Source organism: Tamandua tetradactyla, chromosome 10 (assembly GCF_023851605.1).
Source record: "Tamandua tetradactyla isolate mTamTet1 chromosome 10, mTamTet1.pri, whole genome shotgun sequence".
Lineage (NCBI taxonomy): Eukaryota > Metazoa > Chordata > Mammalia > Pilosa > Myrmecophagidae > Tamandua > Tamandua tetradactyla.
This window is the reverse complement of record NC_135336.1, coordinates 58,720,883-58,792,971: the sequence shown is the minus strand read 5'-3', so window position 1 is coordinate 58,792,971 and position 72,089 is coordinate 58,720,883.

Sequence of the window (72,089 nt, the reverse complement as noted above, 5' to 3'; positions counted from 1 at the left end):
AAGGATTGAACGCAGATCTCCTAAATCCAATTTGAGTGTATATATATTAAGTCATATGCATGCTTGATAAGCTATTCACCTCATACATAGTTTCCTCAAGCAGAATTGTTCTAAGTAATGACTAATAGTAAGTCTTTGAACTCTCCTTGTTATTAAACTGAAATTGTTCTCATTTTGATGACATGACAAACCTCAAATTTAATTTCAGATTTATCTTTATTTGATTTGGTAATAAAATACTTAACTCTGACTTCCTTGAAAAGTTTAAGAAACAAAGACAAATGGAAAGTGCTAACTGAGTTGAAATTGTCATCTCATGTTCTTACTTTATGAAAAATGAAAAACCTCAGGAGGCATTATTTCACTGTAAGCAGTGCTTGGTATTTAGGGGCCATTTGGTCCGAGTATTCTGGCATCAGTTCAGCCACTACAGTAACCATCTATCCACCTGCCCCATTGCCCAAGTTCCCTTCTCAGACAGCCTGCTCCTGTAGCCCACCTGAGTGGCTGAGAAACTACAGGACAGGACCTGGGCTCAGGCCCAGCTAACCAGTTAGATTCTCCCTTCTCTGCATTTGAACTTGGAACACAAAATGTGGACCTTGGAAGTGATGGGGCAATAGGGCTAGGAGAGTGATATTTATATTCCCGTAGAGCAAAGACAGACAATCAGCACAGAGAAAATAAAGCAGATATGCTGAGAGAAAGAGAGTCAAAAGACCATGATGTTCACAGAGACTTGAAGAGTTGACTTGTGTCCTGTGATTTTTCAGCTCCTAATCCTCTCCCTCTCCAGTTCTGGCCAGAATTTCTTCTCTGGATGCCATGAGATTTTGTTTGATCTTCCCCATATATTTCTTTAACTTCTCTGAGCCATTGTCGTTTATGCTTAAGCTAGCTTCAGTTGGTTTTTGTTTTTTTGAAATTAAATGAGCTCTGAAACAAATACTAACTTGCTATATCACTTTGAAAAAGTTATTATCCTTTCTCATCCTTAATTTCATAACCTGTAAAACATACCTACCTTTATAAGCTCAATAAAAAATAGTGGGTTTTGCATAAATATGTTATAGTTATTTCAGTGTACAGTAGTAATGTATTTAGTAAAGTATTATAAATGGAAAACATACATGAATCATCATAATACATAAAGATAACTCAAATATAATTTTGAGAAATTAATCTTACTTTAAGAGCAAAATGTTGGCTTTTGAACTTTGCTACCCAAAGTGTGGGTCAGGGACCCGCAGCATCAAAATCGCCAAGGAGCTTGTTAGAAATATAGGATCTAGGCCTCACTCCAGACCTTCTGAATCCAAATGCATAATTTGAGAAGATACTCAGTGATTCACACGAATCTTAAAGTCTGAAAATAAGGTTTTAGAGATTATCCAAAGTATTTTTAATCATACATATATACACATAAATTATATTCTTATTAATATACTATATATAGTGCAATTGTAGTTACACTGTACAATCACTGAAAATCTTGCAAAAACTTAATCCATCTTAGTTTACTATTTTAATGATTAATTAATTTTAATGAATATTACTATTTAATGAATTATTGATTATTGGCCACTAGTCATTTATAAGCAAATAGGGTTCCAATGAAATAGCTGTAAAGTGTTTTAAAGTAGTTTGTTTTTCTTTTTAACTTAGAAAGGAAATTTTATTGACAGCTTCCTTATATCATTAATGGCTTATGAATACCTTTTGAAACCTGGCTATTTTTTAAATCATTATAAATATGGAACTAAAATTATAATGTTAAATAATAATCTAATTTTCATTATTGATTAATGCCAACAATATAAACATTTTATGGCTTAGGGCTTAACAGTGCTGAAATTGTATGTTTGGGTAGATTTATCCAAGTCTCTTTTGTGCAACTTAAAATCCTAACATGAGTCATTAAGATGAAAAGCAATACCTTGAGCAGATTGCTTAAATTCATCTGTAAAACATCATAATTACTCTATAGTCAAAGCCAAGCATCAAGAAACATTGCTAATTTTGGAGATTCTTGACCTAATAAAGTAAGCATGATTCATTCTAAATACAGAAAAGTTTTCTAGAGTGTGGAATAAAAACATTGGTAATATAGTTGGCAAATGTTTCCTAATTGGTAATAAACAATTTGCTTGTTTATTACCATAAAGAGATTTTGATCCACATGCTATTTTATTTCTGGTCCACTGATGGTCGCCTGGAGAGCAAACAGCTTACACATTTTTCATTGAAAAAAGCTTCAGTAGCATTTTTATCTGGATTTACTTATTAGGTATCCCTGAACTATCAAGCATAATGAAAATAAACAAGACCTCTGAACAGCCAAAATTTTTGTGATCAAGTCCATGCATTAATTCTAATAAATGCATGTGTGTCTCTTCATATCCTCCCTCATTCCCCGAAATAGATTTCAAGTACAATTAATATGCTTATTTCACAATACATGAATTTGAACAATTCATTAACTCCTTTTAAAGAAAAAAAATCCTCAAAGAATCCTAAGAACATATCCTTGGACTGCAGATTCCTGTTTGAGAAACATTAACAAATTGACTCATCTTTTTTGGTGCCACTCCAACATAGCAAATTAGAAGACTACCAGACTTAAGCACGATGTCAACAGTAGCAAGTGGCTGCTAAAATGCCTGACTACAAAGAGAAGTTTAAGCACAGAGGCCTCGGACCATTAGTGTGGAACAAATAACTTTAGCCACATCTACGGCCTTTGTGGGCACCACTGCTTTGCATTATGTGACAGTAACTGGTGCTCACTCATGAGTCATCACAGAAAGCTTTGCTCTGCATCCTTCCTCTAAGAAGACAAGGGCAGTTTTCATCCAAAAATGATAACAGGTTGCATCATTTCTTAGTTTCATTATTTTGTTGCATAAACAAAGGGGCATATCATTCTTCAAAATCTATCATCGTGAATACATATTATCTTACAGCCCTTGCATGACCACTTACTACCTAGTCTTCCCCAAATTTACTTTTCTCAGTTGCTTGCTCATCTACTAAATAAGAAAAGTAAAGAGCAAGGACTGTGGAGCCAGATGATGGTATGCAAATCTCATCTCTTACCAACTGGGTTACTTTGGTCAAAATAACTAACCTTTTTTGGACCTCAGTTTCCTTAGTTGTAGAATGAGGATAAAATAATACTCACCTCATGATGATTGAGTTGATGCATGTAAAGTGCTAAGAACAGTCCCTAGTACATAAGGAAAGCCACACAAATGTTGGTTATTATTAACTACCTCTAAAAGTTTTTAAGAGGATTCAGTAGAATAGTGCCTAACTCATGGACAAGGGTCAGTAAAAGGTATTAGGACTAATGCATTGAATTGTGCCCTACAGGATTAAAAGGAGGTAAATAATTTGCAAAATTCAATAATTTAAAGAGTGACAGAAAGGTGGCATGAAAAGGGCACAGACATGATATCAAATAGATTTGGGTTAGCTTTTAACTGTTGGATAATGTTGGTCAAGTTATTTATAAAGTGAACCTATCTCTTGAGATTTTTGTGAAAATTAAATGTGATATTATACACGAAAGTTTCATCAATGTTATTTCCATCTCTTTCCCTTCAGAAGAATTGGTTTCAATGTCAGGACTGATTGACCCACCACAAAAAATATGTCTTTGGATTCTACCAAATTAATAGCAAATTCCATGTTCAGGAAAAAAAAAACTGAGTTCAACTAAGTGATTTCTTCTCAGTTTCTGGTCACCTATCACCTTTAAATTTCCTGTTATTTGTGGTTGAAAGGGCTTTTATTTAGTTAGCATTCATTGTTTTAAAAAAATCCTTAGAATGAAATTAAGACGGGTGAATTTTTCGTATCTAACAACTGATAAAATTTGGTATAGGCAAGATATGTGTTAATAGCCCTACACCAAACAAGGGGCAGAGGGAAGAGAAACACAGGTAGGTGGTATTATGGCGAGTGATTTAACGTCGTAATGAATGAAGTCCTCCCAAAAGATGTATTTACCAGAAGAGTGCCTTAAAATGTCAGCTATGTTGCTAAATTAACAATACTTTTAAAAATAAAATGGGAAGGAGAAACACCATGGTGAATCATTTATTTTCTCCATTTCGGACAGTGACATTGCTAGGAACAACAGATGGCTCACTAGTCTCTAAATGCTGCTGTCTCCCAGTGCTCAGCTGAGACTCCTCTGACTATTTATCAGTCAGTCTATTTCATAGTCACAGCAGCAGCCTGGGCATCCCCTCAGACCCTAGCCGGGCTGTGGGGAAGGGGCATGCAGCCCTTCTACCATTTCATCTGAGTGCCTAACATGGGCCAGGCACTGTGCTAAACATTTAACCTCACATCACCGTACTATGCTGCCCAAGATAGACCATTCCTTGTAGCTTTATTTTTAATTAGCTGAAAGGAATTAAATCAGTGATTTAAATTTACAAGTAGGTCCACCTAACTTAAATTTTTGGACTCTGTACATGGAATTTTTTTTAATCTTGGCATCAAAAATCATGATTTTAAAATTTGATCTGTTTTCTACTTTCTGTTAGACATTTACTTTAGAATATCCGTTTGTAGAAACAGTTTGTTCATCTGGAAAGGATCTTGAAAGTAGTTTTGACTTTTCCATGAAATGAACAAGAGTTTTGTCTAAATTAATCTGACTGCACTGGTTCATAATATTGGTGGGTATTTAATATCCTCATTTTATGTAAGCAAACAATTTCATTTTGCTTTTAGTTTTCCAGTTTCTTACTGCAATAGTGAATATATTGAGCACTCTTTAAGGTGAATTTTAATCGGATTCATTGAGTGCAAGCTTCTGTTACATAGAGTACTACTTATGACTGTAGTGCTGTTGAAATTGGTGAAAGATACAAAGCTTTCATTAAATAAGGAAGATTTAGGTGGGCCACGGCGGCTCAGCATTGCAGAGTTCTCGGCTGCCATGCCGGAGACCCGGGTTCGATTCCTGGTATCTGCCCATGAAAAAAAGGAAGGAAAATTTAGCAAATTCTCTGAAATTTAATTAAGCTGAAGTTTCAGTTTGCAGATTATTCCATGGTGGTAATTAATTTTTTTCAAACTATTTCCAAAATTTCCAAAATTGGAAATAGTTTCACTGAATTTGTTTATTAAACTAATACAAAGATGTTGGTATAAAAATATGAATTCTATAAGAATGTATATGCAATGATGCAAAAGTCCCCTGTAATCCCATCTCCAAGGAGATAGCCATTGTTGATCAGATTTATTTTGCCCAATTTCAGGTCATTTTCTATTAGTTAAATCCATCAACTTCGTGTGTGAACTATATATAGATAATTTTTCATAACACCCTCATTTTAAATACCTTCTTAATTTAACAAACTACATGTCAGTCCAACCTTGTTAGACAAGAGGGCCTAATTAGTTTGTTTGAAAGTAAAAACTAAAAACTATTTTTAACTTATTTAGGGATATAGCAACCCCATGAAAATATTAGTTCCTTTGAACTTAATGTACATCTTTCCTATAAAGATTTTATTTTACCTTAACAGTACCCAATAGTTTCAAATTATCCGCATATGTATATTAGGAAATTGAATGAGCTTTGTTTTTGCAAATAAATTTACCATCTTTTCTTAGTTGGAGCATGTGATTAGTGTTGTTTTCTATTCTGGGAATAGTGTGTTGCAAAATAAATAACTATAAATAAGATAATAACAAGGAGAAATTACATGGGCTTGTTCTCCCAGGTACTTTTATTATTATGCCTTTTGCTTCTAATTTTGGAATGAAAGATTTTTGTCTCAAGAAGTGTCAAGCTATTATGAAGAATAATACATAAGTTTGGTGAACACTGAAGCCTTGTAAAAATTTTTAAAGCAATCTGATTTTAAAAATTAGATTGTACTAATATGGTAGCTGCTAGCTGCATATGGTTATGTAATGTAAATAAAAATAAAATAAAGTTCAGTGCCTCAGATGCACTAGACACATTCTGAGGGCGTAATAGCTACCTGAAGATAGTGACTACTGTATTAAACAGAGCAAATTACAAAAATTTCTAGCATCACAGACTGATGATAGAAAATGCTGCTTGCCAGATGCAAAGCCTAAACACTCGTGTTAGGCTCCTTACAGTAGCTACATCCAAAAGGCAGAAAGATGCCTGAGCTAGTCCCGTTTCTTCATTACTTCCCCTGCCCTCCAGTCATCCATCATCTGGGCCAAGGATTCAGTTATTCCAGGCAGTCTAACACTCTCTTATTGCTTCTTCACTTCTTAAGTACCCCAGCCTAGGTTATCACCTGCCCCCAAATCTGATCCCCAATAGATGTACAGCTCCCCTCAAATTTACAGACCCAATTCCAAAGACCCTCAGTTCCCTAACCTCAGCAAACTGAAACACATTTGCTCCCTACATAGATCCCCAGGTCTCCTTAATTCTGCATTTAAATTTTTTCCCTATATTTGCCCTGTCCCCTACTGCCACAGGCCTGGCTTCCTTCCAGGTTCCCACTCTCACTCACCTAAATCACCCCAGATATCCTCTAGCTGGTTTTCTTACACCCAGTTCCATCCTCTGTGCAAAATTTACCTTAAAATCGTCCAAGCAATCATGTCATTTTTCAATGTCTCCCTGTATCTTGTTTCAGTGGCTCCTTATGTCCTGTAGTATACGCTGAAACAACCTAGCATGTCATATAGAACCTTTTGGGATATCGTGGCATCAATTTTTCCAGCCTCAATTTCTATTACCTCCCTGTTTCCTGCTTTTCTTGCTTCTCATGCACACACACACATACAGACTCATATAGAGGCAATAAATTTATTTGATTTATTCTCAGTTGCAACTCTTTATGTCCTTTAACAGCCAGACACATCATTTCTTCTCTTCCATTCTATCATCCCACACCATCTCGAAACTCCTGTGTTTCCTATTGAAATTTTCCCTATCTATCCCTAACCAAGGTTATGATGAATAAAATTTTATGCAATCTGTTTAGGGTATTTATCTCAGTATATTATAATTGTCTTATCTGTGTTTCTCTACAACTATGTAAACGTGGCACAAATTAAGTGTTCAATAGTTGGTTGATGAAAGAATTGAGTGGATGGATAGATCATTGGTTGGATGATGGATGGCTGAATGGATAAATAGATGAATGGATGACTATGGATTGGTGAGGGTAAGAGTTGAACTCCTGAGGCAAAGTAACCCCAATTTTTCTAAAATAAGATGCAAAGCCTTGTTCTCTAAATGAAAAAGAATATATGAAAATATGCATGATGACCAAATGCTTAATATCAGAAAATACCAACATTGAATCTGATTCGTGTCTTGGAGAATTATTTTAAAAAAAAAAGAAACATGATTCTAATTATAGTCATTTACATGAACTACTTGTGCCTAAATATCATACAAGAAAAAATGATTATATGCATCCTTAACTATGCATCTGATTAATTTATATATTTTTATTAGAAATAAAAAATGACGTGCTTCTGTGCCCAGTACTTATAATTCTTATGTTATTATTATATTTTATTCTTTATTATATTATTTCATACCATGTCATACTGGAGATATTACCCAGGACTCACATTATCCTAAATGAGATACTTGGGCTTTAAAATTTAATAATTATCTACGTCAATCCAGAGACTTCAGTATATTAGGATCCAGCATTTACACACTCTCACTATTCCTCTGCAATGGCAGTATTATAACAATAGCTAGGGAAACAGGATATTTTAAATGGATATTTAAATTTTTAGGAAAAAATAAGTATAAACAACTCAGAAGAGTAAACAATACACTGCCACAGTGTATATTTGACAAATACATCTTTTGTACCAGGTAAGGTGTCAAGCACTAGAGACACAGAAATATGTCAGACATTGTCCTTACCTTCCAGGTACTCACAGTCCCATTAGACAAAATAATCTACTTTAAATTCTTTCAAGCATTCAAATGGGCTAGGAATTAAAAAATCAATGAAAGAGCCCAAAGGAATATGATGAGAGCTTTGAGAGAGATGAGTTCAGATCAATGTCAAGAAAATTTTACAATTGTGGAATGATAGAGCCTGGAATTCATCTTAACTCTTCTAGTCCTATCCTCTTATTTTACAGATACAGAAATTGAGACCCAGAAGACTAAACGCATTTCTAATAGGTGAGAAAGGATAAAAATACACTGGCATATGTTGTAAAGAAAAATCATAAATTCATGTCTCACATGGTTAACTATCAGTAAGATTAAGGCAGAATCTTGTGGAGCGAGTTGCTGCAATGGTGCATCATGAGGACACAGGCTCATGGCACAACAGCATGTACTCACTAAATAGGAAAAATGTATATTCTCTTGTTATTATTCTAAGAGAGCAACAGCTTGCATTGTACCATGCCTAGTTTCTTCCATTACTCACTGCCAGTCAAGAATGACTTTTCTAATAATATGCTCCATTAAGGCTCAGATGGGCTAGCATCACACACAGCGAATACTTGGAGCTAAATCTAATAAAAGATCAGCAAGACATCTACAAAATAATTACCAAACATTAACGCGGTAAATTAAAGAAGACTAAATAAATAGAGTGATAAACCATGTTGATGGCTAGAAATCCTCAAATATTATACAAAGATAGTTATTCTTCCAGAAATTAATTGATCAACATATCAAAAGTCAAATTTTTATAGAAATTGATTCAAAATGTAAACATAAGTGGAAGGTGACTGAAGAATAACAATATTTTGAAGAATAATGGACATCAAAACTTATAAAAGACTTATAAAACTGTGGAAATTGAGATAGTTTGATATGGTTGTGAGGAAAGAAAAGTAGAACGATAGAACAGTAGAACAGAACAGAGTCTGAAAAGATATCCACATATATACAGTCATCTGAATTATAATTAAGATGCAATGCAATACAGAAGGGGAAAAGGATCCTTTCAAGACTATTTCTGAATCATTTTGATTTCATTAAGAAAAAAGTAAACTTCAATCCCTACCCTATTGCATGCATAAAAGTCAATTCCAGATGAATAATGGCCCTAAATGTAAAAAAGATAATCAATAATGCATCTAGCAGATAGCATAGGAAAACATCTTCATGACCTTGAGAAAGGCCAAGATTTCTTATATGGTAGATAAAAAGCAAAAACATATAGGGAAATATTGATAAATACAGACTTCATTTCAATTAATTTCTCATGATAACGAGATACATTAAGAAAGTTAAAGGACAAGCCATAAAGTAGGAGAAGACACTTGTATGCAGCTATCTCTTGAAGGAGTGTATCCAGAATATATAAAAAATTATACAAATAAATAAGAGAGAGACAAACAAATTACAAAAACATATACATTGCTGATAGTAAAAAAAGAGGTCAAAACATTTTGGAAAACTATCTACTGCAGAAGTATGTACATTTATATATTCTCCAAAGGACAAATAGAACATGCCCATAAAATCATTAATGTGTACAGGGCCAAAAACTGAAAATCACCTAAATCTCCATTAACAACTGAATAGATAAATAAATTGTGGTTTTACTCATACAATGGAATAATTCACAGCACTAAAAAAGAATTATCATTACATGTAACAATGTGAATCACACAGTCATTATTATAAGCAAAAGTAGACAAGCCCAATAGAATACAGACATACCACATGAGTTCATTATAGAAAATTCACCAGTTAATCTATGGTGATGGAGGTTAAAATAGTAATTACTCTTTTTTGGGGGGAATGGAGGTGATGAGGTCTAGAAGGAGACGTAGAAGTTTCTGGGGTGCTCATCGCATTAGACATTCTGGTCTGTGAAGTGGTTTCTGTGATGTATTGACCTCATGAAGCTGCATGTATTATTTGTGCAATTTTTTAATATAATTTTATTCAACACAGTGCTTGTCAAAAGAAAAAGAAAAAATTGGTACTGCTGGTAGTTACACTGAGGTCAGCCTATCTAATACTCCCTATTCAAACCTTGACTTTTTTTGTCTTTTTAGTCCACTTGATTTCTTAAAAGGTCACACTTTCATTTCACTAATGGTTCCATAGGTTTAGGTAATTATTAGTGGCAACAACTTTGTGTGCTCTGCACAAAGAAACAAGTGATATAAAAATAAACTGTAAACAATGCAGACGCTTCCTATAACAATATTGACTGCCATTTTAACTTATTTTTTTTAACGAGTTACTTTTAAAGAATCTTCTAAGGAATGAATTTCTTTATTTTGTGTAAGAGAGCAATGTAAATTTCGTTCAAGAAGGACTCAAAGATATTACCTCTTCTATTTTACAGGCTTCTTATTTAGCAAAAAAATGGAAATTATCATCCTGTTCTTCCCTCTGACAAATCCACTCAAAGATAGCACATTGTAAAGCTTTAAAATAAAATTCTTAAAGATTGAACGATGGTACCAGGGATTAATGTGTAGGTGACAAACCATAATGAAATGATTTCTGTGGAAGTTATGATAATGGTTGCCGTAGAGAGAATGAGGCCTGTGATTGGGGTCAGATACGAAGAGGGGCTTCTGCAATGGCTGGCAAAGCACTATGTCTTGACCTGGATGATGGTTACGAGGATATTCATCTTATAATAATTCACATTTGTTTGTGTGGATTCCTGTATCTGTGTTTTCTTTTACAATAAGGTAAAAAGGAAAAATCTAAAATAAATTCCTTAAATTCTCACTTGAAATGGTGTCTCAATAATATAATTCAGGAGAAATTGCCAAAGAGCAGGACTGTTGGGTAGCATTTTAAATACAGTCTTCTCTAAGTAGCATTCATTGAAATTGATGACATATTGTAGAGTCTTTTGAAACTTGCTTGTCCTTTTTTATCTGATATCAAATTGTAGATGTGGTAAAAAGCAATCACTTTCAGGGAACAGAAATAATAGCAATTGAGCAAGTCACCACAGGAATTCGATGCCAAAGTTGTTTTCTCACTTTCAATTTTGAAATAAAAACCCTTTTGTTGACAGGCTGCTGATAGATAATACTGCCTAGTGAACTGAACTGCTATTGTTTCAATTAGTAGAAATGAAGATAATGATATAGTTCATTAAATGGTCTGAGCACAAGAAAATATTGCATGAAATTAAAGTATGTCTTCATAATAAAAATAATAAGTTATCTAAGAAACCGACTTGGAGGGTCTTGTTAAACTATCAGATGAATCAGGTTAAATTTCAGCAGGTGTCATAAAGCAGAAACAACTGTAGTAACCTTTTATTCTAGAAATGTTCATACCATAACTATCGTAAGAATGCACTATTCTAAGTTAAAAGTTGTGCAGGACAGTTATTGCCTGCAAAAACCTACAGTTTAAAGGAATAAGTTACCTAAACACCATTTAACTAGATCACAGGCAAAAGGGTAAAACGAAATCATAATATTAAAAATAAACATGCTTACATAGTATATTTACTATTCTATTCTATTGTTTCTGAATAGAGGAGTTCCTTAGCATAAAAGCAATGGGAAAAATGATGAAGAAATAGATTAACTCTTACATAAAAAATTGTATTCTAAAATAAAAAGCTTGATAAAAAGATTGATTTTTTAATTTATTAATATTACAAACAGAAGACCAGTAGCCTTAATATATGAAAAATTGACAAAAATCAATAATAAAATCTAAAGTCAACAACTAAATAGTCTGAGGATTTGAATGTATAACCCAAATAAATAAATAAATAGCTAGTTTACATTTGAAAAAATGCTATCCATATGAGAGAAAAGAAAAGCAAATTAAATAATGAACAATTTGAAATAAAACTAAACATTCTTTAACTTCTAATGCAGCTCATTGCAGATGAGGACAGTCAGAGTTGGATTCTCTTAGATTGCATACTGGAGTATAAACTAGTATACATTTCTGGAAGCAATATAAAAGTACGTGTTGAATTTATTCTTTTAAAATTGTGTTCATACCTTTTGAACTAGTATTTTCATTTCAAGGCATCTATCCTAAGAAAATAATCATAATTGAGACACTTTTTAACTATTTCTAGAAGTGCTATTCCCCAGGAATTTAGAATATAAAAGTATAATTCGTAACCTCTCTATTGAAAGGTTCCTATCAGAGATTTTTTCCAAGTTGTTTTTTGAAAAGAATCATTTAATTTCTATAAATCTTCACTTGCCGTGACTAAGTACCACAATCTGGGTGGCTTAAAACAACAGAAATTTATTCTCTCGCAATTCTGGAAACTAGGAGTTTGAAATCTGAAGGCTCTAGGAAAAAACTTTCCTTGCTTCTTGTAGTTTCTGCTACCTCCTGGAGTTCCTTCACTTGTCCCAGCTTAACTCCAATCTCTGTCTCGGTCTTCACACAGCCATCTTCTTAATATGTGTCTTGGTGTTCAAATTTCCCTCTCCTTTTAAAGACACTGTTGTTATATTGAATTACAGCCCACCCTAATTCAGTATGATATCATCTTAACTAATTACATCTGCAAAGACCCTATTTCTAAATAAGGGCACATTCTCAGATACAAGGGCAGTAGGACTTGAACATACCTAGCCAAGGGATATAATTCAACCCACAAAACCTGCAAAAGAGTCTATCCTATGTCGGCTATTATCATTTTCTACGTAAAACTCTTAACCCTTTAAAATTTAACTATTATCCCTACTCATCCTCCATGTTCATGTTGACATTATTCACTTAAAATTATATATTTTCTCTTTTTTTTTTTTCTGCTTTTTATTTTTTATTTTATTTTATTTTTTACATGGGCAGGCACCGGGAATTGAACCCGGGTCCTCGGGCATGACAGGCAAGCACTCTTACCTGCTGAGCCACCGTGGCCCGCCCCTCTCTTTTTTTGACAAATAAAATGACCCTTTGATTCCAAATCTCTTTGGCACTTATAATGACTTGAAATTTCTCCCTCCTGCTTCTCCTCTTCCCTCTCTGATTTACCTTTCTTTAGGTTCTAATTTACCATTTTTACAATGTCACGTAGTATCTTCTGTATCTCAATACATGGCCTTTTTTATCTAATTTTACATTTTATATGCATAACTGAGTTTTCATTATCACTAAAAAAGTAAGCTTACCTTGATAATTCATCATCTGTAAGATGTATATTTCTGGGAATGCAAGGGTATCATAAAATTCAGAATAAACCAATATAACACATCAGAGCATAATTCTGTTTGTTGTTAATAGCGTATATCAATATAGAAAATGATAGCTTCTAGTATATAAATGTGTTGATTGCATTTACATTACACTCTTGCACATGAGGAATAAATTTTCAAGTATCATAAAAGCCAAGGGTTTGTTAGAAATTTGCCACAAAGTCAAGGCATTAACTAATATTTTACTGTTTGATTTATGTGCAAGGCAAGTTCCAGAAGCATGTGGACATTTTAACTCAAAATGTATTACCTATTCATTATCTTTTCTAAAATGGATACACACATTTCATATTTAAAGGCATGTAAGTAAATCAGTCCCTTTCATAGCAATACTTCCATAGCCACATTCCTCTGACATTTAGCAATTGCTGAAGGGAAAGTAAATAAATGGATAAAGTTGGTATTACTGGATCTTTTACCTGCAGTTGAGCCTTGAAGATTATGTAGACAATTCTCTGTAAAGATAGTCCCTTCAGGTCATTCGTGCTGAAATTTAATTTCAGGGATCGCAGATTAACCAGACATTCTAGCCTAGCCAACACATCAAACTAGGATAGGTGTACATACAAAAGTATACTTGGAACAATATCTTTCCTGACTCCTACTTGTCAGCATAGCCTCAGCCTACAGACTACATTCTCCCATAGCACCCCATTTTTCTCTTTGTAGGACAAGTATAATATTCTAATTATTGGTTTACTTATATATTTCCTGTTCTATGGGCCTCTTTATATGAAACACTGTTTATTAATCTTTGTATCCTAGGCTACTGAAATACATACTACATAATAACTTTCTAGATATTAGAAAATCTAATTAGAAAATTATATATTACTAAATGAAAAATATTATTAAAATATCATTTATTTTTTCTTCCTTCCTCTCCAGCACAAATATTACTCTTACATTTCTCAGTTGACATTATACGGCATGAAAGATCTTTAAGCTGGAGTAAATTCATTAACCTCTCCCAGTAATATACATAGTCACTATTCTCACTTCATATTACTGCATTTTATGAAATGCAAAAAAAAAAAAAAAAAAACACAAAACTCACGTTCCTTAGGAATAGAGTTGCTACCCATAACTTGTCCAACAGTCAGGAAGGTATGGTAGTAGGCACAGTATTTTCCTGACCCTATTGTCTTCTTCAGTAAAGATCACTCAGCAAATCATTTTCTCAGGATCTACTGGGAAGCATAGATTAGGCAGTAGTTTCCAGAGTTAAGTCTGGGATTTCAGAGAGGTGACAGGTAGGGCAATAGTTATTGCTTCAGTAGATTCTGCTGCCACTGCTTTCACTAGAAGATGCAAGAAAGAAATTACAGAGAAGTGTCAAAAGGCCACCAACCCAGGGCCTTCCAGAAGTCTTATCGAAACTCAGAGATTCTGACCTGTCAGGCAGAAAACTGGCATCATTCGGAAAACACCACAACTCTAAGTGCAAATGGTCACCAGTGAGTCTTTAAAGGATGTAATTAAAGCAAGTGCCTGAAATAGAGCTGATCAATGAAAAGATGACTATCTCCTGGAGCACAACTAAGAGAAGGCTGTGAAATAAAGGGCAACACAAGATGCTTCCTGGGGATTATAGGAAAATATTTATTCCTTTTCTTTCTAAGTGTAAAATAATTTATTGAACACTCTAAAGTCCATTCAGTAGTTCGTATTTTAATGTTGCTAGTGAAAAGACGTACAGGGATGATATATGCAGACTGTGTTGCATGTCATTGAAAAAGAAAGCCTTCTGAGATATTTATAATTATAAAATCATATATGAGATCATTTGGAAGCCCCAAGTGGTATATATTACATTTAGAAACCTCAAATACCATCTTTTATAGGTCTACTTGATGGGATAAGGAAGGACAAAATGAATATGAATTTTCATAGTGCAAATTTATGCTCTTTCCTTACTAGTCAGTTGTGTCTTTGTACGCATACTAATCAGCATTTGCAGGGAATTTCAACTGAATTAATGCATTTATTCATTTATTTATGCAACAGATATTTATCAATGCTTACTTTTTGTAAAACGTAGTGCTAGATACTGGAGATACACCACTACATAAGACATGGAACAGTTCATAGCAAATAATAGGGCTTCATAAATTGTACACACATTAACATATCGGTTAAATAAGTTTTCAGGTGGTGATACTACAGTGCATTAATTTTAAAGCTTTTAAAAATGTGTACATCAGAGATGAAATGTACAAATAATATCATCAGTGCCTAATTAATGATTCATAAAATCATTTTTTGTACCTTAAATTGTGTAAAAAAACTCAGTATTTTAGATAAACTTCATTTACTTCTAATTTAAAAGTATATATGGTTTCTTTAGCTATATGGTGAAATTTGTGAGTTGAATATGTTTTATTTGGATGAGTCTAGCTTTTCTAAATAATAGTATAGGTAATTTTGGATCACTTGCTCACATAGTATTTCTATATATTTTTTTAATTTCATGACTAAATATGATTTCCTATATCCTTAAAATGAATATTTACACTTATTGAAATTGATTTAATCCATATACCAGAAATAAGTTCTGCTGTTTTCTATGGTGCCTATGTAATCTTGCTACCCACTAATAACATTGCTGAAATTAAATCTTCCATAGGTTTTATATCACGTCATTTTATTTATGTTTTGGTTTTGTTCCATTCATTCTTCCATTTACCCACTTGTCTTTTATCATTACCTTTCCTCCTACAAAATAGTAAACATGGAAACAAAGGAGGACAACTGTTCAAAAGAAGAAGAAAAAGAAAGCACTGACTTTTAAAAAGGAAAAGGTAAAAAACATTTGAGTGTGAGGGTACAGCATGTCGGTTCCAGTGTGATCGAGATGCCTAGGAATATATCAGTGAAAAATAACTGTACAACTCTGACAGCTCCTCAGAGCAGCACTGTTTGAGATAATGTGGTAAAATCACATCTATTTTTATTTGCAAGGATGCAATACATAAATTCAGTGAAATCAGACCTCACTCTTTACATCACTTGGTAACTGGAGGTAAGCAGAGACATGAGACATGATGGATTTAGACAGGACAAAAGAGAATTCCAGCCTAACAGGAATCAGCTATGTTCTGAAAGCAAAACTCAACAGTTAAGGTGTTTCACATTCAGATGATGTGTTGGTACTTGCAGCAGTAACCAATAGCCAGGCATAGAAAATGCAAGGCACCTGGCACTTCACTGGTAAAAACAGTAGTCCTTAGCAACTCAGGAATGGAGCTCTGCATCAAAACAGAGTTTCTTCCTGTTGCTATCTTTGAAATGTCAATGAAAATGTGGTTTAGGGGAAGGAGGTGGGGAGAGTCTCCCTGGTTGAAGTTTGTGTTAGTCGTTCCCAACCCTTAAGGTCATTCAGATTATGAGCGGTATCACACACATATTTATTTTACTAATGCTGCCAGAATGTCATATACCACAAATGGATTGGCTTTTATAAAGGGGATTTATTAAGTTACAAGTTAATAGTTCTAAGACCTTAAAAATGTCCAAATTAAGGCATACACAGAAAGATACCTTGACTCCAGTGAAAGGCTGAATGGCATCCAGGTTTCCTCTGTCGCATGGGAAGACACATGGCCCAGCACCTGCTGGTCCTTTCTTAGCCTCTCTGGGGCAACACTAGATTTCTTCTCTTAGCTTCCCTTGGCTCTTTCCAAGTTCTGGCTTGCTTAGCATCTCATAGATGTTGCACATGGCAACATCTGCTGGGCTCTGGTTCTGTCGGCTCCCTGACCTCCTGGCATATCCTGGGGCTTTGGCATTTCCAGAGATCTCCATCTAGGCTTCCTCTCTATTGGCTATCCAAGCATCTCTGTTGGCACTCCAAGTGTCTCCAAATGTCTGTGTCTCTGTCAGCTCTGAGCTCTTTCCCTGTCTGTGAGCTCTCTTACAGGCTCCAGTAAATGAATTAAGACTCACCTGGGATGGGTGTAGTCATATCTCCATCTAATCCAAAGGTCACACACACAATTGGTTTTCTCACATCTCCATGGAAACAATCTAGAGGTCACACCCACAATGAGTGTGTACATCTCCATGGAAACAACCCAATCAAGAGGTCCTACCTACAATATTGAATCAGGATTAAAAAACATGGGTGTCCCAATAAGGCTGGATCAGGATTAAGAGAACATGGCTTTTCTGGGGTACATAACCATTTCAAACCTACACAACACTCAAACCCAAATATCCTAATCACCCAGTGCACTTTCTGCAATATTTCTGGGTTTGAATGAACAAAATCCAATTATAGTTATCCTACTCTAAAAGGCTATCTGGATATTGGGATAACTCACAGAATCAAGGAAGAATGACCCCAGCAGAAACTAAGGCAATTGCGGAGTCCTCATGAATCTATGCCCTACAGCACTGCCATTAGCAGAACTCAGCTACCAGCCACTTCTGGTTTCTCCAGCTCCCAGTTGCAAGTATTCAAATGTTCTAGAGAAGCGTGTCTGATTGGTCTAGATTTGGTCACAAGACTGTCCCTAGGGTATTAGGTTAATCAGACAAGGAAGATATGTATCTGAAGCATGACTGCTAAGAGCTCATCCCTGTGAGGAAAGGTGGCCAGTTTCCAGTAGGTATGACTTACACATACCATGCAACTTCTGGCCTGAAATTGCAAATGAGCCATGGCCTTCAGGTAACATTATTAGGATTTTTATCAGCACATAAAAAGTTTTAGAGCCTATCCTGTCATAGGGATTACAAAGTCATTTGGCAAACCAATAATAGCCAAAGTCTTGAAAATAAAGTAGTAAAAAATATTTTTTTCAAAAATGAGACCATGTACTAAAGTTAGAATTTGGAGTAAAAAATTCTTGCTATATTCTCCCACTTTTATTATAACATTTAACCAATCTTTACTACCTGCTCATTATGAGTCAACTGTAAAACCTTACTAACTGTAAAACCTTAGGCACTTCACTCAACTCCCCTGAGCTTCAATTTCTTCCTCTATAAAACAGGAATTTTTAAAAATTCTCCTGTTTTGGGATATAAGAAATTATACGTGAAAGAACATCATAAACTCTAATGCATTATATTAATATTAATTAAAATCCTTTTACTTTACAATCTTACCCTTAAGTTGACTTTATAACCATCTGGTAAATGAATTAATTTTTATGTGTATTGTGTGATTATTTCTGAGGGCCACAGAAATCAGTGCCTATGTTTAATGACATCAGGAGGGCTACTAAAATTCAAAATATCAAAATTAGTAGCAATTAAGAGGGCTACCAAAATTCAAAATATCAAAATTAGTAGCAATTGCCAGAATTATATTATCAACTCCAAAGTGTTCCAGACATGAATTATTCCAAAGCAATAAGTAATTATTGTTATACAATTATTCCTTTGAGTGAAAAACAGAAGGTGCAAGAGAGAGAAAAAAGAATCCCTTTAAAAAAAAAAAAAAACCTTTCATAATAACCAAACCCAAAGTAGAAACTTTCATTGGCTCCTGGGTTGCTTAAAAATATAAAAAATACAAACTGCATTATTAGACAATTAGAGAAAATTTAATATGCTGTGTATAATAGATGATAATATAAAAGTATCATTAATCTTCTCTAGTTGTGATAATGATACCTTAGGTATCAGTGATTGTATAGGAAAATGTATTTATTCTTAGAAAATGAGCTGAAATAGTTCAATGAAAGGTCACAATGCCTCATTTAAATGGTTCAGAGGAGGATGGAAGGGGAGAGAAAGCAAATGCAGCCCAGTGTTAACAATCGCTGAATCTAAGTAGGTGTCCATTGTATTGTCCTTTCATCTTTTCTGTAGATTAATTTTTCCCAAAAAAACTTTAGGAAAAAGAATATTTTAAATCCCTCTTATTGTTGTGACAGTCAGAAAGGTTTTGGAGAAAAAGATTCAGAAGGGTAAGCTATAGTAAACTAGGGCTACCACAATTAAAAGAGAGAAGTATGAAGGAAACAATAGACACTAATAGAGAAAAGATCATGACATTAGGGCTAACTTTAGAATATGACATAGAGGAGCTACCGGCACTAATTCTTAGTGGTGGTAGGAAGGCTGGCTTAATATTTACAGACGGCCTATCATGCCCTGGTACACTTCTCAAAGCTTTTAATACGTTATCCTGTGGGAGAGAAGGCATTCATCCCCGTATAATGGAGGAAACTCAGCCACTTGCCCTCTGGTACACCCAGATAGTGACAGAGCTTGAACTGAAGTCAGATGAGTCTAATCCCATAAGCTAAATATACCACACAGAACCTCAAACTTCCAGTTTTATGTCTAACAATAGAATTTCATTGGCAACATTTATATTGAGTGTGCTGCAGGTCATTAAAATAGAATTATCTTAATTCACAGAGTATTTGGTAAAATAGTTTGATCACCGTTAAAAAAAAAATACAAAACAGTTGAATTACAAAGCAATATTAGAGGGCAGCACAACGGTGGCTCAGTGGCAGAATTCTCTCCTGCCATGCCGGAGACCCAGGTTCAATTCCCCATGCCCACCCATGAAAATATATATATTATATATTAGAAAATATTAGCAATATTAGAAAAAAGAGCAATATTAGAGACAAAGTTATACATGAGGAACATTTTTCATTCACCATATATTCAAAATACTCTTTGAATTGAGCCCTTGGGGAACAATTGATTCTAATGCTACCTTCAACCTCCTAGCATCGAACCACGGTAAACAAGTGTCTGTTACTTGCCAGTTACTGTCATTGCCAATAAATCTGGAAAAATTAGAAGTTTCATGCATAAACCATTTCAGGCATCTTATTTTACCCCCCCCCCCCCCCACCTTTCAAAGACCTTTTCCGCATCCTACGCACTTGGATTCATTCCACTTACAGCTATGTATTCAAACTCTTAAAAAAATCTTTTCTCTTAACATGAGAAATGTGTTTATACATGCATATGTGTGTGGTTTTAAATAAAAGCACAAGTGATATACATGATTTTTATGTGAAATCTTTTTGTTTTTTCCCCTAATCCCCTTTTTTCTATCCATATCACATCCTAGTCACAGAGTAACCCGTGCTGACCATATAATAGAAAAGACCATTCCTATATACCAATATGATCATACACAAACACCATACAAAATATGTGCCAGAAACCTGCATATGAAACCCAGTTTATTATAAATAATCTATAAACTGTTTGACCTTGGACAGGTCATTTAATTCCTCTGTTCTCAGTTTACTCATCAGTAAAATGTGAAAAGTAATAATACCACCTACTTCATAAGGCTTTGTGAGGATTATGTGCCACCACCTCTTGCCATCACTAAGCAACTCTGCTTTGGGTGACTGCTCCTGAAGAGCCAGTCTCACTCTCCTCTCCTCACACAAAAATCTCCAATTTTTCCAGTTTTCACCTAAATAATTCCAAGTTGAGCCTCCCTCAACAAGCTTAGCCTCACCAAGGATTTCCCACTAAATCAAATCACCATGAGACTACCTAAAAAAAAACCACCAACTGATTGAAAATTTTCATTGAAAATTCCTAACTGGTTAAAATAGTCTACTGAATGTATTCCAATTAAGATTTAGAAATGCACGATAATCCAAAAGCAATCCATTTTGTTGTTTCATTATGTTTCCCTTTTGTTGGAAAATACCCTAACTCATAAAATTGTGAAAGATCTCATTAGATATCTGTATGTTTGCAATTGATTGAGTTGGCTGCAAATGCAATGTTTGGGCAAAGCAATTTCTTTGAGAAGTTTAGATTTAATAAGCATTTTTAGAGATTGTCAATGTTTGCTGATGCCCTATCTATCACATACTTTCAATAAAGTAGTAAGCCTTTGACAAGTTTTACCATTTGGAGGATTTTTTAAACAGTAGAGTTGTGCATGCAGTAGGCTGAAATTAAATTTGCTGTCTAGTATTATGCTAATTTTATATAGAAAATTAAGCAAATAAAAATGAATAATTTCTAAATAATACTCTAAGTACCCACTGCATTATGAATAAAACATTAATATGTTTTCTTCTTCCCTCAGCAAATTGAGTCTCACTGATTGCTTGAATTACTGCTTTGGAATTTTTCATTTAAAAAAATTCATTATCTAGTCATTGACTCCATTACAGAATAAATATTTGTTTTTTAAAATCAATCAATAAAATAGAACACATTAATAATTTCTCTTTTTCATAACACTCCAGTGAGATCCCATCCACATACTGGATGAGATCCCATTCTGACCAAATGCTGTAGTAAAATTTCTGATAATTTTTTAGTTTTTTGGCTGCTCAAGCAAATACCATGCAATGGGTTAGATTAACCAATGGGAATTTAATGATGGTTTTGAGGCTACGAAAAGTCCAAATAAGAGCATCATCAAGGAGATGCTTTCTTCCCAAAGAACTGGTATCCTGGGACCTGCTGCCAGTGACCCTTGGTCCTGGGCTCCTCTGTCACATGGCAATGCACATGGTGGCATCTCCTGACCTCTCCCTTCTTTTCCAAGTTGTCTGTTGTACTTCGGCTCCTTTAAAGTCAGCTTTCCATGACTTTATCACTATCTTTTTAAATTTCATTCTGCTTCTAAAGGACTCCAGTAATAGGATTAAGACACATCCTGATTGAATTGGACCACACTTAAACTGAAGTAACCTCATCCAAAGGTCCTACTTACAATGGTTCATATCCATAGGAATGGATTCAGTTTAAGAGCATATTTTTCTGGGGTATGTATCTTCAAAACACCACAGATTGTACATTATAAAATAGAGAACAGGGAAAGAAGAACTAGAATGAATTTTGTAATGCAAAACTACATAATTTAATGTTTATCTCATACATGGAATAATGGGATCTAAACAACTGAAATAAGTATTGTTTAGGTGTTCAGAGCACCCAGTACTCTTAACACCAAGTCCTCACTGTGCCAGTTTTCCTACACACTTGGACATCTAAACACACAAAATCCACTTAGTTGACTGAGATACTTATTTTATCTCGCAAGCAAATCATAGTGTTTATGTGGGAATTTTATTCTTCTTCCCAGTGATTTGAAGCTTCCATCTTTTTTTTATTTTTAATGAAAACGTCACCTTTATTAGTGATAAAGCTATATTGGAGGATATAGTTTAGCTCTAGCCAAACAGCATGGCAACACTTCCTCAAATTAAATGACAGGCCCTAAGCAGCACAAACAGTCCTCCTTACTGAGAAGCGAGTGCACTTTGAGAAGCGAGTCCCCAGATATGGATAGAAGAGTGTGAATTAACACTTGAACCCAATATTAGACTCTTTAAAAAAAAGCTTTATAGCATACATATAAGTGATAAATTTCAATGTACAACAAGAAGTTATAAGACAAATTTCAAAGTATGGTATGGCTTACAGTGACACGACTTTAGGTTTTTACCTCTAGCTGCTCTGAGACACGGGAGACTAAAAAGAAATATCAATATGATTCAGTAGTCATATTCATTTGTTAAATCCTATCTTCTCTATCACAACTCCTCCTTCTCCTTTGAACTTCTCCCAATCTTTAGGGATATTTGGGCAATGATCATTCTAACTTCTTCATGTTGAAAAGGAATGTCAACATTATAGGGTAGGGGAATGCAACTGGTTGATGCTTTTGGAGAGACTGGTCACTCTGGGTTTCAGGGCTTATCTGGCCTAGGAATCATCTGGAGGTTTTAGGTTTCTGAAAAATAAACTGAGTGAGTGAAACTTTTACAGAGTCTCAGATAGAGCCCTGGGTATTCTCTACAAGAATGTTTTTGATTGGGGCTTGGCATACCATGGCAATTAGCAAGATCCAGCAGAAGTTTGCATAAGAGTAACCTCCAGAATAGCCTTTTGACTCTATTTGAAATCTCTTAGCCACTGGATAACTTGTTTTGTTACATTTCTTTTCCCTCTTTTGATTAGGTAGTCATTGTCAATCCCACATGCCAGGGCCATGCTCATTTTCTTTTTATAAAACTTTATTTTTTATTATTTTATTTTTTACTGTTGAAGAAAAAAAATTGTTCTACAAAATGTGAACCATTGATTTATTGATTCAAAAAGTTAAAAAAAATAGGGTTATGGATTCTTAATTTCTTGATAGTTGGGAAAACATTGGTACAGATCAATTCATATAAACTGCAAAATGTGTTTGTATAGTATTCGAATGAGAAAAGAAATGAAGCTTAAAATATTGAATATTAACACCAATGGAATTTTAAAAATTATACACTTAATCCTATATAATACATATTTTGTTCTGATGTTCTACTTAGAATTTTAAAATATCAAGGTATCATTGTGAAAGTTATCATTGTGAACATCAATTATTGCATTTTTCTCTGGCTATTGAAGGCAAAGACAGAGGTAGATCTAAAATTGAAATGTCCATGTGTTATTTCATGTTTTTCCTAGTCTGTTGATTTGTATTGCTCCTGTTTAAAATTTCAAGATCGAGTTTGAAAATTATTAAAGAAATATAATCAATAAAAGAATCTGTAATCTTGCCAGCCAAAGTTTATTATATGCAGTAAGAATTTAATGTAATTGATTGTCACTTATAAGAATAAAGTAAAGTAAATTTATTTTACAAAATAAATGTCATTTACACTAAAAAAATTCATTTTGACCATTCTTGATATATATAAGTGAAAGCATAAAAAGAATTCTCATATATACTGTTAAGTGTGGGGAAAAGAAACAATATGTTTTATCCCCAAATACTCTGAATTATTAATTGATTTAATGGTTTTGTTGAAAATTTTGCGTCTAAGAACATATCTGGTGTTTCTCTTTGGGTATTTCTTTCAATTTCAATTTCTTTCAATCAGGTTCAATTTTTAAAAGCTCTATTTACAAAAAAAAAAGAACATTTACTATAACTATTCTTGTCCTTAAGGTAATATTAATGCCATCACAGTATTTTCTTCTTGTCATTCATTCAGAGTAATTTGAATATTCATTACCAGCAGGACTATGTTAAATTGAGATCTTTGCTTTCAAAATATTTTTAAGTTAGATGTTAAGGTACACACACACAAAAAAAGTGGTTTAGGGAGCTACTTTAAGATAACACGATTGTATGTGGAATGCTACAGTAGTTCCCTCTTCTAACAACTAATGAAAAGTAAAATTCACCTTCTTAGGATCTTTTTGTAATTGTCAGTCTAAGAGGAAATTATTGACAGCTTTCTTTTTGTTTAAAGATTTTAGAAGGAATATTTCATATATAATATTATATAAAATCAACATCTAGAAAGAAATATTTTTATAGCTACAATCGCAAATGTCAAAGGCACACAAAATAAGAGAGAAGCTGCATATTATGATATTTAAAGGCCTAAATTTTGGAGTCCAAGAGGTCAACAATAGCCACTTCTAGTTACATGTGCTTGAGTAAATTATTTAAACTTTCTAAGCCTCAGATACTTCATCTATAAATAGAAAAATAATAACACCTACCTCTCAGGGATTTGGGTGAAGACTAAATGAGTTGCTGTATGTGAAAATTAAAGTGCTCAGCACAAAGAAACTGCTTTAAAAATATTAGGTATCCTTATAATTGTATTGACTTAATGAAACTCTAATGTCTTTCCCATAATCACCAAAGTAGAATGAGGTTGCTTTGTTACTTCAAGTTTGGCTTAAAACTACAAAATCAAAGTAGAAGCTTACCAGCTTCAAACCTCCCATGGGTTTCATTTAGTTTATTAAAGCACTGATAGATATGCTTTTGACAAAGAATAATAAAAAAAAAAAAGATTCTTATCCAGTATTAATAATCTTTTTAGAATCTTCTTTGAAAAAAAGCAAATTCAGAAAAACATAAAGTAGTAAGGTTTATTCTATGATGCTAGAGGAATAAGAAAAAGCAATACAGTTGACCTTCAATGTTCTTTTTTTAGAGGGTGGTGCACGGTCCAGGAAACCTTCAGTTTTTAAAGTTCTGAATTTTAAGGTAGAATTTTAAGCTATTTTCATTCCCTAATCTATTTTGGCTGCCTTAATCCCAATTTTCAAGCAATCTCATTTAAATAGTATAATATCTTCTGTGAACTGAACGGATTTAACAGACCAGAAGGCAGCTATCCTTTTAGAAAGAAAGCAGTCATAGGATAAAGAGGCTTCAGGACACTGTGTTGTGAATAAAAATTACTTTTTTTGGCCTTTTAAGTTACTTCATTATATCTATGTATAAATTGAAAGCCCCCAAGTAAGATGAGAACTTAAGGAAAGTAAAATTCAGTTCTCCTGGCAGCTGGCATCCTTTTATATATACTGCTCTTTTAATATCATTACTTTGCGCTTATTTTGTGGCAGCTTTAATTTCTTAATATTATGTTTATTCTCAATAGTAGTATAGATAGCCATGCTACAGTTCCTCACTTTAAAAGCAATTAACAATAAACTGCAATAATATCACTCTTAATGTCACTAAACACTAAAGCCTTACCCTGAGCATATTTGCTAAATTCCCTAAAAAATAAAGTTTAAAAACAGTGTATTTTCTCAGATTAGCTACGCAAAGTATTATGTCAAAGCAAATTGTGCATCCCTTTTAATTCAATTACTGTTTATTTTAGCTTTGCTGTAGTTTTGAAAAAGAATGTTTTTTTAAAAAAGAATTCTCAACCTAGTTTCCCAGCTTGCTAAAGTGAGTATTAACCTGTGTGTGCCTGTTTGAGTGTGCTCATCAGGCCAAAAGAATTTGGAACACACACACATACAGAGACACTCCCAATAGTTGAAGCTAATTATATTGCCTTTTTTTTAATGTGACAGTTTCTAATACTCTCCTACAAATAATTCCATTCTAAATACTTATTTAAATCTGTTCCTTAATCTGCTCCAGTGTTTAGGGAATGATACTCTGTATCAGAAAGATAGGCTGCAGGAAAGAAATACCAAATTCCCTGAAGTCTGATAAGTTTTGAAAGAAAGAAGTTACATTGGGAAAGCTAGCTAAACAATTTAACAGCAGATTATAAAGTTCAAATGAAAGCCACTATTGCCTCTCTTCTATGTCTCATGGAGCCAGGAAGGTAGATTGAATTTTTATTTTACTTTCACTTCCAGATCTTTTTTCTCCCACCATGATTCTAAAATCCATTCTTCTCTTGAAGTTTACACCATCTTCTTTTTATCACCCTTCTTGAAACCTCACTGTTTACATCTACCCACGTAAAGATCAAAGGTCACAATTTTTTTGGAATTTGGTTTAAGCAAGTCTTTTTGTCCTGCCATTTCCTGCCAGAATCCTGGGAAATTCAAAGTATAAACCACCCTGGCCTCACAGTCCCAGTTTGAACAACTTTCACAATATACTCTATTTTTATCACCTACAAATATTGCTATGCTTTGGACTTGTCCTATTCCTCCAATCTAGTCCATTGCAAAACCTTCTAACACCAAAATTCGGTGCTCTGAAATCATCATCGGCTCCTTCTTTCACCTACCCGTTCATACACAACCAACTCTTGACAACTCCTGTTAGTATGTCCCTGACTTCATTTTCTTCCTGATTCACCTTGAACCTCAGGGTCAGTAATTGTCAGTTATGCTTTCACAAGCCCCTGGCAGTCTCAAATCCTTCTGCCCAGGAGCCGACCTACAAAACCCAGAAGCCCTACCAATTGTTTTTACTCTTATACTGCTGAGTGCAAGTGAAGTCAGGTATATATTGATCACTGTGATTTCAGACTATAAATTCCTGCATACCTTTTTTATCTAAGATACCCAGCAGAGTTCCTGAGTGTGGTATCAATTTTAACAACAAAATATGTTCGTATTTATTAACATGCTTCCAAACAACAGGCAAAAGGAAGTTAAGAAACCATTCAATAAATACTTGTTAAAGAAATTCATAAATATAGGTTGGCTACCACTCCAGAATTTCTTTTTCTAAGTGACCTTAATTTATATCCTCTCAAACTAGGGTCTTGATCTCAGTGATTTATTTATAGGAGACAAGGTTGCATTCTAAACTGACTAAAATAGGTAAGATTTATGAGACTTATGTTTACATCTTATTAAGATATAACAATAAGTCTTTATTACTTTATTTCATTTCTCTATCAACAGCAATACTTAAGCCGTTTTCATTTTTCAATCTTTATCCTTAGCCCTCTAGCTTCTAAAGTATTTGAATCCTTCCCCTAAAGGCAACCAAGCCTACCAGGATTTCAGAATTTAACTAATACAGTGAAGATAATGATAGGGTGTGTTAGTCGGGGTTCTCTAGAGAAACAGAACCAACAGGAGAGATCTGTAAATAAGAGATTTATAAAGGTGCCTCACACAACCATGGGAAAGGGGGAGTTCAAATTTCTGCAGGGCAGGCTGTGAGGCTGGCAGCTCCAATGAAGTGTCTGGACAAACTTTACAGGAGAGGCTTGCTGGCTGAAGAAAGCAGTGAAAGAGACTCTCTTCTCCCTTAAAAGCCTTCAACTGATTGGATTATCTCATTGTGGGAGGCATGCCTTAATTGATCACAGATGCGATCAACTGACTGATGATTTAATCAACTAGCCACAAAATGACCAGCCAACGGGGCATGATCACTTGACCAAGTTGACATCAGAACCTAACCATCACATAGGGGAACAGTTAAGTTTTGGGAAACCACTCTGAACCTCAGTTTCCTCACCTGTGAAACTGGCATTAAAAAAAAAAATAGTATCCTCCTCATAAGAGTATAGTGAGGGTTAAAAGATAAGGCAAGCATTTACAAGGAGTGTTAAAATGTTGCTGGAAAGAATCAGTAAGATGCAATCAGTTCATAGCCAGATAAAAGAAATGATCCCTTCAAGTATAAATTTAAAATATTTCTACTAATTTCCTTTGCATATTTTTGCAACTTGCACAGGAAGTTTTTAGATGAAATTCTAATAATGAATAATGAATGGAATAGAACTAATTACCAGGAACTTATTATTTGTTTATTTCTTAATATTTCTAATAAAAAATAATGTGTTCTATAGGAGGGTTCAAAACAATGGTCCCCATCATATTTGTCACAAGAAAATACTGTATTATCTGTATATTTCTTATATATACCCCTCTTAACAAATGGAAGTTCCCTTCTAATTCCTTTTTTTCTGAGAATTTTTTTCATGAACTGGTGTTGAATTCAGTCAAATGTTTTTTCTGCTTCTATTGAAATGATATATTTTTTCTCTTTTATCCTACAATATGTTGGATTACACTGATTAATTTTTTAACATTAAACTTAATTTGAATTTTTTAGATAAACTCCACTTGGTCATGATCCATTACTTTTTAAAAATATTACTGGATTTAATTTGCATATATTTTGTAAAGGATTTTAACATCTAAGTTGATGAAAAATATTGTTTTGTTCTGTTTGTTCAGAATTTCTTTCTCTGGCTTTGGTATCAGTTAATGCCAACTTCAAGAAATTAATTTGGAAATGATCTGCTTTTCCAGATCATCTGCTTTCTGGGCACATTTGTATTAAACTTTTATTATTTTTCTTTAAATATTTGATAGAATTCACCGATTAAATTGTGTGGGATTGGACTTCTCCTTGTTAGAAGATATTTAATGATTAATTCTATTTCTTTCACTAAAATAGAACTCCAAGTATTTTTTTTTCCTTGAGAGAGCTTTGTTAACTTCTTTCAAGAAATTTCCCCACTCCAAGTTATTTTTTTTCCTTGAGAGAGTTTTGTTAACTTGGGTCTTTCAAGAAATTTATCTATTTCCCTAAGTTGTCTAAAATGTTGACATTATTGTTCATAATGTTCTCTTAGTATCCTTTTAATATCTAGTTTTTAGTACCAAAACTTTGATAGATAGCATTTTCACTATTATGCAGTTCAAAATATTTTGATTCACTTACAATTTCTTCTTTGACTCATGGATCTGTAGGATATTAAAATCCCCTTTCATTTTAATTTTGATGATTTGTTTTTGCTGTTTTATTTTTCTTAAGCAATCTAACTAGAATTTCATCACTTTTGTTAATCTTTTCAAAGAACCAGCCTTTGGCTTTGTTGATTTTTATTTCGTCTCTTTCTATTTTATTGACTTTTGCTCTGATCTTTATCATTTCCTTCCTTCCACTTATTTTGGGTTGAGTTTGTCCTTCTTTTTCTAGTTTATCAAGGTAGAAAATTATGGCACTGATTTCTAACCTAAGCAATAAGGTCTAAATTTTTCTTTATAACTCTTTAGTTGTTTCCCAAGACTTTGATATATAGCATTTTTACTATTATGCAGTTCAAAATATTTTAATTCACTTGCAATTTCCTCTTTGACTCATGGATTATTTAGAAGGGTGCTGCTTAATTTCCCAATACTTAGGATTTTACTGAACAATGTTAGGTTGGAGTCACTAAGGAATCCATGCAAGACAATGAGGCAAAGCTTAACTGGTTTATTGAAGGGAGAAAGCAGGGAAAGGAAGTGGAAGCCAGTGAAACCTGCCAGTGAAAGGAAAGAAAATGACTCCAGCTCTCTTTCTGAGAGCTGCATTTTTAAAGGAAAAATCACATTGGGAGGAAAGGGTTATCAAGCAGGAAAAGGCCTTGACTGCATGCCTGTTTATCATATCTGGTCTTGGCTTCATTCAGCTTCTGATGGGTGCAGCACCTTCTGACAGGTGTGGTGATGGCATGCCTGGGGATCCTGCTGCTACATCTGGTTCTGCTGAAGAAGCTGAGTGGTCCCTGAATCAAAAAGTCCCTTTTGTATGTAAAGTTATTTTTCTGAGACCTGACATTCCTACCTTTTTTTTAAAATAAGATTGAATGAAGCTAAGGTTGGGTTTGGGTTAATGCCCTAGCTTAGCTTGAAACAAATTTTAGAAGGACCAGGGATGTTGTGTTCTTTCTTTGGCTACTTCCTGCTGGGTATGCGCACAGTTGGGGTAGAGGTGTGTGGAGAGGAATTGCTCTTGCTTTGAGCTGAGCATGGGCATTAGTAATTGGGTTTTGGGGCATCTTCTGTTGGAACGGGTTGATAGCGATTTGTGTGTGTGTGTGTGTGTGACAGGAGCAGATTTTCAAACTTTTGTTGTAGCAGGAGTATGCTTTCAGAATTTTGCTAGTTGGTCATGGCTGCTATTGACCTGTGAATAAACTGAATCAAACATCATAAGAGGCAGGGGGCTAGGAGGAACATTAATATGAGGATGAATAAGTGTCTAATGAGGGGGAGCAGAATAGCTCATGAAGGGGTGGAGAAGAATGAAAGAAAATTTGAGGGAAAATTTTCTAACCAAGGTGAATTTGCATTGCTAATTTATTATTTAATATGGCCACATTTTCTTTTAATATTTTTAAGTTTTGTTCTTACAAGGTGTAAATCTATTATGAAATGTGTTACAAAGCTCCTTGGGGTTGGGTTGGCCATCTGTATAAAGTAATTGAGGCTCCATGGGTTTGAGTTGGCTACTTACATCAAATCTGACATTTTGGGGAGCTATTTGTTTGGGTTGGTTACTTGTAAAATTGTCTTGGCCATCTGCATAGAGTGTAAGTCTATTATGAAGTTTCCAGTCATGGAGCTCCTGTAATATTATGGTTTGGAGACATTGCTCTAGAGGCAGCCATCCCATTTTCTTCATGTTAGAAGAGCTATCCTGTTGTGAATTGTTCCATTGATCCCAACAGAGAGGGGCTTTCTGACTTACTCTAGCATACCCAGGCATTACCCACACCATGCTATCCCAAAGTTGCAAATGCCCCTCTTTCTCTTTAATAGCTAAATGCTCAGCTTTATCGTCTAAACATTTCACATGTTGAATAGCCCCTTCCACTGTTCTGTTATATGAAAAAGAAATGGCATGTCCTGGGGTTTACCATACTGTGGCAGTTTTGGATATCTAGTTTAAATTGCATAAGAGTAACCTCCAGAATAACTTCTTGACTCAATTTGAAATCTCTTAGCCATTGAAATTCTATTTCTTTTCCCCCTTTCGGTCAATTCATCTATGATGTCAGGGCCAGTCTCATCCTTGGAGCTTATGTCTCACAGTGCCAGGGCCAGTTATGTCCTGTGATACTAGGGCCAATTATGTTTCATGCTGCCAGTGTCAGGCTTACACACCTAGAAATTAAGTCCCATGTTGGGGGAAAACTCAGAGTTTGACTTAGAGAGAGACCACATTTTAGCAACAGCAGAGATTTTTCTGGAAATGGATCTTAGGCACTAATTCCAAGTAGGTTCAGTTTGCTGTTACAGAGATAAGTTTCATAAAGACAAGCCTCACGATTGAGGTCTTTGCCTATTAAATTGAGAGTCTCTCTAGCTTAAGAAAATGTTAGAAATTCCCCAGTTGGGGAAGTTCAATAGTTCTACTTTTCCCAGTCCCTAAAGGGACTTTGCAAACACTCCTCCATTGTCTTCCCAAAATGCTCTAAAATGCGTTATGGTGTAACATTAACTTGTAGAGAATATTAAGATTATATTCTTTATTCCAGGGTCTATATAAAATAAAGGTGAATTAGGTTGTTTAAATTAACTGGCTAGCTAGATTAAACTAGATAGTATGCTACAGAAAATTTAAATTTTGGAAAAAATAAACGTTTTTCACAAAAGTTAAAGATTTAAAATACAGAAAATATTATTTTTTTTACCTTGTATATTGATTTACCTTAGTTTTAATGAGATTAGTTTCATAATGTCTTTAATAAGAGTTTGATCTTTTTCGGGTTCTTTTTTTTTTTGACAGTTGCTGTATGGGCTCATGCTGAATTTTCAGAGCTGGAGAACCAAATCTGAGTTTCAGATGCCACCCAGACACTTAAAGTTCCTGGGAGTTACTAGGCTATACAAAGAGTAAAGTACCTCAGAATTTAAAGATAACAAAGTTTACAATATGAGCTCTAACTTTTTGAATTTTTTTATTTTTCGGTCTGGGCAGGCACCAGAAATCAAACCCAGGTCTCTGGCATGGCACATGAGAACTCTGCCTGCTGAGCCACTGTGGCTTGCCCTAAGCCCTAACTTTTATAAGTATTTTTAACGAAGCTATTTTCAGAAATAAATCATTAGACAGTTTTTTATATTAACAAATTATGGTAGAGGTTTTGTTCTGTTTCACTTTCATACATTTACCAGACTTAGGTTAATTAAAAGAAAAGTATACTTTATATATTCATCTTGCCTCTCTTTTAAAGGCATTTCTTTTCACAGATGGAGCTCTGACCTATCATTGACTATATATATTTTTAGAGATGTATTAGAGCAGAGCAGGGCAACTGACAATTTGGCTGTTTCTTGATGTGTAACTTTTTAAAGAATAACTAAAACTATGACTAACATCATACCACTGTGTTTAATATCATACTGATTAATATCAGGATATAACATGGAAAGTGAGAACACTTAAATTTGGGGGAATTTTATACAGTTTCTGAACATATCAATAATATTTTACTTATACACATTTAACTAAAAACAGGATAGAAAATCTCTTTTAACCTACTATAATACTTCCCAAACTCCTCCTATGTAATAAGTAAAACTATTTTAGCACCTTCCTTATACATGGTGAAAGAACAAATTTTTTGTAGCAGTTTTCCATTAACAGTGAGAAGAGTTGTCTTCTGGCATCAAGGATGATAAGGCCAACATAAACATTAACAAGGATATTTTTTCTGATGTATATATATATATATATATAAATATATATATATACATATATATATATATATATTCTATATGCAGTACTTGGATAATTAAGAAAAATAGCTTTTCAAAATACTTTACAGTAAGAGCATACCAACAGGGCAGGCCATGGTAGCTCAACAGTCAGAGTTCTCACGTGCCATACTGGAGACCCGGGTTTGATTCCCGGTGCCTGCCCATGCAGAAGAAAAAAGAGCTTACCAGTAATCCATGTTAATAGAATGCAGAGAAAACTCAACTTTAGTTTTGTATTAATACCCTGCTTGGCACAAAAGCTTTCTTTTTCTAAATATATGATAAACTGGCCTATTAAATTTTTGTCAGCACTGACTATGACAGACAAAATTCACTTTCATAAACTCAATCTTTACAACTCTCTACAGTCATTCAGAGCCTATAATCAAAAATGACTATAACAAACAAAATTCACTTCCCCCAACTCTCTACTACTTTGTATACCCATTCAGGGCTTGTAGTCAACAATGACTGTAACAAACAAAATCTATTTTACGGATATCACCTCCATATCCATTCCACCTATAGTTTTTATTTATTCAGACTGCACATAATCAGAAATAAATTTGATAATAAATTCACGAAGATTTTGAAACTGCATATTCCCTTCCAGTAACAATATTCATGAAAGGGAGAAGAGACAGTGATGCTATAAAATAATGGAAGAAGGGAAGAAATTTATGCTTGGGTTAGAACATAGCCAGGCATCTATATATTTTATACTCAGAACACATAAATGATTATTTTATGATATATCTAAAATCTCTCAGTCTAATTCAGCATTGCCTTCAGAAGTTAGGAAAGCCCTAAGTTTGAAATATAATCAGCTTTTTGATATTTAAGGGATTTATATCCAGAAAAAAAACTCAAATTTTTCTCAACAATCGTCCCAACTGCTAAACGATGCCAGCAATGTATTAATTCACAAAATTAAGTTATAGTTTCTAAAAACTAGTTCAGAGTTCTATTTGTTATAAATGCTACTTTCTTATTTAAAGGTCTTACATGTGACATTTCTATGAGGACTTCTTAGATCATTCTTTATCATTCTGTTTTTTTAAATTCTTCCAGCATTTTTAGTCTATTTTACACTATGCCCTGGTACAGGTATATTCTAACTAAAATATAGTATGTTAAGCCAAGTATTAGGTTTTCTCTATTTATAACAGTATTTACTAATAGAAATATTCTGATTGATATTAATAAATCTACTACAAATTCAGGATCTTTCACATACTGAGGTAACAAATGGCCAAGTAACCAACAGCCAGGTTCTTTGAAATTCAGGTAATCAAAGTTATAAAAAATCATTTATATTTTTACTAAACTTAATTGACTTCTTAAATAGAATATTTGAAGCATTAGCATATTTTTTATTTTATTATACTTTATATAAGTGTTATTATTACCAGGTACATTGCTCAGTTCACATAACTTAACCTATAGTTAGGCTATTTTAAGAGAAATTTCAAGAATGCATTTACAATACTAGCTTAATTTACCAGTAAGATAATACAGATTTAGGGAGAACACACCCAAGCAGAATAAAATTGCATTTGTTCAATTCAAAATTTATAATAAAAATTCCTTTTATCAGAGGTTGAAAAAAAACCTGTTTTCATAATATCCTGAAAATATAAATAATTTTGAAAGTACATTGACTATCAGGTTCTTGGAGGCTTATGAAGCTACCCAAGACAGAGTTTGTAACTCAAGTGAGACTAACAATCCAGATCCATGATCCTTTGTGATTGCAAAGCGGGCGTCCCCAGTTCGTTGTAGGGGACCAGGAAAGTCTTTCACTCAAGGCATCCCCCAAACTACTTTGCTGCATGGGTGGATGGGGGGGAATGCTCCTGGAGCACTGGAGAGTTTTGACTGAGTGCTCAGATTTTAGGCCAGGAGGCCGGGATACCACATTAAAGCAGGTTGTTGTGCCACGCTGGGGCAAGCCAAGGTGTTGCCAGGACACTGAGCAAAACTTCTGAGTTAAGGGGAGGATCTGGGCAGAAAAATGTCACTTACCTAGGGCCGACTTAGTTGTACATGTTTGAGTGCCATGGATGTGAGCTGACATTGCATCAGTATGGTCTCAGCTGATGGACTCAAGCCATCAAGTGCATAGAAACCTGAATGACTGTGCATTTGGGGGAAAGAAGTTGACTTGAAGGCTGTCCCAGCAACCTGCAGGGCCTGAGACTCAACCTCAGGCTAACCTCTGAATGGAGGTGACTGGAAGACTGGGTCCCTTTGCCCTGAGGGGCTGGAAAGCTAAACCTCAGTCTGACCTCAGTTCCTGGGGTTTCAGCACCCGATGTTAGGTCAGAGTCATTAAAGAATCCCTGCAAGACTGTGAGGTAAAGCTTAACAGGTTTACTGAAGGGAGAAAGCAGGGAAACAAGTGGGAGCAGTGAAATCTTCCAGTGAAAGGAAAGAAAATAGCTCCAGCTCTCTTTCTGAGAGCCAGGTTTTTAAAGGAAAAACTGCTGTGCTGGGAGGGGAGGGTATCAAGCAGGAACAGGCCTTGACCACATGCCTGTTTATCATATCTGTTCCTGATTCATTTGGCTTCTGATGGGTGTGGCTCCTTCTGATGGGTGCAGCACCAGCATGCTTGGAGATCTCATTGCCACATCTGGATCTGCAAAAGTAGCTGAGGGGCCCCTGAGTTAAAAAGTTCCTTCTACATGTAAAGTTTGTTTTCTGAGACCTGACAAACATCTTATGTGTATTCTACAGTTGTTGGCTGTTGTATAAATATGTTCAACCAAGGTGAGAAATTGTGTTGTTCAGATAGTCTGTATCCATAGTGCAGTTTTCTGTTTTTGTTTTTGTTTTTGTTTCTATTTTTGTGTTTGCTTTGTCTAATTGGCCTATCAATTGTTTAGAAATGGATTTTTCTAATCTTCTATATGTTTGTGGAATTATTTCTCTCTTTCATTCTGTGCAACCTTGAACACTTCTTTTACTTATCTGTACTTGACAAGTAGGATTGTTAACTTATTTAAAAACATGTAGCATACACAGTGCCTGACCTATAAGAAGCATTCCATGAACAATAGTAAATTCTAAAGTTACACTTTTCATTTACTCAAAAATCCAACACAATTGTTATCCATTCCTACAAGGATGTGAAATCAGTTCTTAGAAGATTGCTAATGACTTGTTAATGGTCAAATCCACACCTTTTCCTGCTGCACTTGACAGTGCTAATCATAGTTTCTTTCTAAAAACCTTCTCTTTTCCTGGTTTCTTTGGTAGTGTATTTTCTTTGGTACTTCACCAAATTATCTCTATAATTTACCCACTTGTGTTCTATCAGCTTCACAATTAGAAGTTGTTTGTCTTAATCTGTGTTCTTATGGGTGTGAACTTTTGTAAATAGTATTTTTGGATATGTTAAAGTGAGTCAGAGTATGGACTCACTTGTGAATAGGATCTTCCAAGAATTTATTTGGATGGCTAAATTGTGGGCCTTAATCCATATGGCTGAATTTCTTACAAGAAATGTGTAGAGACAGACAACTGAGCAGAAGAATCAGAAGCCAGATAGAAAAGCAATATGAGTAAGGAAGAGATGCAAGCCAAGGAACCCCAAGAGAAAGCATGGCATGTAGAGAAATCGATTTTGGAATTCTAGCCTCTAAAACTGAGACAATAAATTCCTATTGTGTAAGCCAATGCATTGTGTGGTATTTTTCATAACAGCACTGAAAAGCTAAGACAGAGGTGCTTCTACATGAATCAGTCTTGAACTCTTGGTTATTTTATCCACCACACAATCTCAACTACCACCTCCATGAATAAGATGCCCACATCTCTAGCTCAAAACTTTCTCCTGAATTCCAGATCCATATTATCAACTTTATGATGAATATTACCTCATGGATGTTTCTTCAGCACCCCAAACTGAAAAAGTCTATGTACAAATTCATTACTTTGACACCCTGCCCTGGAACTATTAATTAACTCAAGTTATTTGTATTAGTTTCCTGGACTGTTGTAACAAAATAACAGAAATTGAGGTGGGGGTGGCTCAAAACAAAAATTTATTCTCCTATAGTTTCTGGAAACTAGAAGTCTAAAATCAAACTGCCAGAAGTGCAGACTGTCAAACTGTCAGAGATTTCTCTCTGAGATCTTTAAAAGGATCATTCCTTGACTCTTCCTAACTTCTGGTAGTCATTGGCAATCCTTGGCATTCCTTCATTTGTGTCAACATAACTCCAATCTTTGCCTCCACCCACACAAGATCATCTTCCCTTTGTGACTCTGTGTCTCTTCTGCTCTTCTTCTAAGAACACTAGTCATATGTGATCATATGTAATTCAGTTAGAACTCACCTTTATTATATCTGCAAAGATCCTAATTCCAAATATATTTGCATTAACAGATAATGAGAATTAGGGCTTCAACATATCATTCGGGGGGGGGGGTGCATTTCAACTCACAGTCATTACATTCCTGTGTTGTTTGACATAATCAACTTCTTAGTCACTCAAACTGAAAACCTTAACATTTTGAAGAAGGCGATAACATAGTAATTAGGAGCACAGGCTCCAGAGACAGACACTTTCAATTCAAAGCCTGTTCTCTGAGACTCAATTTCCCCATCTGTCTAGAGGAGATAATAGTAGTACCTAAATCCTACAATTGTTGGGAGGGTTAAATGTAACCATGACTCTAATACAAACTCTAATGTAATAAGCATTGGCCAACATTATTATATCCAAATTCTCCCTTGATTCCTATACCCATTCAGCACCATAGTGTGGGAATTTGATCTCTTTATCTTTCAGTACATACACTGATGGCTATTGTTCTTACTATTACTAGAATATCTGCTTTAAAAATATATTGTTCCTACCTGGGTTTGATTACCAGAGCCTGCCCATGAAAAAAAAAAAATAATAATATATATTATTTTTTATATATAAACTATAATATATATATAGTTTCTAGAACAAATCTATTAAAGTCCCCTTTTTCTTCAGTTTCACAGATTGTAAACAAAACCTAATTATTACCTGAAAAATATTTTTTCATAATTATTATGAAATTATAATAATTATAATTATTACCTGAAAAATATTTTTTAAAAAGAATATTTTGAAAAATATTCATTTCTTCTGCTTTTTTTTTCTAAATAGACTCTCATCTTGATCCCTAGAAACAATGGTTCTCAACCTGGCCGCATAATAGAATCACATGGGTAGTGTTTAAAATCACAATGCCCATATCACACCCCAAATTGATTAAATCAGAATTTCTCGAGTTGTAACACAGATATCAATAGTTTTTAAAGTCCCTGGGTGCTTCCAGTGTACAGTCAGCAATTTGAGAAGTACTGCCTTCATTTATACTTGTGAGTGGTTACTAATTTGCAATTTGAAAAACATCCTGGATGAATCATAAAAAAGAAGTGGTCATTGTAATTCTCAGCATATAGAACTGTTTCCCCCACACCCAAGGTGACTGATTGAAAAAAGAATCACAGCTACTTTAGAGTGTTAATTCTCAAAACTGAAGGATTGGTTTGCATGGATCTAGGGACAGCAGAGGCCAAGGAATTTTAATTTATATGGATTCCTGTTAGTAGGGAAAGGAGTAGAGTTTGAAGAATGAAGTGCCTGCATTGAGTCCAAATTGCGCCAACCTAACTGGCTCTGTGACAATAAATCATTTAACCTGTCTGAGTCTGATTCGTCATCCACAAATAAGCATGACACTTTCATTGGGAAGATGTTATGAAAAGCATATCAATAAGCTCCGTAAAGTATCTCATATGGTTCCTAGTAAATAGTAGCTGCTCAAAAAAGGCTAGTTCCAGCTTTCCCCTTTACCTATCCTTGGGCTTTTCCTGTTCCTTATTAGTTGGGGCTGGGTTAATTTTTTAATTAACTCACTTGATCAGGGTGAGCCATTTGAAATCTATCGTACTACATTATGGTTGACTGGTTGACTATCATCCTACTCCATTCCTCAAAACACCTGTGATTTGGAAATCAGATGAAGATGAGCTGGAGCCTTATTCTGAATTCCCCAAACTGTGTGTCCCAAAAAAATGTACTTGGTGTACAACCCACAAATAAAGTTTCTGTAGTCAAATACAAAATGGAAAAGCAACAGACTGTGGTCCCTTCTTAGGTGCGCAGTAAAAAGTAATATACTAAAGTGTCAGAAAAGATCTGCAGTTGAAAGACCTTTTTAACCCAGAATTTTCCAATTTTATTTGGGAATAAATAGTTTTTAAAATTCCCAGGTGCTTCTGGTATGCAGCCAGCAATTTGAGAAATACTGCCTTCATTTATACTTGTGAGTGGTTACTAATTTGCAATTTGAAAAACATCCTGGATAAATCATAAAAAAGAAGTGGTCATTGTAAGTCTCAGAATATAGTAGCTGTCTAGGTGACTGATTTGAAAAAAGAATCATTGCTGCTTGAGAATGTTAATTCTCAAAACTGAAGGATTGGCTTGCATAGATCTAGGGACAGCAGAATTCACCCCCATCTCCACCTTGCCCCCAACGAAAGGCAACCATTAGCAGCTTTAGTGATTGATGACAAAGGAGTATTGCTTGAGATGTATTGCTGAATTATGGATGACTAGTCACAAGCAACAACACTGATTTTAACTTGCTTCTCCCTTTCATTGGAAGACAACTCCATCCCTAGCTAACTGTGATCAAGGCAGGAAGCCTAAGTGTTGTGGGGCAGAAATGTTAAGCTAGAGATTTAGAGTTGAAAATATCATCAGGAGTGTGTTTAACTTGTGTTGTTGAATTGTTTTCTTAATTTTAATGTTTTTAGTGTAGCAATAGCATAATTTTAATGTATTTAGTGTACATTACCCAGCAGGACAACTTCTCATGGCTGAAATTACACAATGGGATTCATGTTTTCTAATTTTATAATCTAAGAATTGGGGTAGAAAGGAGATGGTATAAGACAGAGGGGGTGAGATCTAAAAAGAAATGGAAGATTTACATAAGTTTCACCAAATATAATAAAATGTCCTGGGATGGCCAGATAAAATACAAAACACCAAGTGAAGTTGAATTTCAGACAAACATGTTCCATGCAATATTCTAGACATACCAATATTATTTTAAAATTATTTATTGTTTATCTGAAATTCAAATTTAACTGGGCATCCTCTATTTTTAATTTGCTAAACCTGGCAACTCTAAATGTACTAAACATCTAAATTCCATTAAAAGAAATGACATTCATTGAATATAAGCAATGAAATTAGATTTCTTTTTTTTTTTCTCAGTTGTCTGTCATGCCACAGTGAGAAAGAAAGAAAGGAGAAGAGAGGCAACTTATAATGTTTTGCAAATAGATGATAAAAATAAGAACCAGACTAGGAATTCAGAACAGCTGATTTGGCAAGTATTTAAGACAGCAATATTCAAGGGAAAAAAGGAAAGTAATAAACAAATCTTAATTAAATTCTATATGAAATTATTTGGTAAATGGGGATTGATAATGTGAGAAATAACTACAAATATCATTTGAAGCTGCAGTTTACTTTTTAAATCATAAACCCATAAATAGCTCTCATCTGAATAAATGTAAAATTCTTCTAGCCTAAAAATAAAACTAAAGAGAAAAATAAATATTAATATAGTTAATATTAAATTGTTTTCAAATAGCTTTTAAGCAAATGAAGCTGACCCCTTACTTCATAAATATCTTCTCTTTGGCTCTACAATTTAATCCAAAGAGTGTATACTGTACCATAAATATCAATGAAACTATGCTTCTTCTTTCATTTTTATTTTCTTCATAAATTCTTATCAGATCAAATAATCATGTGTTTGTTAATCCTGTCTAGTAATTTATTCAAAGTTAATTAAAATATTGAATCTATACTCTGAAAATGATAACTTTTAAAACCTTTCAATAAATAGAAAAATTAGTAGTCTTAAGCAAGGGTTGATGACACTTTTAACTTTTCTAACCAATAAACCTACCAAATGTGAATATTTGACTTTCTATTTATTGAAAGCCTTTTCTCCCTGATTGTTTTGCATAGTTGGTTATTTAATGAATAAGCCACATTTACCTTGGAGCATTCTCACTTGTTTAAGCATGTGGAAACATGTATAGAACTAACATGTGGTGACTCCTTGGTGAAGATTGCTTTTGTACAATAATCAAAAAGAGTTGTACTATTTTCTGAAGAAGTATGGCATTATGGAAAAAAACTATTCCTGCTACAACTATCTCTGTAAAAACATCTTACAATACACTAGAATATTAGTAAAACTGGGAGTTTGTTACTGTAAAAATAACCATGATATTTATTTTGATCCCATTTCATAATTTAGTATTTCTGAATATGAAATTATTTAAAATTTTTTGTTGAAAAAGGACAGATTTGACAATAGTATAAAGATTATGTTAACTCCTAATTTGTAGCACATTGAGAACTTTAAAATTGAAATAGAAGAACTTTACCTAAATTCAACAAAATTTATTTTTATAAGAGCTGACATTTGCAAAGATCCCTGTTCAGTCTGACTCGCTCCTAAATTCTCTTAAATACTGAAGAAGAGGCTGAGCTGGTTCAGTGACTCAGAAGCCAAGAACTGTGGCTGAAACATTTATGCAGCTGATAACTCTAAAATGTGAAGCTGCCCAGAGGGCACTGAATTTTAGTTTTGTAGCAGGAAGGAGATGCTGAGTCATCCTGATATGCCTGATTGCCTAAATGTGAAGAATTTAAGAAACCCAGAGTTACCTTCACTGAATCTGATTTGTCCCTAAAGTGAATTCTTCAGAGAAGAAAACAGTGAGCCCTTTCCTATGTATAATACTCCACGGTGACCACCTCCCGTATAAACTGCAACAACCAAATTCTGTGCCTTTTGACATTTCTGACAGCCTTACCAAGTTTCCAACAGCATTAAATCCTGGGTAGAAAATCCATGATTTTGTAGTTCAGAACCAAAAAACTTCAGGGTCTATGGTCTTCAAACTCCAGGAAGTTGAAAGGATTCTGAGAGAAACTATCTATGCTAGCACCTCAAGATCAGGGAATTTAGTTTTCTGGTGAAGTAGGGAAAACTGAACAACACACAAGGAAGCACCAGAACTTCTGAGAAGTGAACAAGCTTTTTATTGCTATGGCAGACTCAGAGGACTTCTGTCCAAAGTGTGAGTCCTGAATATCCTTTGTCTCCAGATTATACAGGAAAGCAAGCAGGGCAGGAGTTACTATGGGAATGGTCAAGGACGGTGCTATGACCTTTGGCTCGCAGCTGATTTCTTTTGTCTGGAATGCAGGCAGACCTGGGCATGCCTGGCAGATACAGCAGAGATTTTGTTTCACTACCTCTTTCAGAAAGCATGTTTTTACACATTTTTGAGAGTACACAAATTCACAAAGCCATTTTAGTAAGGAAATACAGCAATAATACTGGGACCACTGTTGTGAACTACCTGATTCCCCCATTTTGATGATATGATTCATCACATTTTATTCCATAGATGTAGCACCATTTTCACTTGTGGGGACTAATTCATATTTGTGATAGTTGAAGGGGTGCAGGCCTCTGAGATGAAGTAGGTGGAAGGATGTTTTTCTGCCTATTAAGGCTCTACAGTTTGACCTACACTTTTCAGTAAACAAGGGAGAAAGCAGGGGAGGATAAGACATATACTAATCAACACTAAACCTCTTCCAATCAGAGTTTTGAACCTTCCAAAGGTTGAGAACCACCCCCCAAACAAGTTTTGGGGTCCCAGCCATTCCAGATCTGAACCGGGACATGGGCTAGGGTTTTCATGCAATTGGTGATATCCTCTATTACCTTTCCTTGGTCATCTAACTGCAGGCAATAGTTATAAAGGTTAAATTTTCCACATACTTCTTCTTCCTTTGCTAACAGGTCAACTTACATAGGAACAGGAGTTATTTAGATATGGATACTGCCACCATATTAGAGTAAAATTAGTTTCTGGAAAGAATTGTAGGCAGAGAGCTAATGCAGCCAAATGAAAATAAACACAGAGATGAGGATAAGGAAAGTCAGGCCACAGATTCAGCAGACTGGGGTGTCCATACAGTGATTTCTCAATCTTTGGCCGTGCATGGATCAGTTAGCCCCAGAGTGACTGAAGCAAGACTCGGAGTCTGACGATTTCCTCAAGCTTTACCCATGTATGACAAGCCAGCTCCAGAATGGCTGCGACAGGGCAGGTGTGTTCTTTATGCAGGGTCAGACACAGTGGGTTTTCTGGGTTAGTCTGGCACTTCCAAGATGGTGCTGAGCTGTTTCCAGGTTTTAACTGGGAGTGCCAGATAGCTCAGATCAGGTAGGGGTTGAACGACCCCTTGGACAGTCATCCAACTCCAAAAGTTGGCCAGCCCAATTGGCAAAATTTGTGCAACTCTTGGGACTTAAGCATCACTCCACAGTCTCCAGTAAATTCTTTTTTTAAAATTCTTAAGAAGACAAGCTAATGGAGTTTTGCTTTCAGTACCACCTATAGTGACTGTATTAGTTAGGGTTCTCTAGAAAAACAGAATAAACAGGAAATATTTGTAAATATAAAATTTACAAAAGTGTCTCACGTAAACATGGGAATATAGAGTCCAAAATCCAGAGGGCAGGCTGTGAAGCTGACAATTCCAAGGGAGGGTCTGGACAAACTCCACAGGAGAGGCTTACTAGCCGAAGCAGGAAGAGAGCCTGTCTCTTCTGAATCCTTCTTAAAAGGCTTCCAGTGATTAGATTAAGCATCACTCATTGCAGAAGACCCTCCCCTTGGCTGATTACAAATGGAATCAGCTATGGATGCAGCCAATGTGATCATGATTTCATTCTAAGAAATGTCCCCATAGCAATAGACAGGCCAGCACTTGCCCAACCAGACAAACAGGTACCACCACTTGGCCAAGTTGACACATGAACCTGACAATGACAGTGATACTCCTGGGGCACCAGACAATGGAAAGAATAGAATAAACAAAAGAAATCACTTCATCCATCTCTGACCACTTCCCTCATGGGAATTTAGGGTCCTCTTGACATGAGGCGGGTTGGTATAAACCCCCAACCCGACTCTCTTTCTTTTGGTTGAGCGAACCACCTTATGAGCCATCTGAGGACCCAGGGAACTGCAGATTGGGACACTCAAATCACTTCATGGGTGACACAGCACCAAAGCCTCAGGTCAGAGCCACACCTCATTCACAAACTTTCACACACCAGGCACTCAACAACACAAGTTATGTTGCCTCCCAAAACCAGAGTGTATTAACTACTGGGGGTTTCTCCTTCAGTTTCTCCTCTGCTTGAAGGGTACTCGGCCTGGTTTAGGAGGTGATCAATAAGTCTCCTCTTCTGTATGAAAGGCAGGACCTGTCAGTCCCCATTCCTGATTGAACGGCTGTTCTCTTCAATGGGTGGGGCTCTGGTTCAGTTCTCAGGGCTGCTGAGGTCCCTCCCAAGTCTGGGAAGCTGGTGTCCCATTCCAACTAGATGATCCTGAACCAGAGGAAGAAATTCCAGAATATTCCAGGGGATCATCAAGATTTGTCCACGGCTCCCCGGAGATGGGGAGGGGACACAAGGGTGTCTCTCTCTTGGGGCGCAGGGTTTCCCAGCCAGTGCACCAGAAATGAAGTAGGAAAAACTCTAAACACCACACAAGAAAGCACTAGAGCCTCCAAGAGGTGAATAAGTTTTTTATTGCCCGGCAGACTCAGAGGACTTCTGTCCAAAGTCTGAGTCCTGAATATCCTTTGTCTCCAGATTATATAGGAAAGGAAGCAGGGCAAGAGTTACTATGGGAACAGACAAGGACAGTGCTATAAGCTCTGGCTTGCAGCCGATTTCTCTTGTTTGGAATGCAGGCAGCCCTGGGCATGCCTGGCAGACACAGCAGATGTTTTATTTCACTACCTCTTTCAGAAAACATGTTTTCACATGTTCTTGATGGTACATAAATGCATAAAGCCATTTTAATAAGGAAATACAGTAATACTGGTGCCACTGTTAGGAACTACCTCACTGGAAATTCATGGCATATTTTATCCAAACATCTCTAGCAATCTGCAAGTGTCTCATGGAAGACATTTCCTATTTTGTATTTTCATCCTGTTATTTTATTCCTGAATTATTATTTGTGTGCCTCGTCTCTCCAATTGAGTTGTAAACTCCTTGAAAAAAGGCTTAATCATCATAGTCCCAGAGCACAGACTTCCTACTTGGTAGGAGCTCATTAAATATTCAGAGATTAACATTAGGGAATCAAAGCTGACTTTCTACTGTTAAGCATCAGGACCTTTCTATGGTCTAAACTACTTTTCTGTGCTTTCCTTTCCTTCCTTGCAGCAGGACGCAAGAACCCAATTTCTTTTTCTCCACTAACTGCACAAGTCCCCTTGAGGTTCTTTTGCCCTTAAACTCACTGCATATTAAAGCATAATTATCACAGATCTCCACTTTCTTTTACCACTTAAAATTTTGTTTATTAGCTCTTCTCTCTTCTTCTCAAAGAAGCACAATGAAGTGAGGGAAGGCAGGCAGAAAGCTAGCAATATTAAAAGCAGTTTAACTACAGTAATTTCCTCTTTGGATTGCTCTGACCTATAAATACAAAGTAACCTAGAGGGGAAGCATTAACCATGTTTCAAGGAGATTTGAGCAGGAGTGGTATCAATTGCCCAAAATATCATGGCTATCAGTATTGATGTAATCTGCTTTTTTCCCTGCATGTAATCCTCACAAGAATGCCAAGTTATTCAACCACTGTCAGAGATCTTCAGTTAGCAAATATTTTTTCAAATGCTATATAATTGCCCATAAATACTAGTATATAAAAATGCAATAGTGGGTGTTTTGTAAAAGTCAGACTAGGAAGCTCTAAAGATTGATCTCTCCACCAAAACAACAGTGAGCCTGGAAAAAAACTAGTAAAATCAAATATTTTGTAAATTTGGAACCTGACTGCACACTTAAACAGGGGAGTTGCTCAATAAAGGAAAATGTTGCCGATCTTTGGTAAGAGAACCACATGTGGAAACCAACTACTATCTTCCATTCCCTAGCCCTGTCATGGCTGTAGAATAGCAATCTTAGAGTGTCATGATCTAATCCTATGAAATGTCCTCAAGCAACATCCAGGCCAGCACTTGCCCAACCAGACAAACAGGTACCACCACTTGGCCAAGTTGACACATGAAACTGACCATGACAGAAGGGAACATCCTTAAAGCAATTAAAGCTATATATATATATAGCTTTATATATAATTATATATATGTATAATTACTCTAGCTGGAGTAATTAGGCAAGAAAAAGAAATAAAAGGTACATAAATTGGAAAGGAAGAAATAAAATTATCTCTACTCACAGATGATATGATCTTCTATGTAGAAAACCTTAAAGTACACACACACACATGCACAAATACACACACACACAAACAGAACTGTTATGTCTAATAAACAAATTCAGCAAAGTTGCAGGATACAAAATCAACATGCTGTATTCCTATATACTAGCAATGAACAATATGAAGAGATTTTTTTAATTCCATCTGCAATACCATCAAAAAGAGTAAAACACTTAAGAATAAATTTAACCAAGGAACCACAAGACTTGCACACTGAAAGCTATAAAAACTTGATGAAAGAAATTTTAAAAGGCTTAAATAAATGGAAAGATATCTGTGTTCAAGGGTTGGAACAGCTCATATTGCTAAGATGGTAATACTACCCAAAGTGATCCACAGATTAAATGACAAAATCACAGTGGTATTTGTACTGGTTTGAATCTGTTGTGTACCCCACAAAAGCCAAGTTATTTATTCCTCATTCCACATTGCTGCATGGGATCTTTTTTTTTATTGTTTCCATGGAGATGTGACCCACCCAATTGTGGATGGTAACTATTGATTAGATGGTATCCATGGAGATGTGTCTCCACCCATTCACAGTGAGGTTGCTTACTGGAGTCCTTTAAGACAGAAGTAACAGAACCCATACACCCAGAGACCTTTGGAGATGAAGAAGGAAAAAGTGCCCAGGAGAGCTTCATGAAACAAGAAGCCTGGAGAGAAGGCTATCACACATTGCCATGCCATGTACCTTTCCAGCTGAGAGAGAAACCCTGAATGTCATCAGCCTTCTTGAGCCAAGGTATATTTACCTGGATGTCTTAGTTTGGGCATTTTTCATTGCCTTAATTTGGACATTTTGATGGCCTTAGAACTGTAAACTTGCAATTTAATAAGTTCCTTTTTAAAAAGCCACTCCATTTCTGGTATACTTCATTCTGGCAGCTCATAAACTAAAACAGTATTTTTTCAGAAATACAGAAACTCATCCTAAAAGTCATATGGAATTTCAAGAGCCCCACATAGCAAAAAAATAATCTTTCAAAAGAAGAACAAAATTAAAGAACTCATTACTTCTCATTTTCAAAATTTACTAAAAAACTAAAGTAATCAAAATGGCCAGGTATTGGCATAATTATAGACAATTAGACAATGAAATACAGTAGGGGACACAAAAATAAGCCCTCTCACATATGATCAATTGATTTTTGACAAGAATACAAGTCTATACAATGAGCGAATGGTCTATTTAATAAATGGTGATGAGAGAACTAGATATTTACAGGCAAAAGAATGAAGTTGTAATCTTATCTTACACTACAAACAAAAATTAGCCCAATATAGATCAAATACCTAAATATAAGCACTAAAACCATAAAACTCTTAGAAGAACTCACAGGGGCAAATTTTCTTGGCTTGGATTTGTCAATAGTTTCTTAAATATGACACCAAAAGTATAGGCAACAAAAGAAAAAATATTGGACCTCATCAAAAGTAAACAATTTTTTTTTTTTTTTTTTTTTAAAGGAAAGACAGAGAGAAGGAAGGAAGGATAGAAGGAAGGAAAGGAGGAAGAAAGGGAAACATCTTTTAAACATTTTCTTGTTTTATTGTATTTTGTTTCTCCGTTTTGTTACATGGGCTGGGGCCGGGAATCGAACCGAGGTCCTCCGGCATAGCAGGCAAGCACTTTGCCCGCTGAGCCACCGCGGCCCGCCCATAAAGTAAACAATTTTTACATCAAAAGATACTATCAAAAAATGAAAAGACAACCTACTGAATGAAATAAATTATTTTCAAAGTATATATCTGATTAGGGTATAATATCCAGAATATATAAAGAACTTCTACACAATCACACACACACACACACACTCACACACACACACACACAGCCAATTTGAAAATGGGCAAAGGACTTGAACAGACATTTTCTTTGAAAAAGATACACAAATTTCCAATAATCAAATGAAAAGATGTTCAACATCATTAACCATCTGGAAAATGCAAATCAAAATCACTGTGAGATAACCCCTCAAATTCACTCAAGTAGCTATTATTAATAAAATGGAACATTACAACTGTTGGCAAAGATGTGGAGAAAATGGAACCTTCATGCATTACTGGAGGATATATAAAATGGTGCAGGCACCAGGAAAAACAATTTGGTATTTCCTCAAAAAGTTGAACATATGATCTGGCAATTCCATTCCTAGGCATATAACCCAAAGAATTGAAAAGAGGTACTCAAACAGATACTTATACAAGTTGTCATAGCACTATTATGCACAATATCCAAAAGGTGAAAACAACCTAAGTGTCTGTATAGAAATGAATGTGTAAACAAAATTGTATGATACACACACACACACACACACACACACACACACACACAATGGAATATTATTCAGTCATAAAAAAGGAATGAAGTTTTGATACATGCTTTAACATGAATGAACTTTGAAAACATTATGCTGAGTGAAATGATCCAGACACAAAAGGACAAATATTGTATGATTCCTTTTACATGAGTATTGAGAATAGGCAAATTCTTAGAGACTGAAAGTAGAATAGCTGTTACTAGGGATGGGGCATGGGGGAATAGGGAGTCATTGCTTAATGGATAACTCCCTATTCTGTTTTGGATGATGGAAAAATTCTGGAAGTAGTGATGATGATTGCACAGCATTTTGAATGTACTTAATGCCAATGAACTATAGTCTTGAAAATGGTAAATTTTATGTTATACGTATTTTACCAGAATAAAAAAGGGAGAAAAAAATGCAATATAACCTTCATCCTTATTCTGAATCCTCTCATCTTTGACTGGGTATACATCAGACCAATGCAAATTACTCTTAAGACTCTGATGTCAGTTATTTACCCTGACTATATAGATAGCCAGTACAAATTATCAACTTGGAATAATCAATAACATAATTCTTCAATACTCCTTAACATTCAGAATTATTCAACATTGTTTGGGGGTAATTGCCCCTTTCCTGAAATCCATTCCTCCCCTCACTGTTCCTGACTCCACTCCCCTTACTACATCTATTTCACCTTATTCTGAAACCAATCCAAACCTTCTCCTAGGAATTTATCCTTAGAGTAGGGAGAGACTGAGTTAATTAGCTGCTTAACTGTTGGTTGGGAGGAGGCACTTGAACTGAAAGACTATGCAGCACCGGGATTATAAGACTTCATATTTGTTCACATGCAAGCAGATAAAGGCAATCCAGAGGGAAAGGAGCAGAGAACAGAGACAACTTGGATCTGCTAAGATGGATGATGACTCCTATATTTCCAGTTTCCTCTCTACTCTCCCAAGAGGCTCTGCCACACTGCACTTCCTGGCTCTGTTTGACATGGGTCTTCCTTTTTTCTTAAGCTGGCTTGATGGGGTTTATTTTTTTTATAAACAGTCATGCCCTTCACAAAAGACAGATTAATTCAGTTCAGAATATAAATTTGCAGAAACTCTAAATTAGTGACCTACATTTCTATACAAATAACATACTGCATTATGTGGTCTTTTAAAAAATGTCCCAAAAGATATTTTGGGGGCATTTTAGTTTTAACACTATTCACTTACTTTTTTTATACATATTACAAAGGTGAACTTCAGTCCAAAGGAGATAGATAATGTCAAACTATGAAATAGGAGAATGGAAATTTTAAGATTGAACTGTATCATATAAAGTTAAGACAAGATTTGGGAGAGGATTTGTCATTTTATTCCGACCATCCATACAGACAAAATGCATTTAGATGATATGCTGACTTACTAAAAATAAAGTCAACAGACACATTCCAAGGACATAGATAATGATGATATCTTTAGGAGAATGACTGGCAACACACTCTATGAGCAATTACATTTGCGAGGCAATTTGAGGATACTAAATAAACACAGAATTAGCACAAATGCCAGGGATCCACAAAACACTAATTTTAGATGGGTTGTGAAATACGAAATTAAGCCAGGAGCTATCTAGGCAAGGAAGACTCATGTGCCCATGAATTGCTCTTCAAGTCTTTGCCAGAAGGGCATTAATTAAAACTATTCCTGCCCAGGTTAGAACCACATTGGCAAAATCTGCTAATGCTCCAACCTCTTCCATAAGTGTTCCTGAGTCTCAGATGTCTGAGTTATTTACTAAGATGCCTATGTTTTCGTTTCCTAGGCTGCTCAAGTGAATGCCATTCAAAGGGATGGCTTAAACAATGGGAATGTATTGGCTCAGGGTTTTGAGGCCATGAAAAATTCCAAATCAAGGTGTCATGAAGGCAGTGCTTTCTTCCTGAAGACTGGCATACTGGTGTTGACTGCCAGGGATCCTTGGTCTTTGGCTCCTATGTCACATGGCAATGCCCATGTCAGTTTCTCCTGGCCTCTCCACTTCCTTCCAGTTTCCCCTTATTTCGGCTACTGGCTATTCCCTCTGTGGCTTTCTCTCTCTCTGTGTGTCTGAATTTCATTCTCCTTATAAAAGATTCCAGTATCAGGATTAATACCCATCCTGATTGAAGTGGGACTCACCTTAACTTTCCTCAAAAGGTCTTATTTACAATGGATTCACTACAAGAATGTATTAAGTTTAAGAACATGCTTATCTGGGGGTACATACAGCTACAAGCCACCATAGCTTTTTAGGGAATTTGTACTATGTCCACCTTTTCTTAGACATAATAAGACCCAGTAGAGGTATCAGAACTGCTGCAAAAATAACTTCTGAGCATTTCCTAATATAACTTACGTAGATAGTTTGATTGAACGTCATAAGTACTTGGAATCTCAGGTAGGACATGAGATTTTGTTGGTTTGTCCAGAATGATGCCCTAATGAATCCCAGAGTGATTTGATCAGGGAGTGGAAAAGTATTTGCAAGCCCCCTTCAGGGAATGGTGAGAGCAGGGAGAAATTCAACCTCCCCAAGTCGAATTCTTGAAATTCTCACAAGCAGTGTAGACAACCAAAGGTACAGGCTGAGCCCCCAGTCTTGGGGTTTGTTCATATGAAACTTAACCCCACAAAGAATAGGTCAAGTCTACTTAAAATTTAGTCCTAAGAGTTACCCCCAAGAGAGCCTCTTTTGTTGCTCAGATGTGGCCTCTCCCTCCAGCCAACATGACGAGCAGTCTCACCACCCTCCCCCTCTCTGCATGGGACATGACTCCCAGGGGTGTGGACCTTCCTGGCAACGTGGGACAGAGATCCTGGAATGAGCTGAGACTCAGCATCAAGGGACTGAGAAAAACCCTAGAATGAGCTGAGAATTAACATCAAGGAATTGAGAGAAACTTCTCAACCAAAAGGGGGAAGAGTGAAAAGAGACTAAGTGTCAATGGCTGACAGATTCCAAACAAAGTCAAGAAGTTATCCTGCAGGTTATTCTTACACATTAAGTAGATATCACCTTGTTGTTCAAGATGTAGTGGAGAGGCTGGAGGAACCTGCCTGAAAATGTAGAGCTGTGTTCTAGTAGCCATGTTTCTTGATGATGATTGAACAATGATATAGCTTTCACAATGTGACTCTGTGAATGTGAAAACCTTGTGTCTGATGCTCCTTTTATCTACTATATCAACAGAAGAGTAGAACATATGGAATAAAAATAAATAATAGGGGGAACAAACGTTAAAATAAATTTAGTTTGAAATGCTAGTGGTAAATGAAAGCGAGGGGTAAGGGGTTTGGTATGTATAACTTTTTTTCTCTATTATCGTTTTATTTCTTTTTCTGTTGTCTTTTTATTTCTTTTTCTAAATAGATGCAAATGTTTTATCTACTATATCAACAGAAGAGTAGAACATATGCAATAAAAATAAATAATAGGGGGAACAAACGTTAAAATAAATTTAGTTTGAAATGCTAGTGGTAAATGAAAGCGAGGGGTAAGGGGTTTGGTATGTATAACTTTTTTTCTCTATTATCGTTATATTTCTTTTTCTGTTGTCTTTTTATTTCTTTTTCTAAATAGATGCAAATGTTCTAAGAAATGATGAATATGCAACTATGTGATGATATTAAGAATTACTGATTATATATGTAGAATGGAATAATATCTTATTGTTTTGTTTGTTGTTAATTTTTTTAATTAATAAAAAAAGAAATGCTATGAGAATTTAAAAAAACATTTCATTAAAAAACTGTTCTTTTGCAAGTTTGTTTTTGGGAGCATGCTCTTGACATTTATTTTCACAGAGTTTAGAGTAAAATGAGTGAACCCAATAAAATATAAACTGGTCTATGTATATATATATAACCTGTTTTAGACAACAGGCCAGTTTTTCTGTTTTCTTTACACTGAATATTTGTATGTCAAACAATATTTTCATTCCATTGTAGAAAGACCATTTGGAAAAAGAATAAAAATGAAAAGAAAAGAAACAAACAAAAAAAAACCTAACTTCTGAGTAAGTCTTTCCCCCACTTTAAGAGCTTTTTCCAGCCAAAGAAGAAAATTGATTGCTAAATATGGCCTTTCATTTCTATTACATATTGAACTTCATCTTTGATGGGAAAATAATGATTTGTTAATATGGACACCTTGTAGGCATGTAATTTCTTTCCATTTTATGACATTGACATCTGACAGAAAATGGTAAATGACTTGAACATTAAGTTGATGATTCAGTCCAAATTATAAAAAAACTCCTGAGTGATCTAAGAATTAAAATATTTATTTATTAGATTATTTAATATATATTTTAAACTTATAAGATAAAAGAACTCTACTTTGATAGGGCTTAAAAAACATCTCAAATGTATTTGCTCAGACGCTTTTAATTATTCTGCTTGCTAAACCTAAAATTGGGGTTTGTTCCCAGAATTATTGATGTTATTCTTTGACTTTGAAAACTCCTATTGCAGCACAGACAATAAAAATATTAACCTAAATCCATCATCTAGGAATTAAATTTCAATAGAAACTGATTAAATGACATTTATTTAATTATTTTTCTTGTAGTACTCATGTATATGACTTTTAAAACCTTTTTGAGCAAAAATACCAATGCTTTAATAATCAAGAATGTTATAAATAAGCATCTACAAAATAAATGGATATTTCAGATGCATTTCATTTTTTGTCACTACATCCTACCACAGTAGAATAACATCATAGTGATAGAAGTAAAAATTGTTTGAGCAGAGCTACTGTACTTTGATGTGTAGAAATATGAATGTATACAAAATAAACAGTAGCAGACAAGAAGTCTGAGTGGATACTATACCCTTCAGACAGTTTAGAGACATCAGGAATGAGAAAAAAGATTGTCCTTCTCCACTACCAAACCACTTTCTGCCTTTGCTCCTAGCTCTTTTCAACCTTCATTAAATCTCCTTTGGAAGTCAGGAATCATCTCTGCTTTCCGAAATACTACCTGAGTCCTCCTGTCTCCCTACCCTACTGCACTCTGGATTAATTTTCTGCTGCCATAGAACCCAACCTTGTACTCTGCTCTAATATAACTCTTATCATACCATGTTAAAACGTGGTTCTTTTCTTGTATTTTTCATATTTATACAAAGTTTCTGAAGGATAGGGATTAAATTTTTATCATGGTAGTGTTGTCAGCACACAGCCTGGCATCTCAAAGGCATATGCTATAAAATGTTTATCAAAATATTTATCAAGGGCTTATACATCAGACCTTGTTCCTGACACTGAAGTTACAATACTGAACCCAAAAGACACGATCCTTGCTTCCATGGATCTTACAAACAAATAATACACAAGAAAACAAATAGAATAATATCAGATAGTGATATGTACTGTGAAGATAAATTAAATTTAGGGTAATGGAGAGGCAGAGCCAAGATGGCGGCTTAGTAAGGTACGTGCGTCTTACTTCCTCCTCCAGAGCAACTACTAGGTGAACAGAAACAGTGCAGAACAGCTCCTGGGGCCACGGTAGGGAATGGACACACAGCGTACCCTAGTCTGGACTGGCTAGACTGACTGTGAGACTCTGCTGTGGTGAGATCCCCGAGTGGCGTGCATCCCCCCGAGCTGCGGCAGCTGGCAGCCGGAGTTCCTCCCTCCCTCCTTCCCGGGCCGGCTGAGACTCTCGGAGAGGCAAGTTTCCCAAGCCGCGGCGGCCAGCGCCCCTCCTTTGCGGGCTGCTTCCTGGACCGGCTACAAGTCTCAGATCAGAGAGCTACCCAATCCACGGTGGCAACCGGTGCCCCTCCCCCGCGGGTGGTTTCCTGGTTCCGTGGCGAATTCCCCGGGCCGCGGCAGCCGGTGACCGGCACCCCTCCAGGGAGAGGAAGGAATTTCTGACAGTGGCAGGGACTGGGTCCAACCAAACACCAATAGGGGCATTAATAAAGGAGCCACAGGGTCCCCTCAAGCCGCGGCAGCAGGCGCCCCCACCACGCGCGGCCCCCCAGATCAACTGAGAGAATTGGATCGGAAATCCCCAGGCCACAGAGAACGGTGACCTGGGGGGAGCCCTTCCAAACACGTGAGACAAACGTGTGCCACGAGCGCCACCTACTGGGCAGGATAAGAAAAACAGAACCCAGAGATTTCACAGAAAAATCTTCCAACCTGTGGGGTCGAACACCCAGGGAAATCTGACTAAATGCCCAGACGCCAGCAGAAGATAACGGATCATGCTCAGAAAATTGAACATATGGCCCAGTCAAACGAAGAAACCAATAGTTCAAATGAGATACAGGAGCTGAGACAACTAATGCTGAATATACGAACAGAAATGGAAAACCTCTTCAAAAACAAAATCGATAAATTGAGGGAGGACATGAAGAAGACATGGGCTGAACATAAAGAAGAAATAGAAAAACTGAAAAAACAAATCACAGAACTTATGGAAGTGAAGGATAAAGTAGAAAAGATGGAAAAAACAATGGATACCTACAATGATAGATTCAAAGAGACAGAAGATAGAATTAGTGAATTGGAGGATGGAACATCTGAATTCCAAAAAGAAACAGAAACTATCAGGAAAAGAATGGAAAAATTTGAACAGGGTATCAGGGAACTCAAGGACAATATGAAGCGCACAAATATACGTGTTGTGGGTGTCCCAGAAGGAGAAGAGAAGGGAAAAGGAGGAGAAAAACTAATGGAAGAAATTATCACTGAAAATTTCCCAACTCTTATGAAAGACCTAAAATTACAGATCCAAGAAGTGCAGCGCACCCCAAAGAGATTAGACCCAAATAGGCGTTCTCCAAGACACTTACTAGTTAGAATGTCAGAGGTCAAAGAGAAAGAGAGGATCTTGAAAGCAGCAAGAGAAAAACAATCCATCACATACAAGGGAAACCCAATAAGACTATGTGTAGATTTCTCAGCAGAAATCATGGAAGCTAGAAGACAGTGGGATGATATATTTAAATTACTAAAAGAGAAAAACTGCCAACCAAGATTCCTATATCCAGCAAAATTGTCCTTCAAAAATGAGGGAGAAATTAAAACATTCTGAGACAAAAAGTCACTGAGAGATTTTGTGACCAAGAGACCAGCTCTGCAAGAAATACTAAAGGGAGCACTAGAGTCAGATACGAAAAGACAGAAGAGAGAGGTATGGAGAAGAGTGTAGAAAGAAGGAAAATCAGATATGATATATATATAATACAAAAGGCAAAATGTTAGAGGAAAATATTATCCAAACAGTAATAACACTAAATGTTAATGGACTGAATTCCCCAATCAAAAGACATAGATTGGGAGAATGGATTAAAAAACAGGATCCTTCTATATGCTGTCTACAGGAAACACATCTTAGACCCAAAGATAAACATAGGTTGAAAGTGAAAGGTTGGGAAAAGATATTTCATGCAAATAACAACCAGAAAAGAGCAGGAGTGGCTATACTAATATTCAACAAATTAGACTTCAAATGTAAAACAGTTAAAAGAGACAAAGAAGGACACTATATACTAATAAAAGGAACAATTAAACAAGAAGACATAACAATCATAAATATTTATGCACCGAACCAGAATGCCCCAAAATATGTGAGGAATACACTGCAAACACTGAAAAGGGAAATAGACTCATATACCATAATAGTAGGAGACTTCAATTCACCACTCTCATCAATGGACAGAACATCTAGACAGAGGACCAATAAAGAAATAGAGAATCTGAATATTACTATAAATGAGCTAGACTTAACAGACATTTATAGGACATTACATCCCACAACAGCAGGATACACCTTTTTCTCAAGTGCTCATGGATCATTCTCAAAGATAGACCATATGCTGGGTCACAAAGCAAGTCTTAAAAATTTTAAAAAGATTGAAATCATACACAACACTTTCTCAGATCATAAAGGAATGAAGTTGGAAATCAATAATAGGCCGAGTGCCAGAAAATTCACAAATACATGGAGGCTCAACAACACACTCCTAAACAACGACTGGGTCAAAGAAGAAATTGTTAGAGAAATTAGCAAATACCTCGAGGCGAATGAAAATGAAACCACAACATATCAAAACTTATGGGACGCAGCAAAGGCAGTGCTAAGAGGGAAATTTATTGCCCTAAATGCCTATATCAGAAAAGAAGAAAAGGCAAAAATGCAGGAATTAACTGTCCATTTGGAAGAACTGGAGAAAGAACAGCAAACTAATCCCAAAGCAAGCAAAAGGAAAGAATTAACAAAGATTAGAGCAGAAATAAATGAAATTAAAAACATGAAAACAATAGAGAAAATCAATAAGACCAGAAGTTGGTTCTATGAGAAAATCAATAAGATTGATGGGCCCTTATCAAGATTGACAAAAAGAAGAAGAGAGAGGATGCAAATAAATAAGATCAGAAATGGAAGAGGAGACACAACGACTGACCTCACAGAAATAAAGGAGGTAATAACAGGATACTATGAACAACTTTACGCTAATAAATACAACAATTTAGATGAAATGGACGGGTTCCTGGAAAGACATGAACAACCAACTTTGACTCAAGAAGACATAGATGACCTCAACAAACCAATCACAAGTAAAGAAATTGAATTAGTCATTCAAAAGCTTCCTAAAAAGAAAAGTCCAGGACCAGACGGCTTCACATGTGAATTCTATTAAACATTCCAGAAAGAATTAGTACCAACTCTCCTCAAACTCTTCAAAAAAATCGAAGTGGAGGGAAAACTACCTAATTCATTCTATGAAGCCAACATCACCCTCATACCAAAACCAGGCAAGGATATTACAAAAAGAGAAAACTACAGACCAATCTCTCTAATGAATATAGATGCAAAAATCCTCAATAAAATTCTAGCAAATTTTATCCAACAACACATTAAAAGAATTATACATCATGACCAAGTAGGATTCATCCCAGGTATGCAAGGATGGTTCAACATAAGAAAATCAATTAATGTAATACACCATATCAACAAATCAAAGCAGAAAAATCACATGATCATCTCAATTGATGCAGAGAAAGCATTTGACAAGATTCAACATCCTTTCCTGTTGAAAACACTTCAAAAGATAGGAATACAAGGGAACTTCCTTAAAATGATAGAGGGAATATATGAAAAACCCACAGCTAATATCATCCTCAATGGGGAAAAATTGAAAACTTTCCCCCTAAGATCAGGAACAAGACAAGGATGTCCACTATCACCACTATTATTCAACATTGTGTTGGAGGTTCTAGCCAGAGCAATTAGACAAGAAAAAGAAATACAAGGCATCAAAATTGGAAAGGAAGAAGTAAAACTATCACTGTTTGCAGACGATATGATAATATACATCGAAAACCCGGAAAAATCCACAACAAAACTACTAGAGCTAATAAATGAGTACAGCAAAGTAGCAGGTTACAAGATCAACATTCAAAAATCTGTAGCATTTCTATACACTAGTAATGAACAAGCTGAGGGGGAAATCAAGAAACGAATCCCATTTACAATTGCAACTAAAAGAATGAAATACCTAGGAATAAATTTAACTAAAGAGACAAAAAACATATATAAAGAAAACTACAAAAAACTGTTAAAAGAAATCACAGAAGACCTAAATAGATGGAAGGGCATACCGTGTTCATGGATTGGAAGACTAAATATAGTCAAGATGTCAATCCTACCTAAATTGATTTACAGATTCAATGCAATACCAATCAAAATCCCAACAACTTATTTCTCAGAAATAGAAAAACCAATAAGCAAATTTATCTGGAAGGGTAGGGTGCCCCGAATTGCTAAAAACATCTTGAGGAAAAAAAACGAAGTTGGAGGTCTCGCGCTGCCTGACTTTAAGGCATATTATGAAGCCACAGTGGTCAAAACAGCATGGTATTGGCATAAAGATAGATATATCGACCAATGGAATTGAATAGAGTGCTCAGATATAGACCCTCTCATCTATGGACATTTGATCTTTGATAAGGCAGTCAAGCCAACGCACCTGGGACAGAACAGTCTCTTCAATAAATGGTGCCTAGAGAACTGGATATCCATATGCAAAAGAATGAAAGAAGACCCATATCTCACACCCTATACAAAAGTTAACTCAAAATGGATCAAAGGTCTAAACATTAGGTCTAAGACCATAAAACAGTTAGAGGAAATTGTAGGGAGATATCTTATGAAACTTACAATTGGAGGCGGTTTTATGGACCTTAAACCTAAAGCAAGAGCACTGAAGAAGGAAATAAATAAATGGGAACTCCTCAAAATTAAACACTTTTGTGCATCAAAGAACTTCATCAAGAAAGTAGAAAGACAGCCTACACAATGGGAGACAATATTTGGAAATGACATATCAGATAAAGGTCTAGTATCCAGAATTTATAAAGAGATTGTTCAACTCAACAACAAAAAGACAGCCAACCCAATTACAAAATCGGAAAAAGACTTGAACAGACACCTACCAGAAGAGGACATACAAATGGCCAAAAGGCACATGAAGAGATGCTCAATGTCCCTGGCCATTAGAGAAATGCAAATCAAAACCACAATGAGATATCATCTCACACCCACCAGAATGGCCATTATCAACAAAACAGAAAATGACAAGTGCTGGAGAGGATGCGGAGAAAGAGGCACACTTATCCACTGTTGGTGGGAATGTCAAATGGTGCAACCACTGTGGAAGGCAGTTTGGCGGTTCCTCAAAAAGCTGAATATAGAATTGCCATACAACCCAGCAATACCATTGCTGGGAATCTACTCAAAGGACTTAAGGGCAAAGACACAAACGGACATTTGCACACCAATGTTTATAGCAGCGTTATTTACAATTGCGAAGAGATGGAAACAGCCAAAATGTCCATCAACAGACGAGTGGCTAAACAAACTGTGGTATATACATATGATGGAATATTATGCAGCTTTAAGACAGGATAAACTTATGAAGCATGTAATAACATGGATGGACCTAGAGAACATTATGCTGAGTGAGTCTAGCCAAAAACTAAAAGACAAATACTGTATGGTCCCACTGATGTGAACCGACATTCGAGAATAAACTTGGAATATGTCATTGGTAACAGAGTCCAGCAGGAGTTAGAAACAGGGTAAGATAATGGGTAATTGGAGCTGAAGAGATACAGACTGTGCAACAAGACTAGATACAAAAACTCAAAAATGGACAGCACAATAATACCTAATTGTAAAATAATCATGTTAAAACACTGAATGAAGCTGCATCTGAGCTATAGGTTTTTGTTTTGCTTTGTTTTGTTTTGTTTTGTTTTTACTATTATTATTACTCTATTTTTTTTCTCTATATTAACATTCTATATCTTTTTCTGTTGTGTTGCTAGTTCTTCTAAACCGATGCAAATGTACTAAGAAACGATGATCATGCATCTGTGTGATGATGTTAAGAATTACTGAATGCATATGTAGAATGGTATGATTTCTAAATGTTGGGTTAATTTCTTTTTTTCCGTTAATTAATAAAAAAAAAAATTTAGGGTAATGTGACAGAGTCTGACGTTAATGAGGAAAAGAGCCAGCTCTCTAGGGAAGAACTTTCCAGGGAGAGGACAAGTCCAGAGGCCCTGATTTAGGAGAAAATTTAGCTCTGTCAAGGAACAAGTAAGTTTTGTGTGGCTGGAAGAGTAGTGGGCAGAAGGGAGGATGGTACCTTAGAAAGCTGAAAAGGTGAAAGGGAACCAATTCATGTAGGGCCTTGAAGGGCATAGTTAGTGATCCAGACTTTATTCTGAGTGAAATGCAAAATCATTGAAGAGTTTTGAGCGGCAGGATAATATCATTTAGTCTATGCTTTTAAAGGTTAACTTTGCCTGGAACATGAAGAAAGGACTATAAAAGCCAAAGAGTAAGACCGTGTAACAGGTAATGAAAATGAAACATTCTGATTTGGGCTGATGCTCCAAGAAAATAGATAGCCACATGGTGCTAGACTGACCCATGTCATGTTCAAAACTTAGGAAGAAGAAGGGAAACTGGGTTTCACACTCTTCGGCCTCTGCTACCTCAAAATCATAAAAGTGTCCAAATTAAAAAAGGTAGGAATTAGAAAGTAAGGTAAGGGTGGTCTTTGGAGAATGTTACAGATTTGCTGAGAGTTTGCCCATTTCCCAAGAGGTGCTGTATCTTAAAGTAAAGGAGAGTACGTCCCTCTCTTCTCAAGCTGAGAAGGAGACTCTCAAAGGGAATGATTTTATCCTCTCCAGTTGGGATAATAAGGGCTGGTGCTTAATCCATGCCTGGAGAAGCCAAAGGGTGTTAGATAATTGATAGCCAGCTGCTCTACCACAAACCCAGCAAAATATTGCTTTGAAATGGCTCTTTGCTGAGAAAATAGACCACCGACACTCATTCTTTCATTCGTTCAACAAATGTCTATTGAGCTCCTACTATAAGTCAGACACTTCAATACTTGAACAAAACAAAAATCCTGCCTTTGAGTCAATTATATCCTAGTGGGAAAGGATGGACAAAAACACCCATGATATATAACTATACAGTATAGGATATTATAAGTACCAAGGCAAAAAGTTAAAGCTGAGTAAGAAAGATGGAAGAAGCATATGGTAAGGAGAAAGAAGGAGGTAAGTGCAGGTTGCAATATTAAATATAGTGGCAGGGAGGCCTCCTTGAATAGGGGAGATTTGAGCAAAACTTGAGAAGTTGATGGAATTAACCAAGGATTTATGTCAAGAAGACTTTTTCAGATAGAGGGAACAGCTAAAGCAGTTGTTCTCAGACTTGAGCAAGACTCAGAATGCTCTGGAAGGCTTGTTAAAACACAGATTGCTGGGCCCCACCCCGAAGGTTCTGATTCTGATCTTGGTGGGGCCAAGATTTTACATTTCTAAAAATTCTCAGGTGCTGCTGATGCTGCTGGCCTAGCGACCACACTTTGAGAACCACGGAGCTACACGAGAGGCCGCAAGGTGGGAGCATAACAGATGTGTTTGAATACTTCCCTGAGTGAAGGCTACTCTGGAAAGAACTACATGGAGCCATTCTAAAAGAATTTGACTACCTCTAGAGGCTGTAAAATGAGCAACAAAAAACCAGGGACCATGGAGAGTATTTTAAGAGACTACCTGGAGGAGATATTTGCTGGAGTTAAGAGCACCGCCTTGAAATTCTCACTATCACTTAACTGAGTAAATTCGCCTTTTCTTTCCAGATATTCCCTCCTCCACTTTTAATCTAAGCCTCTTTATCTTTAACATTTGACTTTGGAAAACTTCTGCTAATATCCTCAATTTTCTTGCTACCTTGTGCTCCCCCACAGCACAACATTTAACCCAATAACATTCATTTTGCACTCTATATCAGGGATAACGAACATTTCAGGAGAAAAATTGCACTGTAGTCTAGACTGATTCCTATACGGTTGTAAAACAAAACAAAACAAAACAAAAACCACTTCTTTTTATCTTCCTTTGGTCACCTCCCTGTCCTACTCTATAGCAACCATGCCAAATGTTCATCTTACTCATCATGATCGGTGCTTCCTTCCTGTCGACAGCTCACATAGTCTCCTATTCAAAGAGAAAACAGAGTATATGACACATGACAACCCCCAAGTTCCTGCCCTTTTCCACCCACTCTCCCCCCTGCCACCCCACAACACATACATGTTTACATATTCACTGGCTACAAACTTGTTCCCTTTACTTATCTTTTTCTTCTAGTCTCTAATAAGATACTACAAAGTACTTAGGAAAGTCTTTGATGCAAACTGCTCAATAAATTTGTTGGTTGATGGTTATTTTGGGTCTTTTTAAAAACAGGTAATAAATGCATAATGAGTGTGAAATTTGAGTGTCACTTTCCAAGCCCTGTTTTTCAAGCCACATATTTCCACTCGCTGGAGGCATCCATAATTACCAGTTTCCTGCACACTCTTCCAGAGAAATTATTTGTACAAATTAGTGAAAGTATTAATATATATTCATTATATTACATGAAGAGTCGTTCTCTACACGTATCTCTGTCCCCTGATACTTCACTCGAAAACATGATTTAGAGACTTAGGTTGGGGTCAGTTTCGGGAGCCTTCGCTTGGAGCAAGAGCGCAGCCCCTACAGCCTGGCTGGTGGCTATGGTGCTTGCAGGCTTGAGTTCCATCGCTGCTCTGGGCAGCCGCGCTCCAGCTCCACCAGATGCACTGCAGGGGCTCCTGCCCCGGGGCAGACACGGGTCTTGCACCGCCCAGGCTGCGCGAGGAGGACCGTGTGGTCCTCGCATTCTTCCTGAGCATCCCTGCAAACTCCCTGCTGACCACTGACCTGTGGTAGTTTCCAGGAAGCTGCGGTGTGTCTGGCGGCAGGGGAATTGGGAGGAGAGTGTCCTGGGATAGCCTACGGTCCTTTTGTGAAGCCGCCACGCCTCCCTGGCTGTGGGGCACCTCTTCTGTCTATCCAGAACCAACAGCTGGGCCCGGCCGAGGTGCTGATAAACCCGTTCTTCCTCCTGCTATTGGTGCTGCCGCTGGCGACCATGATCAAAGGGCCTGCGGCAGGCACCTCCAGGCGTGAACAAGATGGATATGTTTGTCACCCTCTAGACAGACAATTATTCCTTCACCTTGGACCATGCCACAAGGGCCACCCTGGTGTCTTGGTTCATCCTGAACAACCTGGTGCTGCCCAATGCACTAAAGATGCTTGTCCAGGGTCATGCTGCACTGCACAATATCAGAGAAGTGACTTCTGGCTTTGTCCTGGGCTACATGCAGAAGAGAATCATGGACTATTGCTGGCTCTCCCCCAGGATGCTCCGGTCCTCTTCTTACTGTGAAGTCAACAATAACACTGTCTCATTGATCATGGCATTAGGAGATCTGAAGGTTTCCAAATGAGATGAGGCCAGCATAAACCAGCAGCCATCCCACGTAGACATTTGGGGCCTTCTTTGGGATTTCAAGTGTCCCACCATCTTAATGTGTTGCTCGACTGGAGGATGTGGCTGGTCATTCCTGTAAAGGTGGCCTTACTTGGGAAAACAAAATATTTCTCTAGTCTACATTTATTCAACAACTGTTTATGTCTCCAGGACAAATACTAAGACACCAAGCTGGGATGATTATAATGTCACTGTTTTCTTTTTTAATTGACATCAGTAAAATTTGTCTTGAAGTAATCTCATAAATCAATGTATCATCTATAAATTAAATTATGAAAAAAAACATATTCTTCATTCTGTAAATATAGATGCAGATGAATCACAGTACTAACAACTAGTCCTTATCCTGATGTAGATTTTAAACAGTAGTTTGAGACTATGACACAGGTTTTTCTAGTTTATTTCCTCAAGGTCTGTTGCCACAGTTGGGAAGATTTTCCGTATTTATCCTAATTTTCCTGGTATGGGTTTTCATTTTGTGATCTTTTCCATCTTTGCTGATTGGGTACTAAGAAGAGAGGCCCTTCTACCTTCTCAAAACAGCTTTAAATAGATTTGCATTTCCTACTACTCTCTCTCTCTCTCTCTCTCTCTCTCTCTCTCATTCTCTCCCTCTTTTAGCATTCAGAGAACAACCCAAGAATTTATTTAGGGAAGAAATTTACATTTCCATTGACCATTATGTTTAAAGCAGTTTTCCCATGAATCCTCCCAAAGCCACAATATCAAAAACCACCCAATACAGGATGGACTCTGCCTGTTATTCTTTGACCAGAAATGACAGAAGAGAGTATATGCTTTAAATGTTGCTCTACCTAAAAGAACCTTTAAATTACCTATGGAACTGGTGTTTTGGGATAATTTTGAAGATCAATTATTTTGGCATTTAAAAGTAGAAAGGATTGTGGACTTTGCTCTGTCATACAGAGGAGCTGATAGAGATCTGGAGAATGGCGGTGATAAGTAGATTCTGACTGAGGGGGAACGTAGGCTTCCAGACAGTAATACACACTCAAAGAGAAATAACTACTCCTCAGAAAAAAACATCGTTTACACTCCCACCACACCATGAACACCTACTACTTCTGCGCTTGCTGAATCAGCCTAACTGTGAATCTCTAAGAGGTTTGGGCCATTATTTAAATGTAGAGAGATGTTTTCTTTTATCTACAGCAAATCTCTAAGAGGTTTGGGCCATTATTTAAATGTAGAGAGATGTTTTCTTTTATCTACAGCAACATTCAGGCCAGGCACCTGGAAACAAGGATCCTTCCTCTCGCATTGTCTGAATACTGGAGCTTTGATTTACCCTGTGGTTCGTGGTAATACTTCTGGAATGCCTTGTCTGAATTGCTGGGGCATGAATTTGCTAGCTTTCAAAGCACAGATCAATTCACTTGACATTTTGGAGCTTCACAAATACTGTAATGCAGAAAACTATTTTCTTAGTTAATTAATTGTATACTGAGGAATAACTCTTAAAAATCAAAATAAAATTATCCAGAAATGTTAAATACATATATTTAATGACATATATATGTATATATCCATATATATATATGGATATATATATGTATCCTTGCACATCAAGATATAAAAATCAGCCTTGTTCTTTGTATACATGTATAGTAATTTATTTAACCAGATATATATTGATGTACATATTCATTTCTCAAACATGCAAATATATTTATAGGGTAAATTCTTAGAAATAGAATAATTGGATCAAAGATTATTACCAGGTTGTCTCCATGGAGTTTGTTTTAGTTTTAGTTTGTTAATGCTGCCAGAAATGCAATACACCAAAAATGGTTGATTCTTTTTTTTTTTTTTTTGGCATGAGCAGCCACCAGAAATCAAACCCAGCTCTTTGGCATGGCAGGTGAGAACTCTGTCTGCTGAGCCACCATGGCCTGCCCAAGAGTTGACTTTTATAAAGGGAATTTATTAAGTACAAGTTTATAGTTCTAAAGCCATAAAAATGTTCCAACTAAGGCATCCAGAAAAATGCACTTTGACTCAAGAAAAGGCAGATGACATTCAGGGTTTCTCCGTCAGCTGGGAAGGCACGTGTCCACATCTGCTGGCTTTCCCTCCTGGTTTCTCATGTCAAGCAGCTTCCCCAGGGACATTTTCCTTCTGCATCTCCAAAGAACTTTGTCAAAAGTGGCAGCTCTGAAGCTTTTTTCAGAATGGTTCCCTATGAATGGACTCTAGTAAGTGTCCTACCCTGAATGGGTGGAAACACATTTCCATGGAAACCACCTAATAAAAAGGTCCCACCCACAATTGGGTGGATCACATCCCCATAGAGACTTGATCTAAAAGATCCCACCCAGTGATTAATCCTGTTTCACCAGATGAAACTGCAAATGAATGCCCTGAAGCAAATGCTTGGAAGATATTCCTAATTCTTTTCATGACACACCCCCACCACCCCTCATTTCTTCCAGACCTATAATTAGACTAAAGTCCCAACAGGCCTCTAATGGTGAGGTACAAAATCTCACACATGAGGAGGTTTATATTATATTTCAAAAGAACCGTGTGAGTTTTCCAATTTATTTAGACAGAAATGAGGGGAATATGTGTGGCAATGGATTTTAAGGGTATAGGATAATGGTGGGGGGAATATAAGGCTGAATTTATTGATATGGGCCCACTAAGCAGATATTTTGCATTCAATGTTATAGTTTGAGGGGTTAGAAAAGGCATTAATAGTTTGTTTGGATGGTTGCTTGAAACATGGATCAAAAGGTGGCCGACATTACCTGAGGTTGAAATGCCAGAATTGCCCTGGTATAATATAGATGAGAGGATCCAGAGGCTTAGAGAGATTGGAATGTTAGAGTGGATTTATCATACAAAGCCTGCTCTTACACCCCAGGAATGTCCAGAGGATGCACCTTTTACCAGAACAGTGAGAAATAAATTTGTGAGACTAGCACTATCATCCCTGAAGAGCTCTGTAGTTGCACTTCTCTGTAGGTCAGATATTACTATGGGAACTGCTGTCACTGAGCTGGAATCCTTAAACACAATGGGAATGACCAGATCCCAAGTTGGCAGAAGCCAGGTGGCAGCACTTAATTGCCAAAGACAGGGTGGATGTGGCTGTTATAGTAGATAGCAAATTCAAAACAGGAGTCAAAATAATCTGGCTCACAGAGATTTATGGTATTGGCTAGTAAATCATGGAGTACCTAGAAATACAACAGGTAGGCAATCTACTAAATTCTCGTTTGAGCTGTATAAACGAGAGTTCTAGGTCAAGTGAACAGAAGTCAAACTTAAATTACAAAGCACAGAGTCACAGCCCCTTAATCAATTTCCAGACATGAGACAGTTTACAGACCCACAGCCCTTGAATGAAGAAGAGGCCAGGTCCCTTTGGGGGAGAACCCTGCTACACTGCCACAGATTTATAGTGTTAATCTTCCTCTAAGCCTTCTCTAAGGAGACTGACAGCCTTTTACCAGGGTAACTGTGCACTGGGGAAAAGGAAATGATCAGATATTTGGGGGGTTATTGGACACTGGTTCAAAAGTGATATTAATTCCAGGGGACCCAAAACTCCACTGTAGTCCACAAGTCAGAGTGGGAGCTTATGGAGGCCAGGTGAACAATGGAATATTAGCTCAGGTCCGTTTCATGTGGGCTCAGTGGGCCCCTGGACCCATTCTGTAGTTATTTCCCCAGTTCCAGAATGTTTAATTGGAATAGACATACTGAGCAACTGGCAGAATAAACCCACATTGGCTCTCTAACTCGTGCAGTGAGGGCTATTATGGTGGGAAAGGCCAATTGGAAGCAATTAGAACTGCCCTTACCTAGCAAAATAGCAAATCAGAAGCAATACCAGATTCCTGAAGGGATTGCAGAGATTACTGCTACCCTTAAGGACTTGAAGGATGCAGGGGTGGTGACTCCCACCACATCCCCATTCAACGCTCCTATTTGGCCTGTGCAGAAAACAGATGGGTCTTGGAGGATGACGGTGGATTATCTATCGTATGCTCAACCAGGTGGTAACTCCAGTTGCAGCTGCTGTTCCGGATGTGGTATCATTGCTTGAGCAAATCAATACATCTCTGGTGCCCGATATGCAGCTATAGATCTGGCAAATGCTTTTTTTCAGTAGCTGTCATTAAGGACCACTAGAAAGAGTTTGCTTTCAGCTGCCAAGGTCAGCAATATATTTTCACTCTCCTACCTCAGTGGTATATCAGCTCTCGAGCCCCATGTCATAATCTTGTCTGCAGGGAACTTGATCACTTCTCCCTTCCAAAAGACATCACACTGGTCCATTATATTGATGATATCATGTTGATTGGACCTAATGAGCAAGAAGTAGTAACTACTCTAGACTCACTGATAAGGCATTTGCGTGTCAGATGATGGGAGATAAATCCAACAAAAATACAGGGGCCTTCCACCTCAGTGAAATCTCTAGGTGTCCAGTGATGTGGGGCATGTCAACATATCCCTTCTAAGGTGAAGGATAAGTCGCTGCACCTGACCCCTCCTGTGACCAAAAAATAGGCACAACACCTAGTTGGTCTCTTTGGATTTTGGCAACAACATATTCATCATTTGGGTGTGCTACTCTGACCCATTTATCTAGTGAACAGAAAAGCTGCTAATTTTCAGTGGGGACCTGAACAAGAGGAGGCTCTGTGACAGGACAAGCTGCTGCACAAGCTGCTCTGCCACTTGGACCATATGATCCAGCAGATCCACTGGTGCTGGAAGTGTCAGTGGCAAATAGAGATACTGTTTGGAGCCTTTAGCAGACCCCTATAGGAGACTCACAACACAGACCCTTATGATTTTAGAACAAGGCCTTATCATGTGCTGCAGAGATGAGAAACAGCTTTTGAGAAACAGTTTTTGGCCTGCTACTAGGCCTTAGTAGAGACTGAGCACTTAACCTTGGGCCACCCAGACCAGAGCTATGGCCTCTTGGGGAGTTCCTTACAGAGAATTGACTGAGGAAGAGAAAACTTGGGCCTGGTTTACAGATGTTTCAACATGATACAAGGGTACAACCCAAAAAAGGACAGCTGTAGCACTACAACCCCTTTGTGGGGTGTCCTTGAAGGACAGTGGTGAGGAGAAATCCTCCCAGTGGGCAGAACTTCAAGCAGTGCACCTGGCTGTTCATTTTGCTTAGAAGGAAAACTGGCCAGAGGTGCGTTTGTATACTGGCTCATGGGCTGTTGCTAATGGTTTGGCTGGATGGTCAGGGACTTGGAAAGACCATAATTGGAAAATTGATGACAAAGAGGCCTGGGGAAGAAGTATGTGGATAGACCTTTCTGAGTGAGCTAAAAACATGAAGATATTTGTGTCCCATATGAATGCACACCAGAGGGTGACTTCAGCAGAGGAAGGTTTTAATAAGCAAGTGGATAAGATGACCCATTCTGTGTATACCAGTCAGCTTCTTTCCCCAGCAACTCCTGTCATTGCCCACTGGGGTCTTGAGCAAAGTGGTCATGGTGGTAGGGATGGAGGTTATGCATGAGCTCAGCAACATGGATTTCCACTCACCAAGGCTGACCTGGCTACAGCCACTGCTGAGTTCCCAATCTGCCAGCAGCAGATAACCACACTCAGTCCTCAATATGGCACCATTCTCCGAGGTGACCAGCCGACTACATGGTGGCAGGTTGATTACATTGGACCACTCCCTTTACGGAAGGGGCAGTGATTTGTTCTAACTGGAATAGACACATACGCTGATATTTGCTTTCCCTGCATGCAATACTTCTGCCAAAACTCCCAGCTGTAGGCTTACAGAATGCCTTATCCATCATCTTGGTATTCCACACAGCATTGCTTCTGATCAGGGAACAAACACATTTCACAGCAAATGAGGTACAGGAATGGGCACATGCTCATGGAATTCTCTTGTCTTACCATGTTCCCCATCATCCAGAAGCAGCTGGATTGATAGAACGGTGGAATGGTCTTTTGAAAACTCAGTTTATGGTGCCAACTAGGTGGCAATGTCTTAAAGGTAATGTTCTCCAGGAAGCTGTATATGCTCTGAATCAGCATCTGCTGTATGGTGCTATTTCTCCCATAACCAGGATCCATGGGTCCAGGAACCAAGGAGTGGAAATGGGAGTGGCATCACTCGCTATTAACCCTAGTGATCCACTAGGAAAATTTCTGCTTTCTGTCCCTGCATCCCTGAGCTCTGCTGGTCTACAGGTTTTAGTTCCAAAAGGGGGAGTGTTTCCACCAGGAGAAACAACAATGGTTCCATTGAACTGGAATCTAAGACCTGGTCACTTTGGGCTACTTATGCCTCTGGATCAACAAGCCAAGAAGGGGATTACATTACTGGCTGGGGTGATTGACCCTGACTAACAGGGGGAAATAGGACTGCAGCTACACAATGGAAGTAAAGAAGAGTTTTCCTGGAATATAGGAAATCCCCTAGGGCGTCTTTTAGTACTACCATGCCCTGTGATTAAAATCAATGGAAAACTGCAACAATCCAATCCTGGCAGGACTACCAATGGCTCTGAAACTTCAGGAATGAAGGTTTGGATCACCATACCACACAAAGAACCATGACCAGCTGAAGTGCTTGCAGGGCAAAGGGAACATGGAATGGGTAGTGGAAGAAGGTGGTGATAAATATGAACTAAGACCACATGATCAGTTATAGAAATGAGGACTGTAATGCTGTTTTCTTCGTGTTTTACTTTTTAAGTTGTAAGATATCAAGTTTAAGAATGAATATTACCCAAGGACTTGCACCCTGTTCTGGAGAGAGTGCAAGTTTGTCTGGTTGGGCAAGTGCTGGCCTGTCTGTTGCTATGAGGATATTTCAGAGAATTAAATCATGATCACATTGGCTACATCCACAGCTGATTCCATTTGTAATCAGCCAAGAGGAGTGTCTTCTGCAATGAGTGATGTTTAATCTAATAACTGAAAGCCTTTTAAGGAGAATTCAGAAGAGACAGGCCTTCTTCTGCTTCGTCTAGTGAGCCTCTCCTGTGGAGTTCATCCAGACCCTCCATCGGAATCATCAGCTTCACCACCTGCCCTACAGATTTTGGGCTCTACGTTCCCATAGTTACATGAGACACTTTTACAAATTTTGTTTACAAATATTTCCTTCTCTAGAAATGTTCTCTAGGTTCTCTAGAGAACTGTAACTAATATACCCTGTAAGACTCTTTTTATGTTTTCGCTAATGCTTGCTGCCATCCCAGAGGTAGAACTTGCTAGTTCCATACTCCTGATGAGAAATACAAATAATATAAGTAAATAAACAATAGTAAATTGGGGGTACAAATTTACTTCAATGAAGTTCCATTTAACTCTAAGACTTGTAGGGTTTATTCACAATATTTTGCAGTCTCTTAATAAACTGAAGTCTCAATCTCAGGAATAAACACCCATTCTTATTGCCTCCAAAACCTCACTCCCAGCATATCTCCTCCACCCACCCATGCCCAGCCACCATGGGCTTCCTACCTCTTTAGGTTTCAATGTTGGTGCAAGGAAATGATGCATCAAACTGAGTTTGCACATATGTGGTTAGCTCATTTTCCATCGTGAGAGTTTCTACAGCTGATTTCACAGTATTCATTGAATGTGGTATAATGTTAGATTGTTAAGATTTCCATTGCTGCAAAATTAATTATTTTCCCAAAGTGTAGAAAATTACCCTGCAGGTGCCTCTTGAAAGAATAACCAGAATCATCTGAGCAATTAAATGTGTAAATGTAAATTCATTTAAAATCAGAATTACTTCCTTTTTTCTACATCTGAGTAATATTTGGTTAAACCACTTAGTGAATAAACAAGTGGTATGTGGATGTCAGTAACTACCAATGATTGATAATCTTCTTAAAGGAACAGTCTTATATAGCGCAAGTTTCTCATGAGGGTATGTCATTTTAAAATGTGCCTGTGAGGACAGACCATGGTGGCTCAGCAGGCAGAGTTCTCACAGAGACCTGGGTTCAATTCCCAGTGCCTGCCCATGCAAAAAAAAAAAAAAAGTGCCTGCTAGTCCACAAAACTGAGAAGTGTGGGTCAGTTCTTACTTTCAAGTATGAACTAAAACCAACTTATCAGCTGATTTTATAAATCCTCCTCAGACATCACCATCATTTCCCTAAAAACAAAATACAGGAAGAGAGAAGAATGTGAAGTAATTTCCAATAATCATTTAGCAGGGTATCTGCTTATATTGATCTAGTATTTGTCAGGAAATCAGTAACTCAAAAAGTTCCTTGGATAAAAAGTTTTAATGATTGTATTGGAATTTACATTAGTGATTGAAAAGCTGAGAGACAAAGGTCAGGAAAGTCAAAACTGAAATTCAATCCAGTTTCTGCCTAAGGTCAAAAAAGCAGATACTGAAGAACCTCAGCCTAAAAAACCAAAGTAGTTGACTCTCAAAGGCTTGCTTAGCAGTTGTCATGGGTCTCAAAAATATCTCAGAAAATTCCTAATAACTGCTTCCAAGAGCATGTTGAGAAGCTGCTATAATGTGTGCTAACACATTTGGCTGCAACCACTTCCAGAAAATCATCAATTCTCC